Below are 72,089 nucleotides of genomic sequence, written 5' to 3' on the forward strand. Positions count from 1 at the left end.
CACGTCCTTGCTTATGTAAGAGAATTAGTGCTCCTTACTTTTAAAAGTGCCTCTCAAAAGCACATCCTAGATGAAACTTTCTTCTCCAATGGTCTTGAGATTTCCCAGAGGGATTTAGAAAAACCTGAGAGAATTTGTTCTTTCATCTCGTAAGGAGATATGTTCAAAATAATGTGGTTTATTTGATAACTTCAGTTGCCTGGAAAGACGATGTCAAATAAGAAACAAAAACCTTCCCTCGGTTTTATGTGTATGAGTAGCAAGTATTAACATAAATATTTCAGAAATTGTATGAAATTCCTAGAAATGTGTCAGTGTCTCTACTGCTCATAATGTATCCGGGTATGTTATCAGTCATAATTCCAGCTATTACTTTTAAATGTTGCATGCCATGGAAATCACCTAAATCCCTTGTGAATTGCATTATTTTTATAATGAGGTCTCAATAGGCCTTTAATATGGTCATTTTAAGTCTTGTCATTCACAGATTTTGTTATTCTCTTATTCTTCTTTAAAATATTTTCAGTTACCAGCCAAAGCGGCTCCTCTTTAAAAAAAAAAAAAAAGTGATGGTCTGAGACCCATAGGGGCTTCGAGTAAAGGTTTCCGATGACATTTGCTTACATAATTTTGAGATCATACCACTTGACTGAGTTAAGATTTGCAGAATGAATGGAGGAGCTGACAGATGCATAAAACTGCTAATCCAAGATCAAGCAGAACAGAATTTAATCACATAGGACCAAATGAACTGATAAAGAATGATAATGGATTTTGTTTGAAACATTGCCGGCTCAGCCAGGCGCAGTGGCTCACGCCTGTAATCCCAGCACTTTGGGAGGCCGAGGCAGGCCAGTCATAAGGTCAGGAGTTCGAGACCAGCCTGACCAACATGGTGAAACGCCGTCTCTACTAAAAATACAAAAATTATTCAGGTGTGGTGGCGTGCGCCTGTAATCCCAACCACTCCAGAGACTGAGGCAGGAGAATTGCTTGAACCCAGGAGGCGGAGGTTGCAGTGAACTGAGATCGTGCCATTGCACTCCAGCCTGGGCAACGGAGTGAGACTCCATCTCAAAACAAACAAACAAAAAACTCATAAAAAAAGAAACATTGCTGACTCTTTAATGTAGTATTTTCTGGGTGTACGGAACTCCTTTCTCTTTTCTGTTCAGCTGTCTACAACTCATAGACTAAATTTTATGAACAGAAATAAACATTTTATCTTCTCCCTGCCTGATTCCTTCAGAATTTAGAAACTCTTAAGGGCAGTAAAATTATTTGCATAAGTTCAAAAAGAATCTGTTCTCTTTGCAACAGGACATAATTAGAAATATTGGTTATATTACCAAGGCCTTGACTGGAATGTCATATTTGGGAATAATGCATAAAATCAGACGTGACCAGACAATTTTAAGGAAATAAGATAGACTTTATGGAGCCAATGCCTACAAAGACTTCTTGAGGAAACCAGCCTGGCACCTGGCTTATAGGGTTTCCAGGCATACAGGTGACTAAGGAAAACCACTTCACGGCATCCCCAGGAAACAGGATAATTTGGGAACCCGGAAAAAAAGAATTCATTCACATCTATCGGTATTGGAGGTGATGGCTTAGCTTATCTTCCTAGGCTTGGGTTTCTAAGCTCAAGAGTCTTTTAAAGGTTAATTGGAGATTCTGTATTACAAGTCACAGAAAAGCTTGTCTATGTGGTCATCTCTTCTTGCTGCAGTCATATAAATAATCAGTTCAAATCTAATAAGATTACTTATGTTGTAAACAAGAATAAATTTACTTTGGTTATTTTTTATCAATTAACTGGGAGGCAATGACTATAGAAACTTCACATTTCCATGGAGACTTTCCAAACTAATGTTTGCAACTTTTCTCCTTCCCTCCTGACTTGGCTTATCTGAGAACCAGAACTGCCCTTTTCCCCAAGCCCTGCAACCTGAAACTGCATGACCTGAAATAAGTTTCAAGAAAATCACACAACAACTCAAGTGTGGACAACCTTCATGCCTGCTGCTGTGTAGGCCACTCAGAAAGCTCCCCAGCACACTGCACAGTATCTCCAAAGATACTCAAGCTGCAAATGGAAAGAGCCATTGGATGACCTTGCTTTTCCTCACTCCAGCATGTATAGTGTTTCAAGCCCAGCATTTAGAAATCTGGGCTAACTGCCCTCTGGACTCTGAAGTAGTAGTTACTCTCATTTTCCTTTTTACTCATAGAGATTTTCATCATTAAATGCCTAAATGCTTGTATCATCCAGCAAATATCCCCCTCCAAATGAGAAATAATCTTGTATTGTTCAAAGGAAAGAACAATGTCTCTTTGTTCTTTGAATAAGGGGGCCAAGGGTAACAAAGACTATCTCGTTGACCAAGCTAGAGTCAGCCTCCTCTAAGTCCTCTTTTTGACTAGGCCACAGCCTTGGGCTCTGCTTTTGGCCCATTTAGTCCAGTTTTAGAAAGAATCCTGCTGAATCCATTTAGCAAACATCCTCCACCCTTGGTATCTGATCACTGTCCATATCTGACCAAATGCCAAATTGCTGACCCTCAACATGTTGTCATCATGGCCTGCCTTCAGCAAGAATCCTGGTGAGTTTTAGCCTTGATGTGTTCTCTTAGGAATTTACCATCCACTGATCCCAGCTCTGCTTCTTGGCTATAAATCTCCACTTGTCCTCACTGTATTCGGGGTTGAGCTTGATCTCTCTCCCCTACTGCAAAACCACATTGCAGTAGTCTCTTCTGGAGTAGGCTTCCTTGTCATCTTTAAGTGTATGAGTTTTTTCTTAAAAAAAACAATGGTTAGGGAGGACGGATAGCATTAGGAGATATACCTAATGCTAAATGACGAGTTAATGGGTGCAGCACACCAGCATGGCACATGTATACATATGTAACTAACCTGCACATTGTGCACATGTACCCTAAAACTTGAAGTATAATAATAATAAAAAAATGGTTATAAAAACAAAATAAAATTTGCATTTAGTGTACACAGTCTGATTGCCCTGAAAACTGTCTTTCCTAGTTTGTTCTCCAACCAACATGTGCAATGTGCCTGGGACCATGCCCTCTTATCAAGGGAAAGGCAGGAGAGAGCTGGCATGAGGGCTATTCAGGATATGAAAGTGGCTGGGTGTGGTGACTCACGCCTGTAATCCCAGCACTTTGGGAGGCTGAGGCTGGTAGATCATGAGGTCAGGAGTTCAAGACCAGCCTGGCCAAGATGGTGAAACCTGGTCTCTACAAAAAATACGAAAAAAATTAGTCTTGCGTGGTGGCGGGCATCCCAGCTACTCGGGAGGCTGAGGCAGAGAATTGCTTGAACCTGGGAGGTGGATGTTGCAGTGAGCTGAGATGGCACCACTGCACTCTAGCCTGGGTCACAGAGCAAGACTCCATCTCAAAAAAAAAAAAAAAAGAAAGAAAGAAAGTGATGTGAGAACAAGATGTTCCTGATGTGGACATCATGAATGACTCCAGACTGGAATATCAAGACTGACAAGGCTGGAAAGATTCCCTTGCTGAGTTTTGCAAGATATGCACAGTAACCGTATACTAATTTTGAGTTGCAAAATTGAAGAATTGTTTATATATGTCCTCATCTTACAAGAACACCTGAAGTAGCTCAGTTGTAAGAGATTTAGATTGCAAATCAAAAGGTACTTGGATGGGGCCCAGGTTCCAGTAGGATGATCACGTTTTTTATATCCAGGTCTCATTTCAGTCATAAGAAGTATTCACAGCAGAGCTTCCCCTGCAGGATGCTCAAGTATATTTGCCGTGGCAACTGAGGGAACCAAGCCTCACTCATGTTCCCCAGAGCTTGGCCATGGCATTTACATTTGCAAAAGTAAATCTCTTGATTTCCTTTTGGTTTCAATAGTGTGATTTCCTTTTCAAAAATAATAGCAAGTGATATTAGTTTACATATAAATAGAAACTGTAAAGTTCCTTTGTTTTTACTATTTATCAAGATATTTAATAATTATATATATTTATATAGCCTGAAATAATGCAAACAACTTTAAAGAATTGACACATTTGTTTATATTTTACAGGTAAAAAGATTAAAATTTTGGCTTATTTGCCTGAAGTCACACTGCTAGTTAAATGACAGAGCTAAAAAATGTTAAATAAGTTGCTAAATGAACGTAATTAATTTGGTTTGTTTGTTTCCTAAAATATTGATTTAAATGTCTTTATTTAAATTTTAAAATGATAGCATTTGAAAGAGTATAAATAAAATTCTTAAGCCGCAATAGTAAAGGAATTTAGTTACAATGCATGAAGTTAGAAGCAATAGCTTTGGATTTGTAAATGTATTCTTGAAGGGTGTCATAAAGAAATATTTTATTCCTATTTTTCCTTTGTTTTGTTGGAGTAGTTTTCCCCCATCTTTAATGAGGTATAATTGCTTTACCAGTTTGAATAGGTTTTTATAGCCATTGTGGAGTCTTTAGAATTTTCTATGTATATGATCATGTCAACTGCAAATAGGGAGAGTTTTTCTTCTTCCTTTTGGATTTAGATACATGTTATTTCTTTTTCTTCTCTTATTGCTCTGGATAGAAGTTCCAATACTATCCTGAATAGAATCGATGAGAGTGGATATCCTTGCCTTGTATGGGATTTTAGAGGAAAGGCCTTCAGCTTTACACCATTGATTATGTTAGCTGTGAGTTTATCACCTACGGCCTTTGTTGTGTAGGGGATACATTCCTCCTATACCTATTTTATTGAGAGTTTTTTTAAATCAAGAATAGAAGTTGAACTTTGTCAAATGGTTTTTCTCCATCTGTTGAGATGATCACATGTACTTTTTCCTTGTTTGTGTATTCACCACATTAATTGATTCACATCTGCTGAACTATTCCCATATCCCAGAGATATATTTCACTTTGTCATGCTGTATGATCCCTGTAATGTGCTTCTGAGTTCAGTCTGGTCATGTCTCATTGAGGATATGTGCATCTATGTTCATCAGGGATACTGGCTTGTGGCTTTATTTTCTTGCTCTTTTTTTGGCTTTGGTATCAGTGTGATGCCAGCTGCATCAAATGCATTTGGAAGTGTCCCCTCTACTTACATGTGCTGGAAGCATTTGATAAGGATTGTTATTATTCTTCTTTGAATGTTTGGTAGAATCCACTCACGAAGCCACCTGGTTCTGGGCTTTTCTTTTTTGGGAGGTTTTTGTTTGTTTTTTTAAAATATTATTTATTTTTCCATCTTTATTGAGGTATAATTAACAAATAAAAATGTATGTGTTTACAGTATACAAAGTTATATTTTGATATTCATATTCATCATGAAATGATTTCCCCCAATCAAGCTGAGTAACATGTTCTTCACCTCACACAGTTATCATTCTTTTTGGGATATGGTAAAAACATTTATGATTTACTCTTTCAGCAAATTTTACACATTCAATACAGTAATATTAACTAGTCACCATGCTGCACCTTTGATCTCCAGAACCTATTCATCTTGCATAACTGAAACTTGGAACCCTTTTACCAATATCTCCCTATTTTCCTCACCTCTCAGTCCTCGGCAACCATCATTCCACTCTTGGTTTCTGTAAGTTCAACTTCTTTAGATTCCACATATCCTGTGATTATGCAGAATTTATCTTCTGTGTCTGGCTTGTTTTGTTTAGCATGCCCTCCAGGTTCATTCATGTTGTGGCAAATGATAGAGCTTTCTTCTTTTTAAGCCTGAGTAATATCCTATTGAGTATATACAGTGCATTTTCTTTATCTATTCATCCATTGATGGATGGACACTTAGTGAGGGTGGCATGTGGATAGGAGGCATTCTGCATTTCTCCAGTTAGATCTCAGTCTTTATTGAGCCTGTGTCTCTGAACTTCACATGGGTTTCTCAGGCTTCTCCCACGAGGTTGCAAAGGATAGCTAAGGTGGACTGGAGCTGGACATTTCCCTCCCCCAACACAGAGGGCTGGAGCTAGCTGAGATCCAGTTTCACTTTCCCTACCTAGGTCAGTGAGGCTCTGATAAAATCTTAGAAAACTTAGGTTCTGGTTAAGTAGTTTTGCCTGAGGGCAGACTTTGTTAAGCACAGAGCATTCTGGTAGCATGAGAGTATTTCCCCCCAGTATTTACTGTGAGAACCTGGTTGAGCTACTGGAGGTCAAAACCACAAAACAATCTCGCTTCCCCATGACTGAGTGCCCCTGGTGTTTTTAGTTCTCAGGCCAGTCCACAGCCAGCCTCTAGCAGCTTCATTGCAGCTGAAGCTCTCCTGCCCTAGCCTGGCTCCCACAGAGCTTTCAGCACTTGTGTGTCTTGACTGCCTGCATTCATTTTCCTGTCTCTGTAATTTTGAAAGCAGCAGTCGCCCCATGAATTTAATTATTTTGTGAATCTATGATGAATAGTTGATTGTTCAGCTTTGTTCTTTTGTTAACATGGTGTATCAGTCCATTTTCATACTGCTATGAAGAAATAGTAGTATGGGTAATTTATGGGTAATTTATTACTGGGTAATTTATGAAGAAAAAGAGGTTTAATGGACTCACAGTTCATATGACTGGGGAGGCCTCCCAGTCACAGTGGAAAGCCAAGGAGGAGCAAAGTCACGTCTTAGGTGGTGGCAGGCAAGAGAGAGCCTGTGCAGGGGAACTCTCCCTATTTGCCGATTACATGATCATATAGGTAGAAAAGTGATAGTGAGACTTATTCACTATCACGAGAACAGCACAGGAAAAACTTGCCCCCATGATTCAATTACCTCCCACCAGGTCCCTCCCAAGACATGTGAGGGTTATGGGAGCTACAATTCAAGATGATATTTGGGTGGGGACACAGCCAAACCAGATCACATGGAGTGGTGACTTCCAAACTCCTTATAGGCAGAACCCCAGACTGCAGGAGTGATGGCAGGAGGCAGTGCATGGTTAGGAGGCTGCACAGTCATCCTGTTCAGAGGAGATCAGGCTCTGGCCAGGTAGAATAGGTGGAGGGACAGAAGCAGTCAGGTGTGGACATGCTGTGAAGCTACAGACAGAGGCCGTGCCGATGGAGTGGAGATGAGGTAGAGAGAAGACAGAAGTCAAGAAAAACAAAACAGCGGGAACCTGAACACCTGTGGGGATGGAGCTGCTCTCATGGAAGAGGAGGATGAGGGAGGGTGGGCTCAGGGGAGGGGTCTAGAGCTTGGGCTTGGTGTGTTAGATGTCAACACAGAGATGTTGTGGCAGTGGATGTGTAGCTATGAATCTAGACTAAATGGAAGAGTGTGGAATGGATAAATACAGAGGTCATGTCAGTATGGGTGGCATGTAAAGCCAAGGGGCTAGGTGAGACCAGCAAGGGGATGAGTTTCTGAAGAACAAAAGTGACCCAAGAACTCATTCATGAGTCAAAGCTAATGGTAACAGGTTTGAGAGAAAAATAGAATCCAACAACGGAGAAACAGAAAGAATAGCCAGTGAGACTGGAAAGAAAATAGCCCACTGAACTGGAAGCTAAGTAGTGGAGGCATTTCAGGGAGAGAGGGATGGACTGTGTCAAATGCAGCCAGTAGAGAAAAGTCAGAGGGACCTATTTGGGTGATGGGAGTGTTCTAAAATGGAATTGTGGTGCTTGTTTAATTCTGCAGATTTTGTTTTAAATTAATTGAGTTGGGTGAATTTTAGGACATGCAAATAATAGCTCAATAAAGTTGTTTCATAAAATATTAGCATATATCAACCCAGATGTTCTACTCCCAGAGAAAATAAAAGCTCATATTGATCAAAAGGACATATGCATAATATCTATAATATATTCATAATACCCCACATTTGAAAATAAACAAAATGTCCATGAAATATTTTGTGTAATATTTGTCTCAGTAATATAAAATGTCATATTACTGAAACAAACAGAGTGAACTGCTTATCTACACAAGAACAGATAAGTTTCAAAAATATTTTGAGCAAAGCAGGCAGAGATCAGAAAGCACATTGTAATTGATTCCATGACCTTGATGCTCAGGCTCAAATGGGATGTGTTCAGAGCAACCTTCTCCAAGGCTGCGTGAGTCAGGGCGAGTGGACACTGATTGGAAAGGAACTGGGGGCGATTTCTGTGTTGACACACAGGACTCATACCTTGATAGGGTTGCAGGACGCAGTGGGGGTATAACATTTTAAAGGCTTATTCAAGCTATACACTTAAGATTGGCACCTTTCACTATATTTTAATTGTCTGTTGATACACATACAATAAGAAACAGGTAAAGAAGACCGATTACTAGACAGTAATGGAGACAAGCATGTTTATTTACTAATCCTCCTTGACGCTGACCATGAAACTGACTAGTATAGGCTGCCTGTTCCTGGTTGATTCCAGGTGGAATGCTGAGGTGTTCCCCGGGGTTTCTTGTGGTGCAGAATCCATGGTTGCGGGGATGGAGGGGCCAGGATCTTCTGTGAAACTTCGTTTGGGGCTGATATTTACGAAATGTGTGAGGTGATATTTAAGCTGCTGCCCAATGGCTTGACTCCACAACTCACTTTCCAAAGCCATCAGGGGAGACACTGGTCTCATCAGCTTCTTGGTAGGTCTTTTATTTTTGTTCAGACTTGTTGAATCTGTTAGAAGCTGACTTTATGTAAGACGTGAAAAGTGACTCACAAAACACTGGCTGCAGAATGTGAGAAAAAAATCAATTCATTTATAGGCTTGGCGTTTTAAACAAGGAGTATGCAGAGATGGAGGCAGCATTAGAGAATGCCTGGCTAAAGAAGGAGTCTTTAAATATTCCCAGCCTTGCAGATGCTTACAAAAAGGTGAAGAGTGCCAACTTGGTATCGACGAAGGAATTAACTTCTTTGGTTCGAGAAGTGAAAAAGAAAAGTTCCAAATGCTCTAACCAACAAAGGCAATGGAGGAGCTACCTAAAATGCTGGAATCCCTAGACAAGGTTATGGGAATCAGCCCACAGCAAGGAGCTCTTCCAAGGTGGCCGAGAGTGTGGCCCTGCTGCTCCCTTCCCTGGGAGTGGGCCTGGGTCTTAAGGGAGCGCTGTTCCCTCCTCTCTACTCAGGCCTCCCAAGCCTCCAGGCTACCTTCCCCATCTTGAGTCCATCTGGGGCCAGTGGATCCAGGAGCCCCTCCTGGGCTGGAGTTCCTCCACCTTCACATGCTGACATCACAGCCAGCTCCTTCATGTTCAACTCCTCCACATCCAAGGAACACGGGGCTTCCTGGTGTGCACCAAGAATGTGAGACTTTCTTAGTCTTCACAGAAAGTTTAGATTCTCTCTCACCAGCAGTGAAAAAATACTGTATTTAAGATACTAATCTCTTTTACTCAGATTGAAACTTTGTCAAACTACGTTTTTCAAGACAATGTTTTGTGAATATTATTTATATTAATCTTATAAGTGAATGATTCATATTTTATGATATAAATATTTTATTAAAATTTTAAAACAGATGGAATTTAACAACAAACACTGTTAGTAGTCAATAGTGTAAAAGGCAAATAAAATGTTGGGACCCCAAACTCGCTATGCCAAAAGGGAAAGTTAAACTTGGAAACTGAGTCACACCCAGAAACCATCTTTCCTTTTGTTCCTAAACATATCTTTCCAGGTTACCTCCCTCACCCTGACCATGTAAATTAGCAACTTATCTTCAGGGATACAGGGCAAAAGGAAACTGAAATATTCCTACCACCACCCCAAGACAAATGCATGTTGATGCTTCCTCTACTCTATGTTTGCTTTATCTCATGTGAGGTGCAGCCTTACCAGTGCCAGGCGAGTACATAATCAGCTGTTCCTCTACCCCCTCCTTTTCATGGGCAACCTGTGGCTTCAGTGAGAACTAATGAAAGCCTCAAGACAATGAGACCACTTGTCTCCTTTTTTCTACTCTCCCCTTTTTGTCTTCTCTCCTTTTCCTTTGGCCTGCTTTTTCCCCTATAAATATTGAAACCCTCAAAATTCTTTGGAAAAAGTGCAGGCCACAGATTCCACTGTGGCTCGTGTCTCTTTTTCCCGGGTGCGTCCTCAACCTTGGTGAAAAAAAACCTCTAAATAGATTGACACCTGTCCCAGACACTCTTTTTGGTTTCCAATAGCGGTATTTTTTCCCTTGAGTTGTATTCCTAATGCCCTTAAATCATGAGTAACAGCAACAGTTTTACCTAGGTATGAATAGTATTCACTGAACAAAAGAGAAGATAATAGATCTATTTTGGGATGGAGTTGAATGGTACACTGCGAGATAAATCCATATTATTTATTTTTTATATACTCATCTAATAATGGCAAAATGTTTATTTAAAAAAAACAAAATTGATAAATGATCTGGAGATTGTATTATTTCCCTGCCAGAAAACTACAGCGAGAGTTTCCTCACTAGGAAGCAATGCCCCTTGGGCAATGTGGGGAGATGTCCACATCGCTGCCCTGTCCCTTTCTCACTCACCTATGAACCCTCCTCAGGGGACAGCTGAGGGGAGTCTCAGTCTCTCCCACATAATAAACCTGGGATCCCCACAATTAGTATCTGTAGTTACAAATGGTGCCCCCACTTTAGACAATGAGCATGAAGTGGGTGTTGTTTTAGTGGAGAAGAGCAGCAAGTGATCTTTTGATTAACTGGTGTAGTCACATAAGATAAATGACAAAGCAACCAAAGAAAGCTAATGGCTTCCTCTCAAGAATGAGTAAAAAAACAAAAAAAAAACACTATGCTTGAGTTGGAGACAAAGCAATGAAGACTAGAAAGCCAGAGCATCATGGGGCCAAAACCATGGCGAGGTTGTGCAGAGGCATCTTGTCACCATCTCCTTTTCTGCCGCCCTTCTCAGGCGGTCCAGAGGGAAGAGGAAGGTCACCAGGTTGGCCTCCAGGAGAAACAGCGGCAAGTTGAGTATGCAGCTGTCCTTTGCAAGGTGGTCTGTCTGAAAGAGCAATGCCCTCAGTTAAGGTGAAGTAGAACTTGTCAGTGAGGAGGGGCTTGGGCTGCTCACGGAAGTATCTATATTAGACAAATCTAAAGAGACATAAAGTTAGAGATTATTACAGGCTGAGAAAAGGAGGGAATACAAAGTTATTGATTTATGGGTACAGAGTTTCTTGTTAGGATGATGAAAATGTTTGCAAATGGTGGTGATGGTTGTACAACACTGTAAACATAATTAATGGCTAATGTTATGTATAAATTTGAAATACATATTGGCAATTTTAGGAAGCTATACAAAGAGGTACTCTCAATGACACTATGGATAAATCAAGGTTTTATTATAAAAAGTGCTGAAGTAAACAACAGGAAGGCAGGAAAAATAAAAAGAGAAATAAACAGCAACAACAACAAAGAATAGAGAGCAATCACAAAGCAAAAAGTAAAATGCCAGACTTAAGCCCTAACAAATTAAGAAAGAAATGGGCAGAGTTGATTTTAAAAACCTTAACCCGAGTAGCCTCACTAAGTGAAACTCACTTCAAATATAATAGTATAGATAGCTTGAAAGGTAAAGGATACAAAAAAGTATATCATGCAAATATTAATCAAAAGAATACAAGAGTGGCTATATTAATATCATATCATGTAGACATCAGATCAATAAAAATCATTATAGACAGAGAGAATATATATAATATTGTTTACATAACAATACTATGTATATGTATGTACATATATACATATGTATTATATATACATGGAACACCTCATCTAACAACAGCAAACTACTCATTATTTTCAAGTGCCCACAGAACATATATCAAGATATATCATATATGGATCCATAAAACAAACTTTTCAAAAGTTTAAAAGAGTTGAAATTATACTGAGAGTATCCTCCAACCACAATGGAATTCAACAAGAAGATAACATAAAGGTAAGAGGAAAATCTGCAAGCACTCAGTATGGCTGTTTCCTCATGTGAAAATGTAACATACAAATGTGACTAGCTTAAAGACTTTGGAATAAGAATATTATTCTGGCTTATCCAGATGGGCCATAACTATAATCACAGGTGTTCTTATAAGATGGAAGGAGAGAGACTTTTAACCACAGAAATGGAGAAAGCCACATGATGATAGGCACAGAGACTGGAAGGGTGCAGCCACAAGCCAAGGAATGTGAGCCATCACCTGAAGCTGGCAGAGACAAGGAATGTATTCTCTCTGGAGCTGACAGAAGGAAGCAGCCCTGATGATACCTTGATTTTAGCCACATAAGACTCAGCTTAAATTCCTGGCCTCCAGAACTGAGAAAAAATAAATTTGTGTTGTTATAAGCAGTTACATTTGTGACAATTTGTTACAGCAGCAAAATAAAGCTATTAAACTGTGAATCTAAACACATTCTAAATAATCCCTGGGTCAAAGAGAAAGTCTCAAAGGAAATTTGATATTATATTGAACTGAATAAAAATATAATATATCAAAAATTGTGGGACAGAGCTAAAGAAGTGCCAAAGGGAAAATTTACAGCATAAAATGTACATATTAGAAATTCTCAATTCAATTATCTAAGCTCCTACCTCAAGAGTCTAGAAAAAGAAACTTAAAATAAACCCAATTCAACTAAAAGAAAGGAAATAATAATCCCAGCACTTTGGGAGGCTGAGGCCGGTGGATCACGAGCTCAGGAGATCGAGACCATCCTGGCCAACATGGTGAAACCCCGTCTCTACTAAAAATACAAAAATTAGCCGTGCATGGTGGCGTGTGCCTATAGTCCCAGCTACTCAGGAGGCTGAGGCAGGAGAATCGTTTGAACCTGGGAGGCAGACGTTGCAGTGAGCCGAGATCGTGCCACTGCACTCCAGCCTGGGAGACAGAGTGAGACTCTGTGAAAAAAAAAAGTGAAAGAGAAAGAAAGAAAGAAAGAAAGAAAGAAAGAAAGAAAGAAAGAAAGAAGAAAGAAGGAAGGAAGGGAGGGAAGAAAAGAAAGAAAAAGAAAGAAAGAGAGAGAGAGAAAGAAAGAAGGAAGGAAGGAAAGGAAGGAAGGAAGAGAGAAAGAAAGGAAGGAAGAGAGAGAGAGAAAGAAGGAAGTAGAGAAAGAAAGAAAAGAAAGAAAGAAAGAAAGAAGCAGTGAGATTGAAAACAAAAATAATACAGAAAATTAATATAACCAAGAACTGGTTCTTTGAAAAGATGAATAAAATGGACACATCTTAGCAAGTCTGCTAATGAGAAAAAAGAGAAAATACATCAATTTTCATTATCAGGAATAAAATGGGATATCACTATAAACCATGAGAGATCAAAAGGATAATAAATAAATACTGCAATCAACTCTGCACATACAAGTTTGACAGCTTAAATATTCACAAATAAAAATTCACAAATTCATTGAAAAACATAAACTAACATAACTCAATGTAAAATAAATTGTTTGAATATACTCATAATTATTAAGTAAATTGAATTCCTATATTAAAATTCTCAAAAAAGAAATCTCCAGGTCCAGATTGTTTCACTGTAGAATTTGGCCAAACATTTAAAGAATAACACCAATTCTACACAATATCTTTCAGAAAACAGAACAGAAGGAAATACTACAATTTATTTCATGAAAATATATTACCCTGATATCAAAACCAGACAAAGTACAAACAAGAAAACTACAGACACATAAATGTAGAAACAGAAACCTTTAAGAAAATATTAGCAAATAGTATTCATTGATGTATAAAAACAGTTACACACTATGACCAAGTGAAGTTTATTTCAGGAATGCAAGGCTGCTTCTATGTTTGAAAATCAATGTAATCTACCACATTAACAGGCTGAAGAAAAAAATCAAACGATTATATCAATCAATTCAGAAAAATCATTTGACAAAATTCAGCACCCATTCATGAATTTACAAAGAAAACTATCTGAAAAATAGGAATAGGAGAACTTTTAACTTGATAAAATCATCTGTAGAAAAAAAAAGAAAGCTAAATTACACCTGAGAATGAAAAACTGAATGCTTTCTGCAAAAATTGGGTGTATGGCAAAGATGCCCACTTTTGTCACTCTTATTCCAATATTGCTAGAAATTCTAGCCAGTATAGGAAGGCAAGGAAAATACTATAAATTAGAAAGAAAGAAACAGACCCTAGTTGCAGATGACATGATCGTGTGAAAATTCCTGAAACTTTCAAATAATAAGCAAAAAAAACCCCTCTTGAAATAAATGACTTCATGTGTGTGTGTAATATGTGTGTGTGTGTGTAATATATATAGTTGGCACTTGGTATCTGTGAGTTCCACATCTGCAGATTCAATCAACCAGAGATAATAAATATTTGAAATAAAAACTAATAAAAAGAACAATAAAATATAAAATATTATAAATTAAAAACAATATAACAACTATTTATATAAAATTTACATTGTGTTAAGTATTATAAATAATCTAGAAATGATTTACAGAATACAGGAGAATGTGTGTAGGTTATATGCAAATACTATGCCCTCTTTAGTTTTAATTTTTTTAATTTTTAATTTTTATGGGTACACAGTAGGTATAGATATTTATTAGATACATGAGATGTTTTGATATACTCATGCCATGTGAAATAATCACATCATAGAGAATGGGGTATCCAGCCCCTCAAACATTTATCCTTTGTGTTACAATCCAATTACACTGTTTTAGTTATTTTAAAATGTAGAATCAAGTTATCATTGACTATACTCACCCTGTTGTGCTATCACATAGCAGGTCTTATTCATGCTTTCTAAGTATTTTCTGTACACATTAACCATCCCCACTTTCCTCCTGATCCGCCACTACCCTTCCCATTCTCTGGTAACCATCCTTCTACTTTCTATGTCCACGAGTTCAATTGTTTTAATTTTTAGATCCCACAAATAAGTTAGAACATTCAACGTCTGTCTTTCTGTACCTGGCTTATTTCACTTAACGTAATGATCTCCATTTCCATCCATGTTGTTGCAAATGACTGGATCTCATTCTTTTTTATGGCTGAGTATACTCCATTGTATATAAGTACCATATTTTCTTTATCCATTCATCTCTTGGTGGACACTTAGGTTTCTTCCAAATCTTGGCTATTGTGAACAGTGCTGCAACATACATGGGAGTGCAGACATCTCTTCAATATACTGATTTCCTTTCTTTTGGGTATATATCTAGCAGTAGGATTGCTGAATCATGTGATAGTTCAATTTTTAGTTTTGTGAGGGACTTCCAAACTGTTCTCATAGTGGTTGTACTGATTTAGATCCCCTTCAACAGTGTAAGAGGGTTCCCTTTTTTCCACATTCTCACCAGCATTTACTATTGCTTATCTTTTGAATATACGCCATTTTAACTGGGTGAGACAATATCTAATACTATGACCTTTTATATAAAGGACTTAAGCATCTGCAGATTGTGGTATTTGTGGGGGTCCTGGAACCAATCTCTTGTGGAAACTGAGGGATGACTGTATTGGAAATAACATGCAAGCATTAAAAAATTTTTAAAAGTACAATCACTTAGAAAATAATACAATAGAGTAAATCTAACAAAACATGTACAGGACTTAAATGTTGAAAACCACATAACACTGATAAAATAATTCAAAGTTCTAAATAAATAAAAAAACATACTATGTTTATGTATTGGAAGATTCAATATAATAAAGATGTCATTTTTCCCTAAATTGATTCATAGGTTAGAGGTGATTCCTTTTAAATCCCAGCAAGGTTTTTTTTGTAGATATAAATAAGATTATCCTAAATGTATACAAAAAGACAAAGGAACTAGAATACCCGAAACCATCTTGAAAAAAAATGAGAGAAATTTGTCTACTCTATTTCAAGACTTACCTAGTCAAAAAGGACAAGGTAGAGGGATAGACCTGTAGATCAATGGACCAGACAGAGAGCTCAGAAATAGAATCACATAAATATTCTCAACTGATTTTTACAATGGATGAAGATTGACTTTCAACAAATGGTGCTGCTATTCACAATAGCAAAGACTTGGAACCAAGCCAAAAGTCCAACAATGATAGACTGGATTAAGAAAATGTGGCACATATAACCCATGGAATACTATGCAGCCATAAAAAATGATGAGTTCATGTCCTTTGTAGGGACATGGATGAAGCTGGAAACCATCATTCTCAGCAAACTATTGCAAGGACAAAAAACCAAACACGGCATGTTCTCACTCATAGGTGGGAATTGAACAATGAGAACACAGGGACACAGGAAGGGAAACATCACACACCGGGGCCTGTTGTGGGGTGGGGGAAGTGGGGAAGGATAGCATTAGGAGATATACCTAATGTTAAATGACGAGTTAATTGGTGCAGGACACCAACATGGCACATGTACACATATGTAACCAACCTGCACGTTGTGCACGTGTACCCTAAAACTTAAAGTATATATAAAAAAAACCAAATGGTGCTGAAATAATTACACATTCATAGGCGAAAATCCTTTAATTTTAGTCTCATACTTTATATATGAATTAACTCCAAATGGATCATGTATTTAAATGTAGAATACAAAACTATAGAAAAAAAAACCTTCAAGATCTAGGACTAGGCAAAATATTCTTTTGATAGATACCAAAAGCATGATTTGCAAAAAGACCCATTTATAAACTGGACTTCACCAAAGCGAAAACCTTTTGCTCTGTGAAAGATCCTGTTAAGCAGATAGAAAAACAAGTTTTAAACTGAGATCATGTATTTTCAAATTTATATATTGACAAAAGACTGGCATTTAAACTCAACAATAAAAACTCAGTAACAAATCAAACCACCAAATTAGAATATGACCAAACACATGAAGAGGCATTTCAACCAAAGAAGGTATACAGAAAGTATAGAGCACATGAAAAGATGTTTGACATTGTTACCCATTAAGAAACACAAATTAAAACCACAATGTGCCATAATTAAATGCCTATCAGAATAACCAAAATTAAAAATATCCTAATAACACTATTGCTGGTGGGAACGTAGTACGATAAAGCCACCCCCTGATGAACAGTTTGGGAGTTTCTGTAAAAATTTGACACATGCAACTACCATACAAACCAGTTACTGCACTCCTCATCTTTCATCCTACAGAAGAAATGACTTCTGTTCTCACACACATAAATCTATGCTGGAGTGCTTTTAGCAGCTTTATTTGTAATAGCCAAAACCAGAAAACAACCCATATGTCCTTCAATAGGTGAAAGGGTAAACAAAGTTTGGTACATCTATACAATGAATACTACTCAACAATAAACATGGGTCGGGCATGGTGGCTTATACCTGCAATCCCAACACCGGAAGGCAGAGGCAGGAGGATCACTTGAGCCCATGAGTCTGGGACCAGCCTAGGCAACATGGCAAAATCCCATCTCTACCCCCAAAATACTAAGAAATTAGCCAGGTGTGGTGGGGCACACCTGTAGTCCCAGCTACTTGAGAGGCTGAGGTGGGAGGATCTGTTGAGCCTGGGAGTTTCTACCACTGCATTCCAGCATGGGTGACAGAGGAGACCCTGTCTCAAAATAATTAATTTAAAAAATTTATAACTTAGGAAAACATAATGAATGAGTTATTTACACACCAATAACCCAGAGGAACTGCTGGAGAATTATACTGGTAAAAAAGCTAACCATCAAAAGCTATATGCTGTACAATTCCATATATGTAACATTCTTTAAAAAAATAACAAAATGAAGAAGCAATTAGTGATTTCCAGAAGTTAATGAGGGTGTGGAGGTGGGAGGGAAGTGTGTGTGGCTAGAAAGAGCAACATGACTGATTGTTGTGTTGATTTACGATTCTGCATCTTGTAATATCAGCGCTAATATCCTGGGAGTGCTGTCCTTCTATAGTTTCACAAGGTGTTACCATTGGCAAAAACTGGGTAAATGGTACACAGAATTTCTGTATTATTTCTTGCACAGTATGTACATCTACAACTATCTCAAAAAATGTTCAATTTGTAAAAAGTAGCTGCAGAATGTACATGACATCCCTAGGTGAAGGTGACCTATTTATAATAGTATTACATGTATAAATCCCTAGGAATGGATTTAGTAAGAATATGAAAAAGTATATAGCTTTATTACTGAATAAAGGGAATTCTGTGCTCGTTAGGATACTCAGTAGAGTAAATATAAGAAAATTTCCTGAGGTAAACCTAAAAATTCCACCACAAACCCAGTCATAATCATAATATATTTCTTTAAGAAACTCTAGACACTCAATCTTAGGTTTCTTCAAAGGAATAAATGCCCATTAGTAGCCTGAAATACTCTGAGGAAGAAATGAGAACTGAAACATGGCTGATAGTAAAATATAGTGTAAATTTACAGTGTTCAAAGAGAACCACATCCTAGTAGGAAGAGACAAGTAAATCAACACAACAAAGTAGTCTCTAGCAATGCACACAGGGAGATTTTGTTGACTGTAAAGGTGATCTTACAGGAAAAAGAGGAATGAACAGACTATTTGACAACTTACTGTCTAAGTGGAAAGACAATAAAAGGATAAATGTCCATCTTACATAAAGTGTTCTCTAAATTAAAAATATAATACATTGGCATAAAATACAACATACTGGTAAATGATACATACAACCAGTTTATAGAAGGAAAGCAAATAGCCGATAAACATAAAAAGATACCCAACCTCACCAATAATTAAGGAAATATAACTCAAAACAACATTCACTTGTCAGATTGACAAATGCTTAAAATATGTAAATACTTAACTATCCAAAATATTAATATCCAGGGTTGGAATAGAAATGATTGAAATGGAGGGGGCGTGGAGCCAAGATGGCAGAATAGGAACAGCTCCAGTCTACAGCTCCCAGCGTGAGTGACGCAGGAGACGGGTGATTTCTGCATTTCCAACTGAGGTACCTGGTTCATCTCACTGGGGAGTGCCAGACAGTGGGTGCAGGACAGTGGGTGCAGCACACCGTGCATGAGCCGAAGCAGGGCAAGGCATCGCCTCACCCGGGAAGTGCAAGGGGTCAGGGAATTCCCTTTCCTAGTCAAAGAAAGGGGTGACAGACGGCACCTGGAAAATCGGGTCACTCCCACCCTAATACTGTGCTTTTCCAACGGGCTTATCAAACGGCACATCAGGAGATTATATCCTGCACCTTGCTCCGAGGGTCCTACGTCCATGGAGCCTCGCTCATTGCTAGCACAGCACCCTGAGATCAAACTGCAAGGCAGCAGCGAGGCTGGGGGAGGGCCCCCCACCATTGCTCAGGCTTGAGTAGGTAAACAAAGCTGCTAGGAAGCTCGAACTGGGTGGAGCCCATCACAGCTCAAGGAGGCCTGTCTGCCTCTGTGGCTCCACCTCTGGGGGCAGGGCACAGACAAACAAAACACAACAATAACCTCTGCAGACTTAAATGTCCCTGTCTGACAGCTTTGAAGAAAGTAGTGGTTCTCCCAGCACGCAGCTGGAGATCTGAGAACAGGCAGACTGCCTCCTCAAGTGGGTCCCTGACCCCCGAGTAGCCTAACTGGGAGGCACTCCCCAGTAGGGGTGGACTGACACCTCACACGGCCGGGTACTCCTATGAGACAAAACTTCCAGAGGAACAATCAGGCAGCAGCATTTGCAGTTCACCAATATCTGCTGTTCTGCAGCCTCCAACTGCTGATACCCAGGCAAACAGGGTCTGGAGGGGACCTCCAGTAAACTCCAACAGACCTGCAGCTGAGGGTCCTGACTGTTAGAAGGAAAACTAACAAACACAAAGGACATCCACACCAAAAACCATCTGTATGTCACCATCATCAAAGACCAAAGGTAGATAAAACCACAAAGATGGGGAAAAAACAGAGCAGAAAAACCGGAAAATCTAAAAATCAGAGTGCCTCTCCTCCTCCAAAGGAACGCAGCTCCTCACAAGCAATGCAACAAAGCTGGACGGAGAATGACTTTGACGAGTTGAGAGAGGAAGGCTTCAGAAGATCAAACTATTCCGAGCTAAAGGAGGAAGTTCAAACCAATCGCAAAGAAGTTAAAAATTTTGAAAAAAATTAGACGAATGGCTAAATAGAATAACCAATGCAGAGAAGTCCTTAAAGGACCTGATGGAGCTGAAAACCATGGCACGAGAACTGTGTGACGAATGCACAAGCCTCAGTAACCGATGGGATTGACTGGAAGAAAGGGTATAAGCGATGGAAGACAAAATGAATGAAATGAAGCATGAAGAGAAGTTTAGACAAAAAAGAATAAAAAGAAATGAACAAATCCTCCAAGAAATATGGGACTATGTGAAAATACCAAATCTACATCTAATTGGTGTACCTGAAAGTGACGGGGAGAATGGAACCAAGTTGGAAAACACTCTGCAGGATATTATCCAGGAGAACTTCCCCAATCTAGCAAGGCAGGCCAACATTCAAATTCAGGAAATACAGAGAACACCACAAAGATACTCCTGGAGAAGAGCAACTCCAAGACACATAATTGTCAGATTTACCAAAGTTGAAATGAAGGAAAAAATGTTAAGGGCAGCCAGAGAGAAAAGTCGGGTTACCCACAAAGGGAAGCCCATCAGACTAACAGCTGATCTCTCGGCAGAAACTCTACAAGCCAGAAGAGAGTGGGGGCCAATATTCAACATTCTTAAAGAAAAGAATTTTCAACCCAGAATTTCATATCCAGCCAAACTAAGCTTCATAAGTGAAGGAGAAATAAAATACTTTACAGACAAGCAAATGCTGAGAGATTTTGTCACCACCAGGCCTGCCCTAAAAGAGCTCTTGAAGGAAGCACTAAACATGGAAAGGAAAAACTGGTACCAGCCACTGCAAAAACATGCCAAATTGTAAAGACCATCAAGGCTAGGAAGAAACTGCATCAACTAATGAGCAAAATATCCAACTAACATTATAATGACAGGATCAAATTCACACATAACAATACTAACCTTAAATGTAAATGGGCTAAATGCTCCAATTAAAAGACACAGACTGGCAAATTGGATAAAGAGTCAAGACCCCTCAGTGTGCTGTATTCAGGAAAACCATCTCACCTGCAGAGACACAGATAGGCTCAAAATAAAGGGATGGAGGAAGTTCTACCAAGGAAATGGAAAACAAAAAAAGGCAGGGGTTGCAATCCTAGTCTCGGATAAAACAGACTTTAAACCAACAAAGATCAAAAGAGACAAAGAAGGCCATTACATAATGGTAAAGGGATCAATTCAACAAGAAGAACTAACTATCCTAAATATATATGCACCCAATACAGGAGCACCCAGATTCATAAAGCAAGTCCTTAGTGACCTACAAAGAGACTTAGACTCCCACACAATAATAATGGGAGACTTTAACACCCCACTGTCAACATTAGACAGATCAACGAGACAGAAAGTTAACAAGGATACGCAGGAATTGAACTCAGCTCTGCACCAAGAAGACCTAATAGACATCTACAGAACTCTCCACCCCAAATCAACAAAATATACATTCTTTTCAGCACCACACCTATTCCAAAATTGAACACATAGTTGGAAGTAAAGCACTCCTCAGCAAATGTAAATGAACAGAAATTATAACAAATTGTCTCTCAGACCACAGTGCAATCAAACTAGAACTCAGGATTAAGAAACTTACTCAAAACCATTCAACCGCATGGAAACTGAACAACCTGCTCCTGAATGACTACTGGGTACATAACAAAATGAAGGCAGAAATAAAGATGTTCTTTGAAACCAATGAGAACAAAGGCACAACATACCAGAATCTCTGGGACATATTCAAAGCAGAATGTAGAGGGAAATTTATAGCACTAAATGCCCACAAGAGAAAGCAGGAAAGATCTAAAATTGACACCCTGACATCACAATTAAAAGAACTAGAGAAGCAAGAGCAAACACATTCAAAAGCTAGCAGAAGGCAAGAAATAACTAAAATCAGAGCAGAACTGAAGGAAATAGAGACAAAAAAAACCCTTCAAAAAATCAATGAATCCACATGCTGGTTTTTTGAAAAGATCAACAAAATTGATAGACCACTAGCGAGACTAATAAAGAAAAAAAGAGAGAAGAATCAAATAGATGCAATAAAAAATGACAAAGGGGATATCACCACCGATCCCACAGAAATACAAACTACCATCAGAGAATACTATAAACACCTCTACGCAAATAAACTAGAAAATGTAGAAGAAATTGATAAATTCCTCGACACATACACTCTCCCAAGACTAAACCAGGAAGAAGTAGAATCTCTGAATAGACCAATAACAGGCTCTGAAATTGAGGCAATAATAGCTTTCCAACCAAAAAAAGTGCAGGACCAGATGGATTCACAGCCAAATTCTACCAGAGGTACAAGGAGGAGCTGGTGCCATTCCTTCTGAAACTATTCCAATCAATAGAAAGAGGGAATCCTCCCTAACTCATTTTATGAGGCCAGCATCATCCTGATACCAAAGCCTGGCAGAGACACAACCAAAAAACAGAATTTTAGACCAATATCCTTGATGAACATTAATGCAAATATCCTCAATAAAATACTGGCAAACCGAATCCAGCAGCACATCAAAAAGCATATCCACCATGATCAAGTGGGCTTCATCCCTGGGATGCAAGGCTGGTTCAACATGTGCAAATCAATAAACATAATCCAGCATCTAAACAGAACCAAAGACAAAAACCACATGATTATCTCTATAGATGCAGAGAAGGGCTTTGACAAAATTCAACAACTCTTCATGCTATAAACTCTCAATAAATTAGGTATTGATGGGACATATCTCAAAATAATAAGAGCTATCTATGACAAACCCACAGCCAATATCATACTGAATGGACAAAAACTGGAAGCATTCCGTTTGAAAACTGGCACAAGACAGGGATGCCCTCTCTCACCACTCTTATTCACCATAGTGTTGGAAGTTCTGGCCAGGGCAATCAGGCAGTAGAAGGAAATAAAGGGCATTCAATTAGGAAACGAGGAAGTCAAATTGTCCCTGTTTGCAGATGACATGATTGTATATCTAGAAAACTCCATCGTCTCAGCCCAAAATCTCCTTAAGCTGATAAGCAACTTCAGCAAAGTCTCAGGATACAAAATCAATGTGCAAAAATCACAGGCATTCTTACACACCAATAATAGACAAACAGAGAGCCAAATCATGAGTGAACTCCCATTCACAATTGCTTTAAAGAGAATAAAATACCTAGGAATCCAACTTACAAGGGACGTGAAGGACTTCTTCAAGGAGAACTACAAACCACTGCTCAATGAAATAAAAGAGGATACAAACAAATGGAAGAACATTCCACGCTCATGGGTAGGAAGAATCAATATTGTGAAAATGGCCATACTGCCCAAGGTAATTTACAGATTCAATACCAAACCCATCAAGCTACCAATGACTTTCTTCACAGAATTGGAAAAAACTACTTTAAAGTTCACATGGAACCAAAAAAGAGCCCACATTGCCAAGTCAATCTTAAGCCAAAAGAACAAAGCTGGAGGCATCAGGCTACCTGTCTTCAAACTATACTACCAGGCTCCAGTAACCAAAACAGCGTGGTACTGGTACCAAAACAGAGATATAGACCAATGGAACAGAACAGAGCCATCAGAAATAATGCCACTTATCTACAACTATCTGATCTTTGACAAACCTGATAGAAACAAGCAATGGGGAAAGGATTCCCTATTTAATAAATGGTGCTGGGAAAACTGGCTAGCCATATGTAGACAGCTGAAACTGGACCCCTTCCTTACACCTTATACAAAAATTAATTCAAGATGGATTAAAGACTTAAACGTTAGACCTAAAACCATAAAAACCCTAGAAGAAAACCTAGGCAATACCATTCAGGACATAGGCATGGGCAAGGACTTCATGTCTAAAACACCAAAAGCAATGGCAACAAAAGCCAAAATTGACAAATGGGGTCTAATTAAACCAAAGAGCTTCTGCACAGCAAAAGAAACCACCATCAGAGTGAACAGGCAACCTACACAATGGGAGAAAATTTTTGCAACCTACTCATCTGACAAATGGCTAATATCCAGAATCTACAATGAGCTCAAACAAATTTACAAGAAAAAAACAAACAACCCCACCAACAAGTGGTTGAAGGATATGAACAGACACTTCTCAAAAGAAGACATTTATGCAGCTATACAGACACATACACACGTATGTTTATTGCGGCACTATTCACAATAGCAAAGACTTGGAACAAAGCCAAATGTCCAACAATGATAGACTGGGTTAAGAAAATGTGGCACATGTACACCATGGAATACTATGCAGCCATAAAAAATAATGAGTTCATGTCCTTTGTAGGGACATGGATGAAGCTGGAAACCATCATTCTCAGCAAACTATTGCAAGGACAAAAAACCAAACACAGCATGTTCTCACTTATAGGTGGGAATTGAACAATGAGAACACATGGACACAGGAAGGGGAACATCAAACACCGGGGACTGTTGTGGGGTGGGGGAGGGGGGAGGGATAGCATTAGGTGATATACGTAATGCTAAATGACGAGTTAATGGGTGCAGCACACCAACATGGCACATGTATACATATGTAACAACCCTGCACATTGTGCACATGTACCCTAAAACTTAAAGTATAATAATAATAATAAATAAAAAAATAAAAAATAAATAAATAATCAAGGCTTTTACAGAAAAAAAAAAAGAAATGTTTACTGCCAGAAGCACTTGGTGGGAATATGAATGGGAACTGCTTTTTTTTTTTTTTTTTTTTAGGATAATTTAGTTGTGAGATAGGAATAGCACTGGGTTGTTGCAGGAAAATGGAAAAACCCAAACAATAGCTGAAACAAGAACTAGGCACAAAAACCCACAGGATAACAGAAAACCCAAAATAAGGGAGAGAAAATGTCTAAAGCCCCAGTGAGGGTGACATGTCCATGACCCTTCCAGGCAAACCCAAATAAGGGAGAATAGGGGTCAGTAACTGGGGAGTCCATGAAACCCCTCCTTTTCCATAATATTTCATGATTATTTCACTCTCAAATTAAAGAAACACGCATAAGATAGGAATGCTGGGTGATCACAGGAGAAGCAGGAAAATATCAAGAAACAATTTTACATAATGTCAAGAAAAGGGCTGTTAAAATTAGCTATAAGGACAAAGATGAGCCTGGCCTGATAAGATCCTCACAGATAAAATGGGGCCACACTGGCTGAAACAGGCTAGGTCCAACATGGCATTGGATTTGACCCATGCCCTACTCCACACCTAATTATATGCCTATTCCAAAACTAAGTCACACACCCACCACACCATGGTAGATCTGAGCATGGTCATATTTCTTATAAAAAATGGGTGGCCCTCAAGCCTAAGAAATCTCCACCTTTTTCCTAGAAAATCTACTCTTTTCCTAGAAAATCTATTCTATTCTACTTCCTAATTAGAAGACACCATAACATTAGATACCCAGACTCTCCTGTGCACAATTCACTCTCCCAAGTATGCCTGCACTCCAACTCTCAAGTGCATACTTTCCCTTTGCAATAAAAGCTTTTTGCTTTTCCCTTCATTCTGACTCATCCTTGAATTTTTTCTTGCAACAATGTCTACAACCTGGAACACTGGCTGTGGCTGGGAGACCTACCTAGGCCCTCCTGCAACACTTGAATCTATTCAAAATCCAAAATGTGCCTACCCCTTAACTCATCAATTCTCCTTCCAGGATATAGCTGTAGAATACACTCACACATGTTCACAGAATTACAGACAGGAAGATGATCATTGAATTTAACTTTTGTCTGCAATAGCAAAAAGAAGAAGAAGGAGGAGGAGGAGGAGAAATAGAAAACAAAACATAATGTCCTTTAATTATTATACATTATACATTCATGCCATAGAATACCAGTCAATCATTAAAACAAATGGCATAAATACATGTTTTGGCATGAAAATATTTGATATATAATTATATGCAAAAAATGTTTTACAGAATGATACATGTAGTATGAATACAATTGTTTTAAAAACCCAGTCACAAACTACCAGAAATATATTTGTACAAATTTCTATATATTTAGATGTAAATGCACAGAGAATGGACTGGAATTATGGACTTGTTGGCATGTGTTACATACAAAGAGGGAGGTGGGTGTAGGAGTGGTAAAGAGACCTATTCACATCTGTCCACTTATATTTTTATTGTTTGAATATAGTATCTCCCATAAAGCCTTATGTATTACATGTGCAATTGTAGAAATCAATAAATTTTAAAACAAATCTAAACCAACAAGAAGTTGCAGGGCATAAAAGTCTATGGGTTGCCCAAAAAGAACCACATATAGCCAGGACCCCTAATCATGTCTATTTTTAACTTCTGCATATGATCTTCAAGATAACAGGATGTCAAGGCCGGAGGGGCCTGAAAGATCTCAACAGCTCAGCAAGGGGATCTTTGGGGATGAGTCACAAGACATGGGTTTGGGGTCGAGGCAGAGAGCAGAGGATAGGATACAGACGGGTACTCCAGAGCCGATCGACATTTCAACTCACCTCTAATTTTACCTGTGCCTCAAAATGACTCTGCCACCTTCAGTATTCTTAAACCTTCCTAATGTAATATTGAAGAACCCTTCCAAATGCTGTTTACTTCCAAATAACTCTTCCATAGACCCATGGTATAGCCTCTCTACCTGTATCTTGAATATTCTTTCCCCTGGTCACAGAGAACTTTACGGCCTCCCTAGCAACCACATAGTAGATATACTTGGAGACAGGCTTCTGATTTCTACAGACTTCAGACTCTTAGAAACAATAAAAGCTCCTTTCAAATTTATTTCTTCCATTGTTAAAAAATTTAAAAAGCAAACAAATAAAGCAGAGCCTTCTCTGGATCCCATCCCAGTTTTTGCTCCTCCTCCCCACCTTCCAATTCTATTACTTTATCTTCTTTTCCAGACCAAGCCACTAGCGGGAAAAAATAATAATTCTCTACTTCTCTCTACCCATTCACTGTTTTTTTTTTTCTTTTTCCCCAGGCAGACAACTGAATTAGGGGATTTATTCTACCCAGGCTATACTCAGCTATAAATGATAGGAGAACCCACCTAGAATGGAGCAGATGCAAGGCACACAGCTGATGATTTTAGTTCATTGCAAGGTGGGTGTTCTGTCAGATGTGCTCTGGACAATAAAGGATCTGATAATGGAGGTGAAGTATCAGGTGTGTTGGCTGAGTGAGCAAATTCCCAGCTAGCAGCACAGTCCCCAGCACTTGAGTCCACATTCCGGCTGCTGTGGCCTCAATGCACTGCTCAAGGTCTGTTTCCTTGAACCCCTGCCTTGCCTTTCTCCTCTTGCCATTCATTTAGCTTACTTTTCCCTTCCTCTGATTGACCCTCATGGCAAGGAGGTATTAGCCAGAGTGGAATTAGGGCTGGGGGACACCTTTTTGTCTTTAATTCCTGCAAACCTCACTGGCCCACTCATTTGAACTGATCCGTTTTCTCCAACTGCAAAATTAAAAACATTTACTAAAAACATCTTCCTTAAATATTGTGAATTCCTTACTATTGATCACACTGTCTTCCTTTCTCTTCCCTCATCTCTGACCTTTTTTTCTTATAAAAGCGGTCTCTTAAAAGCCAAAGTTTCATGTTTCTGTCCTAGATGTCCCTAGATCTTTGTCTTCCTCATTAAATGGATTAATTCAACACAATATTAGTCATCCAGGAGGCACTCATTCAATGTCTGTTGAATAAGTGAATAAACATAGGATAATTTCCTACACTGATAAGGGTCTGACCACAAAGGGAAAAACCAGCTTTTGTCTTTGGGTGGCCATCCAAAAATCCATGGCATCAATGCATGGATTTGGGAGAGGGCATATTGGAGGATACAAGAAAGAAGTATAATTTTCATGGTATTGTCCTAGCCCTCAAGTCACCAGAAAACTAATATGTTTAAGAAAATGTGAACCAGTGCCACTTTGTGCAGTGCTAACTAGAAATGGACTGAAGTCCAGAAATGAGAAAGCAGACTATATGGGGCCAAGTCCCCTTAGGGCTTCATGTAGAAGCAACTGGAAAGATGCAGAAGATCCAGACAGGAAGAAAGAGCAACATCCCTTCCTAAAGGAAAGAGTGAGTGAAGAAATCCTCAAGTTCCTTGTTAGTCTGTGGGCTAAAAACACCAATGAACTTGAAAAACACAATTAACATTAATATGTGATTTTCAAATATAATTTCCATGTTCAACTTTCAACTTCAAATATAATTTTACTTGTACCTCCACATAAAACAGAAGCTATACATGAGTGGGAGGTCATTTAGTGGGTGAGGAGGACAGAGGACTTCTTAGACCTAGCAGGGGGACCATGAGACCATCTCATCTCAAAAGACCAGGAGATCCAAGCACTCATAAAATCTAGGCACTGGAAGAGCCTAATGCATATCCAGCCCATGGTCCCACCAATATCCTTGACAGATTGTGGGGTCATTCAACCTCAGTCAGAACATGACCAATAATGGGGGAGTGACTAGAGCAAAAAAAAAAAAGGAAGAAGAAAACTTCAGGCCAATATCCTTGATGAACATTGATGCAAACATTTTCAACAAAATACTAGCAAATTTAATCCAGCAGCACATCAAAAAGCTTATTCACCATGATAAAGTAGCCTCTATCTCTGGGATGAAAGGTTGGTTCAACATACACAATTCAATAAATTAGATTCATCACGTAAACAGAACTAAAGACAAAAAACATTATTACCTCAATAGATGCAGAAAAGAGTTTTGATAAAATTTAACATCCATTCATGTTTTTAATAAAATACCCTCAATTAACTGGGTATTGAGGGAACATACCTCAAAATAATAAGAGCTATCTATGACAAACCCACAGCCAATTTCATACCAAATGGGCAAGGGTTGGACACAATCCCCTTTGAAAACCAACACAAAGCAAGGATGCTTTCTCTCACCACTCCTATTTAACATACCATTCGAAGTCCTTGCCAGGGCGATAAGGCAAGAGAAAAAAATAAATGGCATCCAAATAGGAAGAGAGGAAGTCAAACCATCCCTGTTTGCAGACAACATGATCCTATATCCAGAAAAACCCATAGTCTCAGCCTAAAAGCTTTTTAAACTGATAAACAACTTCAGCAAAACCTCAGGATACAAAATCAGTGTGCAAAAATCACTCACATTCCTATACACCAACAACAGTCAAGCCAAGAGCCAAATCAAGAACAAACTCACAATCACAACTGCCAAAAAAAGAACAAAATACCTAATGTATAGCTAAATAGGGAGGTGAAACATCTCTGCAAGGAGAACTACAGAGATACTCAGAGATATCAGAGACGACACAAATGGAAAACCTTTTCATGCTCATAGATAGAATCAATGTCATTAAATTATCATTAAATAATAATGATTAAAACCTGAATGGTAAAAAATTATCATTAAAATAAACTTCTCTCTGACTTTCTGACCATAAAAACTGGCCATAAAGAATGATCTGGCCTACCTTTTTGGACTGTAGGTCAGAAAACCCTCATTCCAGAGAGTATCCTGCCCCATACCCAGAAGGAAGAAATGCTGCTCAGAGAGGCCAAAAAGGATCTAGAAAGACAGGCTTTTCCAGGTTTCCCCACTATGTCTAATAGCATTAGATCACATGCTTTCTGTCCAATCATATTTCTACATGGCTTTCCTACTGTGTCGGACCTAAGCACAACAGTAGACAATTTTCTTTGTATCTTTGTGTCTTCATTCTGAAGGTCTCAATGTGCACACATTGAATAAATTTGTATGCCTGTTCTCTGATTAATCTGCCCTTTGTGAGCTGATTTTTCAGGGAACCTTCAGAGGGCAAAGGGGAACTATATTCTCTGGTTCCCTATAAAAGAAGAAGAAGAAGAGAATCTTGGAAAGGTAAGACAAGAGCAGCCAAAGCCAGGCAGAATAATGTAAGAAAACCCAGAAGGAGAAAATGCCAGATGCTGAACTAAGGCCAGGTTGCAAGTTTGCCACTAGAATGGGCAGGAGAAGAATCCTAAGGACCCCTTGGGTTACGGCAGAAGGAGGAAATAGGAGATGCCAAGAGGGGGGTGACCTCCATCCATTCCAGGAGCCTAAATATTGAATGCAAACATGGAGGAAGCCTGAGTCCAGAAAGAAAAGCAGGAGAGGGCCGGATCTGCCTGGAGCTCAGAAAAGGATTCCTGGGGAGGGTGCCACTGCAGACAGGTCTCATGGACTGGGGGGTTGCAGCTTTTACTAATAAAATTTTTAATTGGGGGAAACAAAAGGAAACTTGCGAGAAGGTGCACATCTTCCCTTCTTCCTGCACATAAGTGACTACCCATGCCTGGCTAAGAGCTTGCAAGCTTAATCAAGATACAATAACCAATGGTCATTATTGGGTGGGGAAATGAAGGTGCTTGTGGTTATGAACAGCTCCATAAGCATGAATCCAGGAAAGAGTGGCTCTAAGGGATTTGGGCTATAGCCTTATTATCAGAGCCATTCTTCTCATCTTTAAAATAACCTGGCAGGGCCTTCCAATGATCACAATGTGGCAATGGTAATTCAGCTTTTTCACCTCTGCTGTGATGACCTGTCAGTTGGTTCATATGAGCTCCAGGAGCATCTAGGGAGCCCAGAAGGTGCTGAGCCATCCAAGGAAGATGAGGTTCAGGTGGAAAGGTCAATGGTGACATTTCATTTCAAGAGATCTGAAAGGGATCACTCCCCTTTGACAAATGTCTTTGTATCTCCCCGTGGGCTAGAAGAACCATGACTCATACAAGATCTGAGTCTATGGAAGTAGAGGAGTTCAGTGAAGAGGGGAGATTGAGCTTTATAAGTTCAGTCTAAACATTATCAAAGAGGGGGATACAAAAATCTCAACTGTGCAGGAATCAAAGACTAGAGTACGCACCCAGCAGCAAGGAAAGCCCTGGAGTCACATGGACCACCTACAGAATGGGGCCACAAGTGATAGGCAAATGGCGAAAGTCAGTCATGCTAGGTCTTGAAAGGCCCATTGACCTCAGGAATTCAGAAGACGCTCAGCCCTGCCTGTGTGATGGAGCACTGTGATGAAGAAGTGGGCTGGGAGACAGGCCATCTGCATGGTAGAACTGGCTGCTCTTTGCATGAGCTGTGCCAGTGGAAAGTCACATGGCTTCTCTATGCTTCCATGTCTTCCTCTGCATGACAAGAATAAGAATATGGGCAGCTTTTAAGGGCTGTAGGAAGTATTCAATAATATAACGTGTGTAATGTGCCTGGCAGGCGTAACTATTTAGTCAAAATTGGGTTTATTACTTCTACTCTATATATAGCAATCTGAGGAGCAGGGAGAAGTTTTATATGTTCATTTATCCTTCTTTGGAGCAAATTAGCAAAGCCGGCTCCTCTGCACCCCACAGGCCTTCCCCTGTCAGTGGCCTGCTGACTTCCCTTGCACTTCTTTGTCTTTCTGTGCCTGAGGACCTTCCTGGGAACCATGTGTACAGCAGCCTGGAAGTGCTGGAAATTGCCACTATCTGGGAAAGCTGTCAAACAATGATTATTCCCTTTCAGAGGATAATTCTGAGGCAAGTGCTGTTCATATTTACTGACTAAATATGGCTCCATTAGGCTTGGAAATGTGTGGTCAAACTGATGTCCCTATTTAACATGTTGAGGCACTTGGATAGCTCTTGCTCATGGAAGCCTGAAGCCCATTGACAGGAGCTTTGGCCCTAATGCAGGCATCTTCTCCCACCCTTCCTGCTCTCTGCAGCAGGCATGGATGACTAGATACCTGCTGCAGTCTTTTCTCACACTGCACTCAACATACCTGTGAGGTCAGTCACTCAGCAAAGATGAGCTGAGCATAATGGTGTTTGCATTCAGCCTGGACCTGATGGCAATATTTCCATACTCTAGTAGAGTTTATTAGTGATGATTGCAGTTATTAGCAATGATTAGTATGTTGTTGGTACTATCAGAGGCTTCTTTGGGTCACATTGATCTATCAGTGCTAGACACATGGTTTCAGCAGCTATTGGCTGAGGGGAAATGTTTAGTGGCCAGGAAAAGGGGCAAACTGGACTTGTGTTATATCTTCTATTAGCTGTGTGGCACTGCTCATACCATCTCTGAACCTGTTTCCCTAAACCGCTTATCTCTTATCTGGTTATAAATCAAAATAGAAATTTTAACAGACTTCCTAAGCTGTGTAGGGCAGAATTCATAAGCAGATCTTTTACTATTGTTATGCCTCTGACAAAGCCCAGTGTATTCTTTTTGAGGTTATAAAATAAAATTCCTACAGCATTTAAGCAGGTAATATAAATAAGTAAAATTGAACAGATTTAAAAAATAAAACTGGTGGAGTTTATAATAAAATTTGTATAAAAATTTTATAAAATTATATAAAATAAAAATTATAAAATTATAATAATATATTATTAGTTTAATAAAACTAACAATATTAAGCAGGTAATATAAATAAGTAAACTTGAACAGATTTAAGAAAATAAAACTGGTGGAGATAATAAAAACTTAAGGGTGTATGCCCTGCCTGAAGGCATTCAAATTTAAACAAATAATAATACTGTGCTATTCAAACAAAATATGATTTCAGGCCAAATAATGCCAGGGTGTGATTTTTTATGAGTTCCTCCAACATGCTCAAAAAAGTACTTTTCAAGATACAAATCCTATTCTATCCCAGAATCAGAAGACCAAAAATTTTGGATAGATTAATGAATGAAGTCATCAGCTAAAGGCTGATTTTTTTCTCAGACCTGAAGACCTGAGTTTTATTCCCTGCAGCAACCAATTGAGCCATCATAGCTCCGTAGCTGCACATGATATAGGAGAGTTGCCTCTTTGGTAAAAATTTATCTCCAAAAAGCAGGGGACTACCATTCCTGTTAAAGTCCCACAGTTGTCTCTATGCCAAGCATCTATAATTTCTTCAGTTATTCAACTGCCCTCCCTGGAAATGTTGACAGCACCACTTTCACCTGCATTTCTTTAGGGAATCACAGATCTTACTTAAATGTCCTGGTAACTAACTTTTTTTTCACAACACCACTTCACTAAGCTAAAAAAGGACATTGCCTTCCTCTCTTTAGAACTCAAGCTGAAGCTCCTCATTGACAACCTACTTTTGAGAGTCCTAATTGAACTATGATCTCAATACTCTCTCCCTGCCTTCAGGCTATTCACTAACAACACCTCTTTATCCACACCTGACTGATGCCTGGACTCTCTGAGCCTCTGTCAGGTCACTGTATTTAGTTAGTTGTAATACAAAGAAAGCACTCTCCCTAAATTTTCTGTCATGTGGATTTCCCCCACTGCATCATGGATAAAAATCCTTAGGAGTACATATAAGAAGGGCGACATGCTCAGCAGTTAAGAAGGGCTAAGTGCCTTATAGAGGACTTACATGATCAGGTGAAGATGGTGGGGAACATGATCTCTTTTCCAGCCTTTCAGACATGAAATAAATGTAGACTGTCTTGCTCTATCATCTAGCTGTTCAAGAAAAGCAGAAAATCCAAAATTTTAAATCTGGGGAACAAAAATATACATTCAAAAATACACAACAAAAAATGCAAGAGTATTTTTAAATTTTGCCTAATAGAGGAAAACCAAAATTTTACAGAAAATATCTACAACAAACTGGGTGGCCAGGTATCCCCATCAACCCGAAAATTTGGACAGATTGGTTCAACTTCAGACAAAACCTCATGGCATCACCATCTTCTTGGGAGAAGGTGGGAGAAATGCAGCAGCTTCTGATGGTCCTGGGAGCATGGAATCAATGCCATCAGCAGGTGCTCACAGGATGCGCGTCAGGTCAGCCTGAAGCAGCTTCTGAAAATGTGAGCACGCTCTTCAGGCTCCAATGTATAAGGATGGCTCCACTAGAAGGAGAAACTTTTTTGGATGTATCCATTTGATTTGCTTTCATTGTCTACAAAAACATTATTCTACTTCATATTCTCTTCTATAATAACTTTGTTTTATTTTTTATTTTATTATTATTATACTTTAAGTTTTAGGGTACTTTGTATGTGATTTGACTGCAGTTATTGTGTCTTGCTTATTTTTAACTGAAAAAATTTTTACTTGAATTTTGAGAAAAATGGAAAGGGCCAGGAGAGAATTGCTAATTTTATAGCTTTAAAGCTACCTCCTCAGTTCTTTGCATGAAATCTGTGTCTTCTGCTTCAATTTGATCTGGACCTTATTCAACTCATAGTGAAAGAATATATCATGCACCTTAGAATATTAACCCAGGACTTTTGACTGAAAAACAAATTTTGGTAAAACAATTTAATTTAAAAAGTAAAGAAAAAATTATTAGAGCTTCTGGATAAAATGATCAAGTCACACATAAAACAAAGAAATTCAGGATTTGGGTGTCTTAGGTTGGGTTTCCCTGGAACAGACACTGAGGCAGGATTTGTGTGTAGAGAGTTTATTGAGGGGTAACCTCAGGGTGAATACCTATGGGGAACTAAAGAAACTAGGGAGAGGAGTTGAACTGTACCTCAGCCACAAGGATCTCAGCTAATCTCACATGTCCTTCTAGAGCTGAGATGGCCCTTCAGAGCATCCCACCTTGAAACGAGGGGACAGGCTTTGTATCCCCACTTCTAAATTAGCCAGTCATTGGGCGAGGACTGTCAAAAAGGAGGAGACATGTCCTCAGATGAAATGCCTCTTTTCCTCAGAGGACACGTCCCAGACAGGAACTCACCTGAGCGTGGTCAGCTGCCAAAACTCCCCTAGCACGTGTGACTGCATGGTTCTGAGGGGACCTGGGGGTGAACGAAACCATTCACCACAGATTGCGTTTAAACTTTTTAAAGCAATGACTTATGCCAGCATAAAATCAGGAAATACATTAGAAGTACTAAGGAAAGAAAGTGTGGGCCATAGTAATAACTAAAATTAAAAATGGGGGGTCAACTATGGCTATTATAAAGCCTGAATAGTGTAAAATGCCTGCAGAGATACATTAACCTTTCTAAATAAAAAATGTGCCAAAAAAGAGGGCAAAATACTCAAAATCTAGCAGCCTAAAACAGCAAGCCTTTCCTGACTCTCAATATGTGTGGGGCGGAAATCTGGGTCATCATTAACTTCGTGCCTCCTGCTCAGAGTCTCCCGCCTGGCAGCAGAGTGCAGGGTAGGCGGGCACTTCAGCCTCCACTGAAATTTACCTCCATGCTGAGGGAAGGCTTCAGGCTTTTTGGCTAATGACATCACATTCCTGATCAGTGGACCTCTCCACAGAGCAACTCACAACAAGCAATGGCTTCCTTCAGAGAAACTGTCAGAGAGACCACCCAAAAAGACAGCACAGCCTCTTTGTAACCTGATCTCCAAACTGTCATCCCATCCTTTTTGCCTTATTCTATTATTGCAAAGTGTATCCTAATTCTGGCCCACACTCAAGGAGAGATTACACAAGGGTGTGATTATCAGGAGGTGGGGATCATTAAGCAGTATCTTAGAGGCTGCCTGCCACAACTTGTGAAATATAGTGCCCCATACACATGTACCATTATTATGTGTCAATCATAAATTTTAAAAATACAGTTTTTTTTAAATTTAAAAATTTAAACATTATTCTGCTTTTTAAAAATAGAACGGTACTTCAGATTAGCCTAATATGACTATATTAAGAATTAATATAGGCCGGGTGAGGTGGCTCACACCTATAATCCCAGCACTTTGGGAGGCCAAGGCGGGCGGATCATGAGGTCAGGAGATCGAGACCATCCTGGCTAACACAGTTAAACCCCATCTCTACTAAAAATACAAAAAATTTGCCAGGCGCGGTGGCAGGCGCCTGTAGTCCCAGCTACTCTACTCGGGAGGCTGAGGCAGGAGAATAGCATGAACCCGGGAGGCGGAGCTTGCAGTGAGCAGAGATATCACCACTGCAGTCTGGCCTGGGCGAAAGAGTGAGGCTCTGTCTCAGAAAAAAAAAAAAAAAAAAAAAAAAAGATTAATATAAATAAATACAATAAAAATATAAATATAATATATTAATATAATATATAAATATAATTAAAATATTCCCCATATTTCAGCCAATAATAAATTAAAGAATCTAGACAATGACCATCAACGATGCCTAACATCATAACAAAGATAGTTTGACCTGAGGTGCTTACTGAGGCAGATGCACAGCTTGACCTATTTTGCAGTCTTCCCCCAAAATCATCAAACCTAAATCTAATCAAGATTCTAGATCTAACTACTTATTTACAAGAAGTACAGAAGAAACAACACTATAAGTAAGCAATTAGCATACTTCAGAATGTGGGAAACTACAGTAACTACTGATTTCTTCAACAAAAGAATTTCAAGGCAAAATAAAAGAGAAAGAGATGGAGAACTTATGAAAAGAGACATCAAAAGAGTCAAGAAAAACATCAACCAGTTGCAACATACGGACTTTACTTATATTGTAATTCAAACAAACAGGTACAGTTATAAAACAATCAGGAAACTGTGAACACTAACATGTAATGGTACAAAAAATTATTGGGATTTTTAAAGTATAAAATAATATTGTGATTACAGGTTTTAAGAAATTTCTTATCTTTTAAAGATACATTTTTAGTTACAGATAAAATCGTATGATATTTGGGATTTGCTTCAAAAATAATCTGGATGTAGGTCAGTTGGTGGGGGTATAGATGGTCATGAGTTGAACACTTTTGAGGCTAGGACATGGGACATAAAAGTTTATTTCAATCAAACAAAGTCATTGTACCGGGAAGAATAATACCTGTGTACCAAATGTGGTCAGTTGAATATAGTTTTGTGATCTTTGGTCTATACACATAAAATGGCTTAAAAAGTTAATTAACCTGTACCACTCAATTCATTAAACATTTAATGTGTGTAAATCCTTGTTAAATTTGCATGAATTGAATTTTTATTTGAGACAGGGTCTGTCTTTGTTGCACAGGCTGAAGTGTAGTGGCTAAATCATGGCTTACTGCAGCCTTGACCTCCTAAGCTACTACTGCCGCTGGCACTTTCTTGCAAGTGCCACCTTCTGACTGGAGACCAACGAACACTGTCCATTACAACACCTCCAGGCAGAATAACACGGTGTCCAGGAAGGAGAAAACATGGGCATGACCTCAGCTATCACCATTGCCTGCACCATCCTGGCTAACCAGGAGGTCCCTAGTATATCCATGAGATCTGTTCATTACTACCACAACTGGCATTTGAGAAAGCCAACATACAGAGGCTATCTATAACCAAGGAATCTCACAGAGTCTATGTCACTCCCCTGCCAACCCCATCAGGGCTGGTGCTGGTTCCCACTACTGGGAGACTTAAGGATAGGTTACATCACTGGATCCCTTGAAGACATTCCACAGCACCAGGCTGGAGTGTGGCAGCGACACAAGGCAGCTAGACTCAGAGGAGCAACAACATGTGCAGTAACCTGGCTCTGAGAGACTCCGACTCCTAGGGGAAGAGGGAGTGCACCACATGAAAGGAACCCCCCATAGGACAAAGGAACTGGACAGCAGGACTTGAGTCTCAGATCATTCCACTGGTGGGAAGTGTCTTTCAGCAGAAGGTCAGTTGTAGTGCGAGGCTCAGCAGGGAAAGTCTGCAGCTCTCTCCAGCTGTCAGGCAGTTCTGGTGCTCATGAAGGAGCTTGGAGAAGAAGGCTTTTTCCCCCTCATCCACCACTGCAGACACCGCTGGGGCTTTTCCCATTGGAAGGCGGTGTGGGTGCACCTATAGACAGCCTCTCTGGAACACTTCAGAGCGACTGCATCCCCCCAGGAGAAGCACCATCCACGTGCGGGCCTGCACAAGGGGTAGAGTCACAATTTCTTTCTACTTGGAACATCACCACTCCCACAGATATAAAGAGGCACCTGTCTGATCTGAATAGCTGGAACACTGGTTATGGAGTGTGTCTGGGAGGTGAATAGCATTCCTGCCAGCCTGGGAGAAGAGCTGAGGTAGCTCTGGTCCTTCCCTCTGATAAGACCTCAGTGTGTTTCACTGAAAGCTCCCCCATCCACTCTGTAAAAGCTGAGACCTGTGCCCATGAAAGGGTACTGCATCTGCCCACCTGCTTTAGCCATAGACAATTTCTACCTGTGGATGCCTCCTCTATTAGCCCGAAGCCTAAATTATTCAACCCAGTAAATAAAATACTAGGGAAATTAGAAAAATAAATAAGCGCACACCACAGAAGAGTGAAATAAGCTTCAAGAGACCTCTGCCACTCCAATCCCATAGGAGAGAATGAACTTGCTCATGCACCAAGCACATTGCTACTACAATAAGCACCCAAGAAAGGCATCATACAAAGACTGTCTGTAACCAAGGAACTCTTACAGAGTCTTCACCTCTGAAAGCACTAAGAGCCAAATTAGGTTGCAATAAACTGTAAATGTTAAAGTCATATCCTTAAAGGGGAAAAAATTTTAAAAAACAGTCAAATAAAGAATAAATGCTAGAATAATTATAAAAAATAGTCTATCCAAATGACAAGGAACCAGAAAAATAAATCTGGCAATATGACAAATCAGGGTTCTATAACACCCCAAAAGATCACCTCAGCCCTCTAGCAATGGATCCAAAAAAAGTTGAAATATTTGAAATATGAGATAAAGAATTCAAAAGGTTGATTATTAAGCTACTCAAGGAGATACCAGAGAAAGATGAAAACCAACAAAAAGAAATTTAAAAAAAAAACTATTCAGGATATAAATGAAAAATTGTCTAAAGAGATCGATATTTTAAAGAAAAACCAATCAGAACTTCTAGAAATGAATGGCACATTTAGAGAATTACAGAATGCAGTGAAAAGTTAAACAATAGACTAGAACAAGCACAAGAAAGAATTTCAGAGCTTGAAGACAAGACTTTTGAATTAAATAAATCAGATAAAAATATAGAAAAAAGAATCAAAAATATCAACAAAGTCTCCAGGAAATATGAGATTATCTAAAATAGCCAAAGCTAAGAATAATTAATGTTCCTGAGGGAGAAAAGAGAGCAAAAACTTTGAAAAATGTATTTGAGGGAATAATAGAGGAAAACTTACCTGGCCTTGGTAGAGATTTAGATATCCAAATATAAGAAGCTCAAAGAATTCATGGGAGATCCATTGCAAAAAAGATAATCACAAAGGCATATTGTCATCAGGCTATCTAACGTCAACATGAAAAGAAGAATTGTAAGAGCAGTGAGACAAAAGCATCAGGTAACCTATAAAGAAAAACCCATCCAACTAACAGAAGACTTATCAGCAGTAACCCTACAAGCCAGAAGGGATGGGGGTAATGTTTTAGCCTCCTAAAACAGAATAACTCTCAGCTAATAATTTTCTATGCAGCAAAACTAAGTTTCATAAATGAAAGAGAAATAATGTCATTTTCAGACAAATACTGAGGAAATTTGTTACTATCAAACCGACCCTACAAAAAAATGGTAAAAGGAGCTTTAAATCTTAAATAAAAAGCTTGATGTGCACAAAAATAAAACCTTTTGAAAGCATAAAACTCACATGGCCTACAAAACAATAAACCAATGAAATAAACAACAGCAAAGTATTTGGGTAACAACTAACAAGATGACTGTAACAGTACCTCGCATCTTGATATTGTTAAATATAAATGGACTAAATGCTCTACTTAAAATACACAGATTGGCAGAACAGACAAATATCACAAATAAAATATTTACTATCTTCAAGAGACTCACCTACCACATCAGGATTCATATAAACTCAAGGTAAAGGGGTAGAAAAAGACATTCCACATAAATAGAAACCAGAAGTGAGACTAAAGCAACAAGAGTAGAAAAATAAAAAGATGGTCATTATTTAATGATAAAAGAATCAATCCAACAAGCGGATATTACAATTCTAAATTTATATGCACCTAACACTGAAGCTCTCAGATTCATAAAACAATTACTACTAGACCTAGGAAATTAAATAGACAACAACACAATAACAGTGGGAGATTTCAACACTCCAGTGACAGCACTAGATAGATTATCAGGACACAAAATCAACAAAGGAAGAATGAACTTAAACTGCATTCTAGAACAAATGGGTCTAACAGATATTTACGCAAAATTCTAACTCCAGAATAGAACAAGAACTCCAGAATATACATTCATCTTATCAGCACATGGAACATTCACCAAGATAGACCATATGACAGGTCAAAAAACAAGTCTCAGTAAATCTGAAAACATCAAAATCATGTCAAGTATTTTCTCAGACCACAGTGGAATAAAACTAGAAATCAACTCCAAAAGGAATCCTCAAACTATACAAAAAAATAGAAATTAAACAATCTGCTCCTGTGTAATTTTGGAGTTAACAATGAAATCAAGAGGGAAATTTAAAAATTATTTGAAATTAATGATAATAGTGACACAATTTAGCAAAACTTCTGGAATATAACAAAAGAGTGTTAGGAGGACAGTTTATACTACTAAATGTTTACATCAGAAAGTCTGAAAGATCACGCACAGATTGACAACCTAATGTCACACCTCAAGGCATTAGAGAAACAAGAACAAACTGAATAAAAAGCTAGAGGAAGAAAGTAAACAACAAAGATCACGGCACAACTAAATGAAATTGAAACAAAAAATACCAAAGGTTGATTTAAAAAAAAGCTGGTTCTTTGAAAAGATAAACCAAACTGACAGAATATTAGCTTGATTAACCAAGAAGAGAGAAGAGTCAAATAAGCTCAAATAGAAATGAAACTGGAGATACTGCAACTGACACCACAGAAATACAAAAGATTATTCAAGATCCTATGAACTGATCTATGCACACAAACGAGAAAATTTAGAGGAAATGGATGAATTTCTGAAAACATACAACCCTCATATATTAAATAGGGAATACATACCTTGAAAAGATTAATAAGAAGCAATGAGATTGAATCGGTAGTTTTAAAAAGCCAACGACAACAAAAGCCCAGGGCCAGATGGATTCACAGCTGAATTCTACCAAACATATTGGTACCAATCTTACTAAAAATATTCCAAAAGAAGAATAGGGGAAATACTCCCTAAGTCATTTTGCGAAGCAAGTATCACCCTGATACTAAAAACAGGAAAAGATATAACCAAGAGAAAACCCCACAGACCAATATCCTTAATGAACATAGATGCAAAAATCTTCAACAAAATACTAGCTAACCAAATCCAATAGCACGTCAAAAAAATAATATACCATGAACAAGTGAGTTTTATTCCAGGGATGCAGGGATTGTTTAACATATGCAAGTCAGCAAATGTGATACATCACATAAACAGAATTAAAAACAAAAGCCATATGATCATCTCAATAGGTGCAGAAAAATCATTCTATAAACTTCAGCATCTTTTCTGATAAAACCTTCAACAAACTAGGCATAGAAGGGACTTACCTCAAATGAATCAAAGCCATCTATGACAAACCCACAGCCAACATCATAGTGAATGGAGAAAAGTTGAAAGCTTTCCCCCTGAGTACTGGAACAAGACAAGGATGCCCACTTTCACCACTTCTGTTCAACATAGTAATGGAAGTCCTAGCCAGAGCAATCAGGAAAGAGAAGAAAATATAGGGTTTCCAAATAAGAAAAAAGGAAGTCAAACTACTACTGTTTACCAATGGTATAATTGTATACCTAGAAAACCCTAAAGACTCCTAGATTTGATAAAGGAGTTCAGTAAAGTCTCAGGTTACAAAATCAATTTACACAAATCAGTAGCACTGCTGTACATCAAAAACAACCAAGTTGAGAAGAACTGAACCCCTTTCACAGCAGCTGCAAAGAAATAAAACACCTAGTAATATACTTAACCAAGGAGGTGAAAGAGCTCTACAAGCAAAACTATAAAACACTGCTGAAGAAAACACAGTTGAAATAAATAAATGAAAACACATTCCATGCTCATTGATTGAAAAAGTAAATATCATTAAAATGACCATACTGTCCAAAGCAATCTGCAGATTTAATGCAATTTTCATCAAAATACATCATTTTTCACAAAACTAGAAGAAACAATTCTAAAATTTATTCGGTACCAAAACAGAGCCCCAGTAGCCAAGGCAATCCTAAGTAAGAAAAGCAAAAGTAGAGGCATCAAATTGCCAGTGTTCATATTTTTACTACAAGGCTGTAATTACCAAAACAACATGGTACTGGTATGAAAGTAGACACAGAGACCAATGGAACACAATAGAAAATCCAGAAATAAAGCCAAATGCCTACAACCAACTGATTTTTGAAAAGCATACAAAAACATAAATTGGGGAAAGAACACCCTATTTAATAAATTGTGCTAGGAAAACTGGCTAGCCACATGTAGAATTAAATTGGATCTCTATCTCTCACCTTGTGCAAAAATCAACTCAAAATGTGTCAAGTACTTAAATATAAGACCCCAAAGCATAAAAATTCTAGAAGATAACCTTGAAAAAACTCTCCTGGACATTGGCCTAGGCAAAGAATTTATGACTAAAACCTCAAAAGCAAATGCAACAGAAACAAAAGTAAATAAATGGCACCTGACTAAATTAAAAAGGTTCTGCACAGAAAAAGAGATAATCATCAGAGTAAAGAGACAACCCAGAAAGGAAGAAAATATTTGCAACCTGTGCATCTGACAAAGGACTGGTACCCAGAATATACAAAAAAAGAAAAAAAATCTCAAATCTTCAAGGAAAAAAATAATTCCATCAAAAAATGGACAAATAATATGAATAGACATTTCTCAAAACAAGATATACAAATAGCCAACAAACATGAGAAAATGCTCAGCATCACTAATCATCAGGGAAATGCAAATTAAAACCACAATGGAGCACCACCTTGCTCCTGCAAGAATGGCTATTATTAAAAAGTCAAAAAACAATAGATGTTGGCATGGATTTGGTGAAAGGGGAGTGCTTATTCATTGATGGTGGGAATGTAAATTAGTACAACCTCTATAAAAAACAGTATGGACATTCTTTAAAGAACTAAAAGTAGATCTATTATTCAATCCAACAATCTCACTACTGGATATCTACCTGCATTAGTTCGTTCTCACACTGCTAATAAAGACATACCCAAGACTGGGTAATTTTTAAAGGAAAGAGGTTTAATTGACTCAAAGTTCAGCACAGCTGAAGAGGCCACAATTTTAGAATTGTTTCTCCTAGTTTTGTGAAAAATGATTCATTTCAAAACTTACAACCATGGCGAAAGGGGAAGCAAACACGTCCTTCTTCACAAGGCCACAGGAGAGAAAAGTGCCACGCAAAGGGAGGAAAAAAACCTTAAAAAACTATCAGATCTCATGAGAACTCACTCACTATCATGAGAAGAGCATGAGGGGGACCTCCCCCATGATTTTACCTCCTACAAGGTCACTCCCCAACACGTGGGGATTATGGGAACTACAATCGAATATAAGATTCGGGTGGGGACACAGAGCCAGATCATATCATTATTCCAAAGAAAACAAGTCATTATACGAAAAAGACATATGCACATGAATATTTATTGCAGCCTGATTCATAATTGCAAAGATATGGAGTTAGCCTAAGTGCCATTGACCAATAAATGGATTAAAAAGGCATGATATATAAATATATATATGGATATACATATATGGATATATATGGATATATAAATATGGATATATATATGTATGTGTGTGTGTGTATATATATATATATATATACACACACACACACACACACACACCATGGACTCAGCCATAAAAAGGAACAAAATAATGTCTTTTGCATGGACTTGTATGGAGCTGGAGGCCATTATTCTAGGTGAAATAACTCAGGAATGGCAAATCAAACACTGTGTGTTTTCACTTATAAGTGGGAGCTAAACAGAGAATACACAAAAACATATGGAGTGATGTAATGAATCCTGGAGACTCACAAGCAGGAGATTGGGAGGGAGGGTATGGGATAAAAAACTATATATTGGGTACAACATACAGTACTTGGGTGATGAGTGCACTAAAATCTCAGAATTCACCACTATATAATTCATTCATGTAACCAAAAACCACTTGGAGATGGGCATGGTGACTCACGCCTGTAATTCCAGCAGTTTGGGAGGCCGAGGCGGGTGGATCACCTGAGGTCAGGAGTTCGAGACCAGCCTGCCCAACATAGTGAAACCCCGTCTCTACTAAAAATATTTTTAAAATTAGCCAGGTGTGATGGTGGGCGCCTGTAATCCCAGCTACTTGGGAGGCTGAGGCAAGAGAATTGCTTGAACCCAGGAGACAGAGGTTGCTGTGAGCTGACACAGTACCACTGCACTCCAGCCTGGGCAACAGAGTGAGACTCCATCTCAAAAAAAAAAAAAAAAAACCCTTGGACCCCAAAGCTACTAAATGTTTTTAAAAAATCAAAAGTAATACAAAATAAAGGATAAATAAGTACTGCAATTTTTTAATTTGCAAATTTTCTCTTTATTATGTTTTTCAATGTTCTGGTTACAGAATTAATATTTCTTATAAAAATTAAAATGATACATGAAATTTTTTAAAAAGATACAAGAATAACTCCATGCCTTTAAGAAAAATGTGATACAGTGACAAAAATAAAGCACATACACATAATGGCTCAAGGAAGCAAGTGATTCATGACATTTGATTGAAGAGCCCAAGATTTCAGAAGAGGCTATTGCCTTCTGCAGAACGCAATGAGAAATAATGCCAAGAAAAGTTGGCTAGTCCTGAAGGGTAAACATCATATGGATAGGAAGGGAGAGGTCATCAAGGGTAATCCAGACAATGAGTGACATGATCAAAACTGCAGAAGCGCAAAGACAAAGAGTGTGCTTGTTGAATACCAAGTTGTATAGGCTGCAGAAGAGGAGGTGGTGGGACTGGAGTCTAGAGAGTCTTGAACACCAGGTTTGGGAGGCTGGAGTTCACTTGGTGAGCAACAATCTCTGGCAGAGGAAGACTCCGTCTCAAAGAAAGAAAGAAAGAAAGAGAGAGAGAGAGAAAGGAAGGAAGGAAGGAAGGAGGGAAGGAGGGAAGGAGGGAGGAAGAGAGAGAGAGAGAAAGGAAGGAAGGAAGAAAGGAAGAGAGAAAGAGAGAGAAAGAAAGAAAGAAAGAAAAGAGAAAGAAAGACAAAGAAAAGAAGAAAGAAAGTAGAAAGAGAAAGAAAGAATAAGAAAGAGAAAGAAGAGAAAGAAAGAATGAATAAGAAAGAGAAAGAAAGAAAGAAAAGAAAGAAAAGAAAAAAAGGAAAGGAAAGAAAGAGATCATTACCAGCTGGGCACAGTAGCTCATACCTGTAATCCTAGCACTTTGGGGGGCCGAGGCGGGTGGACCAGGATCACCTGAGGACAGCAGTTATCATTTTGAAATCAGCCTGGGCAACATAGCGAGACCCTGTCTCTAAAAAATTTAAAAGAATGAAAAAAATTACCCGGGTATGGTGGTGTGCATCTTTAATCCCAGCTACTTGGGGGGCTGAGGTGAGAGCATTGCTTGAGCCCAGGAGATTGAGGCTGATGATCACACCACTGAACTTCAGCCTGGGTGACAGAGCGAGACCCTGTGTATAAAATAAAATAAAATAAAATAAGTAAAATAAAATTAAATTAAATAAAAATTGCCTGTTAAGTCACTATGAGAAAGCAAACAACTATTTACCAGAAACAAGAGACATTGTTACCAAGACTATGTCACTAAAATAACAGGCTACAGGGAGGCTAGTTTGAATATTGTATATAAATAATCACATTAGATTACATTTGATCAAGATACGGCTTATATAATCCTTGTATGATCATAAATCAGAGTGGAAATATCAGAACAATAAATTTGCCTGCATCTAATGGTTTTGCCAAACAATAGAGTGAGAAGTAGAGGTCATTCAGGGTAGGAATTTTATCACCAGCCAATTCAGATATGTCTGGTGCCTTGTCATGGTTTCACCTGAATTATCTTTTTTGGCCATAATTTCACCAACTGCATTAGATTATGGCAGGCTACTAATACCCAAATGTTCTGTGTGTTTTGGTAATATGAGAATGTAATACAGAAGGTAGACCAAAAAGAAAAGATAGACAAATTGTATTTAAAAAGCAAAAGGCTGATGAAGATTATGCTTACCAAGTGCCGCTCTTAAGGCTGTCTAGCCAATAAGTTAAAAAAACAGTGAGCCGAGATCGTGTGACTGCACTCCAGCCTGAGTGACAGAGCGAGACTCCATCTCAAAAACAAAACAAAACAAAAAATACGCTCACCGGCTTGTTTTGGGGGTCATATGATCCAATAGGAAGAAGACGGACTTCAGAGCAAAACCACCCTGGTTTGATCCCAGCTCCTTCTCTAGTCAGCTATGGACATGGGGTACTTACTTAACCTTTCTGACCCTCCATTCATTCATGGCAATTTGGGGTTTATCGCAGCATATTTGTTGTAAAAACTGCATATATTGTTTCATTCAAAGTACATACAACAGGTCTGGAATTCAATAGATGGTCATCTAATGTTAACTCCTTCCTCCTCACCCTTTTTATATTGATTCTGAAAGAGATCTTATTGTATAATTCCTTATGCTATGAGGGAAATTTAAATACAAAATACTAAAATTTTCACATAAGAAAATCACAGTATGAATTTTACTTATTTCAACATTTAGACACATAAAAGACACAAAATTCAACTAAAGCAAGCTATGATTATTAATGAGGAAATGAATAATGAATGCGTGGGTTGAGACTGCGTAATTGGAAATGGGGCAAAAGGACTACGGTTTCACTTTCCTTCAAAAGTTTGATTTGCCAACTTAACAGAAACTTGCTAACAATAACCAGTTTTAGAAGCTCCTGGCCACAGTGAAAGCAAACCCAGTCCATGTGCCTGGTTCATGAAAGGCTAAGAGTTCGGGGAGAAGATGGGGAGAGGGTGTGACTGAGACACATCCAGAGAGCACACTGTGCCTCTCACATGTACTGCCTGGTGGCTTCACTCTCGTGGGTATGTGTACCCACACTCAAACGTAAATACCAGGTTCCAATCTCACAGGGCTCTTGCGGGTACACAATTAGGAGCTCTGAGTGCACTTGGAGGAAGATAATCCCAACCGACAAACTTTCAAGTCCATCTTTTTTTTGTTTGTTTTGTTTTGTTTTTGTTTATGTGTTTTTTGTTTTTGTTTTTTATTATACTTTAAGTTCTAGGGTACATGTGCACAAAGTGCAGGTTTGTTACATATGTATACATGTACCATGTTGGTGTGCTGCACCCATTAACTTGTCATTTACATTAGGTATATCTCCTAATGCTATCCCTCTCCCCTCCCCCCCTCCCCCCACCCCATGACAGGCCCGGGTGTGTGATGTTCCCCTTCCTGTGTCCAGGTGTTCTCGTTGTTCATTTCCCACCTATAAGTGAGAACATGCAGTGTTTGGTTTTTTGTTCTTGCGATAGTTTGCTGAGAATGATGGTTTCCAGCTTCATCTGTGTCTGTACAAAGGACATGAACTCATCCTTTTTTATGGCCGCATAGTATTCTACAGTGTATATGTGCCACATTTTCTTAATCCAGTCTATCATTGATTCAACTCCATCTAATTGTAAAGTCTTCTAAAAGAGTGTTGTCCTGTATTGTAATCACCCAGCACTCAGAGATGAAATCTTCATGAAATTAGCGTACTCTCTCCACAAGTGAAAGCATTTACGGCTGTGCCCCCAGTCAGTAAATTATAGCAGTTGGTGCTGAGCTCCAGTGCTGTTTCCCGTGCTGGCCCTGCCCCTTCCACTTGTTCAGCAAGCCCCACGGGTGCTGTGTCTGATTCGCAGAGACCATTCACTGGTCCATTTCTCTCTCATCTGGTGGTGTCCTCTTCCCCAACTATTTGAACTCAATCTCTAAACATTTGTGCCACCTTATCTCTTGCTTTGGTCTCAGCTGGGCAAAACTTTACTGTTTTTCAGGGCCCCAGCTCCCACCTGAATTTGCTGTCTCTCAGCCTCAATGCCTGTAGAATTCCAAGATTCAGAACTCACTGTGGACCCAAGCAGCCATGGCAATCTTCCAGGAAATGATGGGCACACCCTTGTCATTATAGGATGAGCACTATTAGGATAACAGAAAAGAACAGAGAGTTCCTAGGGGTTATTTTGTGCATGATATATTTATTAATGATGGGCTTATTCTGTGGCTTAGGAAATGATCTCCAGTATTAGTTGAATGCCATGCAGAAAAACAGGATGTTGGCATCTCTGCACACAGTAGATACATTCTAAGCAGGGCCTGTTCAATAGGCAAGATGAATGTGGCTCTCTATCCCTCAGTGTTTGCCAAAGCTAACAGAAAGGGCAAAGGCTAACAAAATTCTGAGGGAGCCCAGCAAAGATATGGTCTTGGTGGAAAAAAAAAAAAAAACACTGCTAAATTGCCTGAGCCAATACTCTATTTTGCTATTACTGCAGCATAGAAAAACACTGAGACTAATTCTGTACAGCTACACTGGAGTTCAAATAGTGAAATCCTATGAGTAGTGGAAATTAATTCATTCAATTTCCATTTTCAACCTGTATGGTTTTTAGCTTACTTTTGCCATACTTGAACTTTCAAGGGAGAAGCTTTGTTCATAATAGTCATAAACTGGAAACAAAACAAATTTTCACCACTTGGAAAATGAATAAATTACACTGTTTTCATAATGAAATACATATATTCAGAGCAATAGACAGAACAAACTGCAATACAGAGATGCACAAGAACCTGGCTGAATGTTAAAAATACAGTATTGTGTAAAAGATGCTGAAGACCAGAAGTTTGATCAGTATGGAGTTGGCCTATTAATATGAAACTCACAAAAAAGGTAATAGTATTGATGATGATGGAAATCAGCATATGATTATCTCTGCAGGATTATTAAGTGAGGGGAAGGCACTGAAAGCTCATATGTCTCAGGCCGGGTGCAGTGGTTCAAGCCTGTAATCTCGCACTTTGGGAGGCTGAGTCAGACGGATTGCTTAAGCTCAGGAGTTCGAGACCAGCCTAGACAACATGGTGAGACCTGTTCTCTACTAAAAAAAAAAAAAAAAAAGTTAGCCAGGAGTGGCGGTGCATGCCTTACTGATCCATTTACAACCTGGCAGGATCCATGATCACACCAGCCGTTTCACCAAATGAAACAATAACTCAAGAGGACCCTTGGAGTGGCGTGGCACCTGCTGGCCTCCCTTGCCTTTTCTGCATTCCAAACCCTTTATTCAAAGATGCCTGTGTTCCCTCCACAAACTAAAGAGTGGAATGGTGCTCTGCTCTTTCCCTTGCCAGTATGGATAGTAAGGGAATCTTGCTTCCTCTTATCATAACTCGTGATTGGTTTGACTTGTTTTCACAAGCGGTGAGCAGCTGGACCCCTTTGCTGGTTACAATCGCTTGGACATATGTTTTTAATTATGATGACTTCTAACTATGGAGCTCTTTAAAAGGAAAGAAAGTCCACTCAAGTCTCTTATCACCAGATGTTAGCTGGGACAAACAGCTGATATTCCTGGCTCCTGAACCTTTACCAAAGCAATCTCTCAAGTGAAACTAGTAAGCCTCAACCAAGGTTATGACTTAACTGAAGACACGAGAGGCATCTCCACAGAGGTGCAAAGCAGTCCTCACAAGACTCAGAATCACTGAAAGGCAGCTCAAGGAAAGTAAAGTTCTGCTGGCCACAAATGGGATATACCTTACATTTTGTTCAGCCGTTTTCTCTAGGGTCTCAGCTTTCCAGCTACTGTCTACACACAGAGGCCCCAAAGCCCTGTAAGCCTCCACAGATTGAAGACAGGAAATCAAAAGCTGTTCCTGGAAGAAAAAATTATCAATAAATGGCAAAAGTCACACAAATATTAAACCAAAAGGACCGATTCCCTGATTCTGAATTTTAACCACGAAATTACAGTGTGGACCAGCTTCCATTGTTAATCCCACATGGACTCCAAGCAGGCAGCCTGAGTGGGCACAGGGTTTTTAGCTTTGTTTTAGGTCATTTTGGTCTGTTTGTCAAAGGAATTTTAAGGGTGGTCATGACACTATTTATGTCTTTTGCTTTTTTGTTTATTTTTAAACTTGATCCTACCATCTTCCTTAACCATATAAGCCAATGAGGCTCATTATGGTGGCTGATCAGAGATTGCCCCATTAGAACTAAGGCTCTCTACACCGTGCCCTTAGAACTTTGCTTCTGCCTTAGAAGGTATATATATAAATAAAACTAAGTTTCTCTATACCTTCACTCACTCACTGGGTGAAGGAGTCTCTTTGAGTGCTCTTAGCATGAGTGTTTCCACAACACCTTATCTTTATGGACCAGCTGAGTCTGACTGAACTGGGAAGGACCCCCACCAAACCCGGGGCCAACAGGGAAGGTCCTCTGCAGGGTCCAGATGGAGGAAACCAGAACAGGGACTGGGGGGAGACCAAGAAGAAATGAAGGGAAGAGGTAGAGAGAAATAAAGTCTCTGAAATCTTCAACCTTAAAGCAGGAGATCCTAGATTTAGAGGAACTTACATGGTGTCTTTCCAGTGCAGTGGGAGAGACAACTCACCTGTAGGCCTCTGTGTGGTGACTCCCAGTGATGCCAAGAGACCCTGGGGTTCTCCATGGATTTCATCCTCATTACCAGATATGTTCACTTAAAAATATACAATCTATAAATTTAGAAAAGAAGGAGAGGAGACTTTATTTCTTATAAAGGGTTACAGTCTGCAGGGTGGCCATTCTAACAGACTGGGAAGCAGAGCCTCCAGTCAGAAGCCAGAAACAGACATTTCAGAAATTCACTCTTTACATGCTCAACCCGGCATCACCACCTTGATCTGCTTGGGTTTCCTATCCCTACACTGTCCTCTGGAAAACTCCTCCAGAAAAAAAGCTGGGGCATAGGGCCCTCCTCACTTGCCTCCCATGTATCTGGAACCATAATTGTACACTGTCAGCATTACCAATGCAGGCACAGTGCTTTTATATATTTGTCCAATGTCATCACGGTCTATCACAGGACAATGAGTTCAGTACCCAAAACTATATTATGACCTGAAGAAGAGCTTCTACTAAAGGATTTTGATCAAGAGAGTTCTACAATACCATAAGTTATAGTTTTTCCACCTCCAAAATTTACAATTAGTAGCAGGGACAGGTCTTGACACAGTTAACACAAGGAAGACTAGATTAAATGCAAAATATATCCAAAAACAATCCACTTTGGAAGATGTTAAACCAGCCATGTGCTATCTTGTTCCTTAATTGGCAATCTGTGCTTCTCAATCTTGCCAGAATGTAGGTTTCTCAGTCCTGCTCCTCTTCTATCTTTAGAATCAGTGCTACATACACCCCTAGGAACTCAATAAAGACACACACGTCAGTGGATTCGCACTCCAATCAAGGAGCTAGATGCATGGTCCAGTGCAATAAGAGGAGCCTAGCTTCTCCTTGACCCTTGGATAGATCACCCCCACCTTAGAACAGGATGGTGGAGACTGCAAAAATGTTCTCCAAGGTCCTGGTGAGAAAGCCTCTACATCAGAGACCTTGTCTGTTAAATAGAGAGTGAGTGTAGCCCTCACAGAGTGAACAGTTGAATTCTCATTTGTCATATTCTGCATTAGAATGTAGTAGAGTAATTATGAATTACGTTTTCATTATGCATGTCACCCCACACATCTTCCTATATCACCCAGCATTAAAACACGCTGATTGAAACAAGAACACTCCACTTTAAAGTGCTTGTCTTTATGCACAGTGCCCTAGAACAAACCAGCCAACCTCTTTCAGTCTCAATAATTTGATATCTTAAAGGCATTTATTCAAACTCCCATTGCATCATTGGTCCATTTCTTTTCCTTATCAGCTCTGTAAGTTACCCAGGCCAAAAACTCTGGTCTCAGTTTAAAAAACCCAAAGTTCAGCAAACTTGAAACATGAATTTAAACAGAATAAAAGCTCATAGCAGTAGGGATCCTGGCTCTTACTTTTCCTTATAATGGAGATGAACATAATATGTGCCCTAAATGGATTGACTGACTGATTGATGGATAACTGATTGATTCACCACCATGTAGGAAATTATATGCAGATCTAGAACCAAAATATCTGCTATCTCATTTTTAATTTCAAAAATCTAATTGAAATTGGCCAACTTTATCCCACAACAGAAACATTAGCACCAAGCCTAGGATGTATAGGGGTGTATTGAGAAACAAAGATGAGATTGTCTTTGGTTAATGGTTTCTTAACATTTCTTCCTTTGCCACTTCCATCTAAACACAGAACAAAATGGAAATAAGATTATAGGGGATAGGGCTAGAGAAAAGAGAGAGAAGTAAATGTATAGGTTTCTTCTTCTCACTTTTTTTTTTTTTTTTTTTTTTTGAGACGGAGTCTCACTCAGTCGCCGAGGCTGGAGTGCAGTGGCGTGATCTCAGCTCACTGCAAGCTCCACCTCCCGGGTTCATGCCATTCTCCTGCCTCAGCCTCCTGAGTAGCTGGGACTACAGGTGCCCACCACCATGCCCGGCTAATTTTTTTTTGTATTTTCAGTAGAGACGGGGTTTCACCGTGTTAACCAGGATGGTCTCGATCTCCTGACCTCGTGATCCGCCTGCCTCGGCCTCCCAAAGTGCTGGGATTACAGGCGTGAGCCACCACACCCAGCTCTTCTCACTTTTAGTCTACTAAATATTTGTGTAAGAATAAAGTTTACAAAGGTAAGAGAGTAGGTCATAACCTCTTTCTTGTACTCTAGACTAACAGACAGACAGACAGTGAGGCTGTGCTTGGACACAGGCCTGTAGAGCTAGTCCATCCCTACGAGGCTAGAGTGGGATTTCATCCATTCAATTTGTTATAGTAATTCCATATCAACTCTCTCCTAGGCTCTTAACCTCCAGGAAATTTCCCCAGGGTAAAAGGTCCTAGCCTCACCATCTGTTTATCAGGCTTCCCCATCAAGTCCTCTGAACATTAAATCCTTAGCTCCAACAGTAGGTTCTAATTAAACATTTACAATTTTTATCTTTGGTTATTCTGTTGTTCCTAGCTTATACTTGGTAATTTCAGCTAATACTATTCCCTGCTTATGATAAATTTATTGAGGTAATTCTTCACTTTTTTCAAAAAGAGGGCTTATTCTCCATTCGTTGAACCTGAGATGACCTTGTAACTTGCTTTTGCCAGTAGAATCCAGAGGAGGTAACACGGTGCCATCTCCAAGCCTGTGGCTCGAGAGGTCGGGCAAGTTTCCTCTTGCTTGTAGTTGAAGCTCTGCCTCCACAATGAAACACGACTGAGCCAGCTGCTATAGGAATATGAGAGACATATTACAGAGAGTCAAGATTTCCAGTCCTTCAAAGTAAGGCCACCCTGGATCAGCCAGCCAGCAGACACACAACTGACCTCACACTTATGAGCAAGCTCATCCAAGATCAGCAGCACTGCTCATGTGACCCACAGACCTGTGAATGAAAATAAATGGTTGCTATGTGAAACCACCATGTTTAGAGTTGCTTGTTACACAGCCTTAATTATAGCAATAGATAATTGATATACTGTTATTACCTTATGTGTTAAGGTTTCATTTATGTTTGTAAATACAGATACATATATGATATAATATCTCACATCCAATATAAGTAACTTCCTAATGTGTTATATCTACAAACAAAAGTTTATTTGTAATAGTGGCACAAAACACTTCCATGAAAGAATGAGCCACCACAAATATGCATTGAGCAAAATGATAGAATCTCTGGTAAATTGAGGATTATCCACAGAACCCTTTTCTTCCACTCTCCTGAATATGTCATGTAGACATTCATTAACTGACTTATTCAGCAGCTGCTTACGATGCACCTGCACACACTCATCCCTGAGTGAGGCATCGCACAGTCTGTCGTAAATTCTGCTGAGGAAGTTTCAAAGCCAGAATCTATGGCTTTACCAGAGGCAGAATTGCGCTCAGGGATGCGAGGTGACCTGTCTCCCGAGCGTACTTGAGGATGCTAAGGCAGGCCATAGAGAGGAAGCTCCCTTTCTGCCACATGGCAATAGTCAGCGATACACTTCCTTACCTGAGTCCTCTCAGCAGACCCTTAAGTTAGTAAAATAAACATAAACTATTATATATCCAGAAGCTATCAGTATTAAACAGCAGTAAGCCAGCAAGCAGAAGCTTTATATCACAGGGGAGACTTAAATTACCTTGGCACCTTACCCTACAAGGAAGCTAATATCATAAAGTGCTCAAAATACTTTTCTGAAAAGGTAGCCTTCCCGTGCTCTTCTGAGCAGCTGAAACTCATAGTACTGGCTCCAGTTCTAGATCAGTTTGAGGCAGCTTGCATCTGGCAATTTGAGAGGTAATGTGCTTCCCTGAAAGTCTGTTAGAAAAAAATGAGTGTCATCCTTGCCAAATGATGGGACAATTTACTCTCAAAACCCAGCATGTGCTGAGTATCACAATTCTGAGACAAGAAAATATTATTTTTTTCTCTAGTTAAAAACATGAAGTGTTTTTGCAAAAACTAATGAAATGTTTAATGCTTGTCTGCTTACAGAAAAGAAGCTCTTTCTAATTGGAAAACAGCCAGCAAAGTTGTTAATTCCAAAAAACGAGTATGTCTCTGGAGTTAAAAAATTTTCTGTAAAGAGCCACAGTGGCTTTGCCATCTCTAACACACTCCAAGAACTAGTATCCTTGCCACACATTCCCAAAGAGATTAATGTTATATTGGAGTCCTTAGAAACAAGAACATACCAATCATATCCTTCAATCAGTCTCAACAATGAAAAGCCTGAGAGGTAGGAATCCAGAAGTTACCTGACAGCCACCACCTAACCTACCTGCCCCAAGGAGGAAGCACCTTTTATGATTCTCTAAGTACAAATATGGGGTCACTGGGAGTTGTCTTTTAACTTTGCCTTTGTCTTCTCTGTTAATTGTGTCTTAATATGTCTGTGTTTGCACTTTGATTTAAACAGATAAATAGAAATAGGATTGAAAGGGACACAGATGGTGAGAGAGAAGAGAGAGAGAAAGTTATGTTTAGGTTCTCTCTTCTCGAGAAGATTCTGGATGTAGTATGGAGCAAACACACTGCGTGATCAACTTCATGAGCCACTTCACTTTTGCTTTCTGTTTAAATAAGTAGGTGTGGCCTAAACCTAGATTCTATGTGCCAGACACTTTACAAGGATTATGTAATTTAATTTTCCCAGCAATCTTATAAGAGGGTTCAAAAATTATCCCTATTTTAAAATATTAGGAAATGAAAACTCAGAGATGATAAGGGACATGTCTGAGGCTACAGCAGGAGGGCAGCCAGGCTGGTATTCAGTCTTGTCTCATGGCAAAGCCTGAGTGCTGACCATGCTGCTGGACTGCCTTCTCCATGTCTTCTGATGACAGAAGGCTTCCAACCTTGCCACCACACACGTGCCCTGCACACACATTCCCCTTCTACATGAGTGTGGGCCTTGCTGCGACTGTCTGGACAGACGTGATGCCCTTGACTGTGGGTTTTTGCTCCTGCAAGTCTCTTCATCCTTCACTGCATCAATATCTGTTAGACATCTTACTTCCTGTCGCCTGTTCACACTCCATCTGTAACACGGGAACATGTCTAGACCTCTCCCTAGCATGGGTCCCACAATAACTGGTCTATTCCACCTGGTAATCAGGCAGAGCATAAGAGTCCTATAAAGCATAAAGAACTGTGACATCCTGTTTACCTCAATAGATCAACAATTCTTGAGGTCAGGATCTATTCGGCTCAGTGTTATGTACACAGTAATTGCTCAAGAAATTAGTCTGGGGAGTGGGAAGAAAAAGCAAGCTTCAGCCCCACAGCCATCTGTCTCTTTTATTCTTGAATCTCATCTGACTTGTCCACTGTGGTATCCTCAGAGCACAGGGCAGCTCTTGGTACATGGTGGATGCTTGTCAAATGTTCGTGGAATGAAGGAAAGAAGAAATCTAATTATCCAGAAAGAATATAAACAAGGTACTTGAGCCCTGTTTTTGAGTATGCAGGGTCAGGGTCCCCCCAGTCTGGGTCCAGCCTTGGTCCTGCCTCTCATTATGGTGAGACTGACCCCTCAAAGTCTCTCATTCTTCCAAAAGATGGTAACAATTGTGGCATCTGCCTGGCAGAGACAGTCGTGCTCAATAAGTAACTCATGGGTTTCCCATTGCTTCACAGCCCCTTTGCAGTTTGTCTGGGCTATCTGAAGATTTCTGGCCAATAGTTTGTGAGGGGAATTGGAACACTTCAATTCTCATCTGATACATTTAAGGAAAGATACAAGTTCTCCACACTTTGCTTCCAACTTCACAGACAAGAGATCTAAGAACTTGGAGATGGAGAGTGACAGGAAGGGACCAGCTCAATCTCTGAGTTTCTGCTGGAGAAGGATGACCAGGGAAACTACAGCAGATTGTGATATGAGTAAGAAACACAGCCAACTTGTGTCAGATTGCTGAGATTTCAAGATTTGCTTATTACTGCAGCATAACCTGTCCTATTCTGACTAATATAATCTGTTATCTGGAATTCTGAGGATTAAAGTAGATAATGAACATCAACTCTAGTTCAGTGTCTGACACATAGCAGTACTCAACACAATGTAGTTATTGTTACTATCATTACTATTATTTCTACTAATATGATTATTATTATTACCACTGTTAATGTTGTTATCATTACCAATAACTGTGGGAGCCATTATTTTTCATCTTGATTTATCCCTCTCCTTGTCTCTGTCTCTCTCACACAGGTACATATGCCCATGGAGATAAACAAGGTTGCAGGATTTTGATGCCATTTCTGACCCTTAGAGCTACCTGCTTAGTGATAGACACTCACAGAAATTAAGAGCTGGGAAACAGTCGAGTATTACACATAAAATCTCCGGAGAACTTTTTTCTGGAACCAGCCCTGAGACCCCAGCTGACAGTTCCCTCTGCTTGTTCCTTCACAAAAGCGCAGACCTGGTTTGCTGGTTAATAATTATACATTTTAAACAGTGTTGTGCTCTGGCTGCATCCTCAAATGCCTCTGAAAAATAAGCACATTTTAAAAACGAAAAAAGAATAAACAACAAGACAGCTCAGCAAGAGAAAGAAAAACATAAGCCACTGCTTCATTACAGAGCCATGGGCAGGCCTCTCAAAGGCAGCAGCTTTTATAAATGATTTCTTGGAAAAGCTTTTATGTCTTCAAAGTGTTTCTTCTAAAAGAAGTTAAGTGTTTATCTTGTGTCTCAGGAGAGGATATAGCATAAAGTCCAGGTCACTAAAAAGAGGTATTCTGAGCTCATATTTATGTGTCAGGCCTGGGAAGCCAGCTTCAGAATCTGGCTCAGTGATAAATCATCCACATGGATGCTGCATCTCTAAACACCGCATCTTTCATTACATCAGGGAGTTAATAAATATTATCTATTTTATCAATGAAGGGCAGTGCCTTTGACTCAGATAATTTTATTGTAGAAAAAGACACAGTTTGTTGATTTTTTAAAGGTTCACTTCAAAATATTTCTGAGATACTGAGTCATTTGTAGGGAATAACCACTAAGCCACAAAACTCAAGGCCTAGACAGATATTACACAGCAATCTTTTTGAACAAATTGGCTTTCTTTGCCTTTTCTTTTTGGCCCGTTGGCTTGGGTCTCTAGGGAACTGTGCCTATGAATAATGTCTGTCTGGATGCAATAAAGGGCCAGCTAAGTGGGAGAAAGGGTGGTGTGAGAAAATATGACAGCAAAGATTATCATGAGTTCTGATGAGATGAAGTTTAGGTTTGGGATTTTCCTGCTTGAAGATGAGCCTGACCCTTTTGAGCTCCAAACTCCTTATTGAGGACATCTTGCTATCTCTTGTATCTAGCACATAATTAGCCTAGAATATATCTGGTGCTCAAAAATGAATGGTTGGATGAATAAATGAATCAATAGGGTATAGCCACTTCTCACTTTTTATCAAAGAATCCCCTGGAAATTCACCCATAAGGCATGCTATTATAAAGCTAATTGCATTTCCCCACAAAAACAATGCCTTTATTGGAGGTTTGTTCTAGACCAAGAGCTCAACATCTAATAAATCAGAGCTATGACAAAACTGTCTTAAGCACAACTTTGTAATAGATGAAAATCTCTTTAGTTGTGTGCCCAAGCCCCATGAAACTACACTGCTTATCTTGAGTATGCAAAGGGACCCATCTGTGACTCTGTACATGTTCAGCTATTCTGCATTACAAATGTAATTGATACGTAAACCCTGATAAAAAATTAACACATACAGAATCATAACATTGTTGTCCTCTGAGTGGATAGAAAGGTTTGAGAAGTGAATTTGGATGACAAGTATTTAAATTTTACACCCAGGCCGGGCACTGTGGCTCACGCCTGTAATCCCAGCACTTTGGGAGGCTGAGGCAGGCGGATCACCTGAGGTCAGGAGTTCGAGACCAGCCTGGCCAACATGGCGAAACCCTGTCTCTACTAAAAATACAAAAATTAGCTGGGCATGGTGGTGAATGCCTGTAATCCCAGCTACTTGGGAGGCTGAGGCAGGATAGTCTCTTGAACCTGGCAGGTGGAGGTTGCAGTGAGCCAAGATTGCGCCACTGCACTCCCACCTGGGGGACAAAGCGAGATTCCGCCTCAAAACAAAACAAAATAAAATTTACACCCATGCCACAACACCCAAGTGCCACTCATCGTTTCTTGCTGAACAATTGTATTATTTACTGACTGGCCTCACATTTTATGTCTTTTCTTCTCCAATCCATTTACACATAGTAACTGCAGTGATTGTCGAAGAGCAGTAACCTAATCTTACACTCTGCTTAAAACGTCTCCCACTTCTGTTAACAGGCTCTTTTCAGCTCTTCACCCTGGCCTTTGAGGTCTTCATCATGCAACCCTGAGTGTGTCCTGGGTCTGTAACACTTGCATCACCCTCCAGGCTCTAAACCAAGGTGCCCTTTATACATTCTATTCCTCAAATACACATCTGTCTCTTGTTCCTTGTGCTCCTGCTTCTGCCTGTAACTCTTTCCTTTTTTGCCAGTTGCTAGTTATCTCAGATTTCCATCAAATAGAGCCTTCTCTGAAACTCAGGACAAGTCAGGCTGCCCTATTCCCCACACACCCAGCACTCTGAGCTCCACAGCAAATGATACTTCCAGGGTTAAGTAATACAGGTTATGTTTACTTAGTTAACTCCATCTCTCCTCCATCACTGGAAGTCTCATTCTTATGTCTTTCTGGCTTTTATCGCCATGTGCTCAGCAGCCAGAGCAGAATCCAACCCAGAATAGGCAACAGATGTGTGTGAAATAAACTAAAAAAAAAAAAAAGACTCCGTCCTGTGCAAGCCGGGTCTTCACTGGGAGAGCTTCTCAATTGGAAATCCTTAAGATGTCAATGGTTACCCAACCCCTTGTCAGGTGTGAGCCGGCCTGGTTTCTATGCCAATTGCTGTGGCTCATAAAAGGCTTATTCCAAGATTCTCAAGCTCATCCTCCAGTTAAGCCCTCTTAATATCAGGTTCTTGAAAAAGGAGGAAAGGCCTGCCTACTGAATGCATGGGTGTAAAGGAAAAGAAAAAAAAATGGCATCACTCACACAGCCCTCATTTTCCACCACCACCATCCTGGCCCCAGGATGGAAGACTTTTGCTTGGGGCTTCATTTGCCTTGGGATGGGTGTGGCTCACAGAAGATTCCTTCTGGACTATGGCTTAGATTCTCAGATCACTATAATTTACCTCTCATGAAGAGGCAGAGAAAAAAGCTTGGTTGAGTCTGTGTTGGAATGTCTTTCTAAGTGGAAAAGAATTTAAGCTTCATGAATGAGAGGCCGTTAGCCTTAACCACCATCACTTACGAAAGTGCCTTTACTGTGTTCAGTACTCACACCTTTAGCAAACTTCCCTGCCCATATGCACATGGATATAGCATGGATGTGTCCCCTCTAAATTTCATGTCAAATTGTAATCCCCATTGTTGGAGGTGGGGTCTGGTGGGAGGTGGTTGGATCATGGAGGTGGTTTCATCATGAATGGTTTAGCACCATTCCCTTGGTGCTGTTCTCTTGATAATGAGTGAGTTCTTGTGAGATCTGATTGTTTAAAAGTGTGTGGCACCTTCCCCCTCTCTTTCTCCTGCTGGTGCCAGCTGAGAAGCCTGCTGCCCTTTCACCTTCCATCATAATTGGAAGATTCCTGAGGCCTCCTCAGCAGCAGATGCCTGTGTTATGCTTCCTGTACAGCCTGTAGAACTGTGAGCCAATTAAACTTCTTTTCTTTATAAATTATCCAGTCTCAGATATTTCTTTATAGCAAGGCAAGAATGGCCTAATACACACACTGCTGTCTATAAGAGCTGAGACAATTTATTTTCATTCCCAAAGTCAAAGGGAGATGGGGCAGTAATCACTCTGACTTGGTTTCTCCTAATGTCCACTAAGGAGGAGGAATCTGACTCCAGTAGCTCTCCATTATATCATTTTTAGGAAGAAGAGTAAGATTAAGAAATCAAAACATTATTCTGGCTGGGTTGTATTGAATTGAGCCAAGCTGTATTTGATTCATGTTTTGAACCAAAAAAATTCTGATGATCTGAATGCAGATTATGTCAATATCACTACTTCTGTCTTTATTACTAAAGGGGAAGAAGATTTGCAAAGCACAGCCTCAACTCAAACAGTGACATCTGCTTAATCTTTTCCTTCTCAACCCCTGAGTTTAAATCTTCACCAACATAGCTTTGAAAAAAATGTCACTTACAGTGATAAATCCCTTAACATTGACTTTAGAAGAAAGCTTGTATAGCTTTCTCTCTTAAAATAACTTTTAAAAATAACTTTTCTGCAATTAAAGATAAAGATAAGTTCAAAAAGATGTTTATGAAGGGAAAGTAGTGAAAATCATCTACTCTAATCTCATTTTCTGTGACCCAAACCAGAAAGGCTAAATTCAACATGCCAAGTTAATCATTTATTCTTAGGTCATGGCCTTCAGTAAAAACCTTCAAGCCACCAAGAGAGACTGCAGCTGTCATTCAAGAATGAGCCACCTCAAGAGGCATCATAAAGGTCCACTTGACCTGTCTCAACCAGAGAACAAGTGGGGCCAGGAAAATCTACTCTGTAAATCTCAGAAGCCTCTAAACACAGATGTGACAGCACCTTCGCAGGCCCTGCAGGTGAATTCTTGGCCTGGCTTTAGAAGGAAGTATGTTGTAAATACACTTGCAAAAGACAGCAGTGTGAGTCTGCCTTGAGCAGAAAGAGATCCGGAGGGAGGCACAGGAGGGAGGCTGCTTGATTATGGTGTTTGTGGGTGGGCTGGCCACGGCACTTCCCTGCCTATTCTGCAGTTGCTCTGCTTACATGTCTTAAAGAGTTTATTTCCACACCATCTAGAGGAAGATTTAGAGGACAAATGAAATCATGATCTGGGTGAGATAAGGTTATGAGTGTTGTTCACTAACAAATCTATTCAACTTTACAGGCCTGAGGCTGACAGTTCAGCTGCAAACCCTCACTGGGAGTGGATGGCATGTGGGGAAAAGAAAGAGAGATCAGATTGTTACTGCATCTGTGTAGAAAGAAGTAGACATAGGAGACTCCATTTTGTTCTGTACTAAGAAAAATTCTTCTGCCTTGAGATGCTGTTAATCTATAACCTTACCCCCAACCCCGTGCTCTCTGAAACATGTGCTGTGTCCACTCAGGGTTAAATGGATTAAGGGCTGTGCAAGATGTGCTTTGTTAAACAGACGCTTGAAGGCAGCATGCTCCTTAAGAGTCATCACCACTCCCTAATCTCAAGTACCCAGGGACACAAACACTGCAGAAGGCCGCAGGGACCTCTGCTTAGGAAAGCCAGGTATTGTCCAAGGTTTCTCCCCATGTGATAGTCTGAAATATGGCCTCACGGGAAGGGAAAGACCTGACCATCCCCCAGCCCGACACCCGTAAATGGTCTGTGCTGAGGAGGATTAATATAAGAGGAAGGCATGCCTCTTTGCAGTTGAGACAAGAAGAAGGCATCTGTCTCCTGCCCATCCCTGGGCAATGGAATGGCTCGGTATAAAACCCAATTGTATGTTCCATCTACTGAGATAGGGGAAAACTGCCTTAGGGCTGGAGGTGGGACAGGCGGGCAGCAATACTGCTCTGTAAGGCATTGAGATATTTCTGTGTATGCATATCTAAAGCACAGCACTTAATTCTTTACCTTGTGTATGCTGCAGAGACCTTTGTTCACGTGTTTATCTGCTGACCTCTTCTCCACTATTATCCTATGACCGTGACACATCCCCTTCTCCGAGAAACACCCAAGAATGATCAATAAATACTAAGGAAACTCAGAGGCCGGCGGGATCCTCCGTATGCTGAACGCTGGTCCCCTGGGTCCCCTTATTTCTTTCTCTATACTTTGTCTCTGTGTCTTTTTCTTTTCCAAGTCTCTCGTTCCACCTAACGAGAAACACCCACAGGTGTGGAGGGGCAACCCACCCCTTCAATGGCACCCATTGCTTTACCAGCCATTTCCTCAGTGAGTGAGCAAATACACACTTCAAGTGAGACAGTCCTTCTCTCACTGTGTCAGTGCCTGTGTTTTTGGCCAAAGGTAATGGCTTCAACCTAAAGTGGCTCAGATAGGGGGATTTAATTCCTCACATACAGAAACCCGGGATAGTTGATTCCAGGGTGGCTCAACTCTCATCAGTCTGTGGCTCCATCACATCATTATGGTCAAGAGCCATTTTCTGTAACAAGATTGTTTGAGTTTGGAAGCCAGGCCTGCCCTTGAGCTTCTTTCTGTCTCAGTTTCTCCTTTTGTAAAATAGGGTAACAATGGTATGTTAACATTGTAAGGATTAAATGAGTAAATTTGTGTAAATAATGTAGAAAAGTGCTGGTTCTATAGTAAGTGCTCTGTGAGTAGTAGCTAATAATGTTACCAATAAATGTCAGCAGCCTGTCCTACTCTGATATCCTCAGCTCTGGCATTTCACCAGGGTGGAATTCTTCTTCCTGCTCTGACATTCTAACCATATAGAATTCTTATGTGATCCCTTGGATGAATACAGTGTTGTGTGTAGATGCGGCACACCCCACAGAGAAGGAACATCCTTCCTTTTAGTTATGAAAGCCTTTCCTCAAAGTTCTCTAGCTTCTCAAACTATCCGACATGAAGAATTAGTTTGTTTTTATTTTCAATCAATTATGAATCAATATTTTTGTAAACTACAATACAAATCAACAAATTAATGAAGGAAAATATATACAAATCCAAGCTTCAATTATTTATTATTATTAGATTTAGCAAACATAAAATTAGTCCATTAAATTACTGTAAACATTTTTAGATGCAAAAATGGCAATCTAAGTCCATGAAGTGGCACCATATTTTGTGTGACTCTGTTTAAGCAGTTATCACTGGAGGGTACCCAAGGGCCAGTGCTGGGTCACATGGCTAGGCTAACACAATCTCTGGAAGAAGAAGAAGACCATCGTGACTGGGCCAGCAAAGCCTCTGCTCCATTGATTCCATTCAACACACACACACGCACACGCACACACACACACACACAGTGCCTACTGTGGGCAAACAGCTGGCCGGGCAAACAGCTGGCCAGGCAGCCTGGGAGGTGTCCCATGTGGAATGCTATAAGGTGGCATGCTATAAGACAATAGGCACAAAATAATATTTTGACAAGGGTCCCAGAAACGGCTTTGTACAGCAGGGAGGGTTCAAGCTGACTCTTGGCTAATGGTGTGTGCTGCTTCAACACAGTGACATGTGATGGGAGAAGATACTCCAGGCAGCAGAAACAATGAGCTGCAGCTGAGGGGAAAGAAAGTTGTTCAAGGTACAGAGAGTAAAACCAAAAGGCCGTCACGCCAAAATACTTATCGTAGAGAAAAAAATAACGTGGCAGACCATCTTCTCACTACTTAGTGTGAGATTTGGAATGGGCAAAATAGTGGACCTCCAAAGACGTCCACACCCTAATCCCTGAACCTGTGACTATGTCACCTGCCTTGAGAAAAGGAAGTCTGCAGATGTGATGAACGTTCTGGACCCTGAGGTGGGAGGTACCCTGAATTACCCAAGGGGGCCTTGTGTGTGGACGTGGGAGGCAGAAGCGTGGGCCAGAGAGAAGCCATGGCAGAAGAGGCAAGAGCGATGGTGGCGTGTGAAGGGTGTGACACCCCATGTGGATTCAGAGACACAGGGGACTTATGTGCAAGAACCAGGAGGAAATGCTGGGAGGTAAAGATGATTGCCAACTGCTGGCCACATGGAAACACTGCCCTCAACAGTGCCACTCCAAGGGCTGAATTTTGCCAACACCTGAATCAGCAAGAACATGTCTTCTCCCCTAGAGTTTAGTGAAAGGACACAGCCCTTTGAACCTTTTGATTTTAGCCTGGTGAGGTCCATACCAGACTTCTGAGCCACAAAACTGTAAAATAATATATTTGCATTGTTTGTAAGGAACAACATTTGTAGCAATTTGTTGTCACAACAACATGAAACTAATACAAAATATATATCTGTAATTTCTCTTTTTTAATGCGGTGTTCTGGACCCGACCTTCAGAGGTTCTGGCTTGTCAACTGGGGCTAGTTGTTTTAACAAGCTTTCCAAGTGTTTTTGTCTCGTTCCCTTTCTTAGAGTTGGAGAACACAGAGGCCCAAGCTCTCATGGGGAATCAGCATCAGACAAGAAGCTAGCCTCCAGCTCTCCAGATGCCCAAGCCTGGGCTTTCCATCAAGAACTGTAAAGAGGAAGCTCTGTAAAGTGGAGATGGCTTTGGAGTGAGATTAACCAGGTTTAACACCTAATCTTGTTACTTATTGCTGTGTGCCCTTGAATAACTTACTTAGCCTTTCTGGGCCCCAGCCTCCTCATCTTATAGTCAGTGATATAAACACCTACCTCTCAGGTTTAAATGATCTCATTGTGCAAACCATTCACACAGTACCTACCACGTAGTAAATGCTAAAGCTATTATTAGATATGTCCTGCATTTTACCAGGCAAGAAAATAGGAGCCACATAACTTCAAAATCTCTCCATACATTGCTGATGGCTGCATCTGTGACCTCCCAACACAGTGCTCCTCAGTCAGGAAGAACAAGTGAATTCATTTGTTCATTAAATATAGTACAATGATATTGACTCCACCCAGAAATGTTCATTCTATTGTGTGCCAGGCACAGTAGATATGAGAAAGACCTGTCACTGCCTTCCAGAGGAGCTCCCAGTCCAGGGGAAAGTGTTTCTCAAAGTGTGAGACATTAGAACCCCTGCCCTGGGTAAGATAAGAGGGAATTGTAGGTGACTCACAGACACAGTATAAAGTCACATCACTGCAGAGTGAAAAGTTACTGCATGTTCAGTCACCTTCCATGCTTCTGATTACATTTAGGAAAAGGTCTGAGTTTGGTGCCAGCCTGTCTGTCGCCTTTCTATCACTGGCTGATCTCAGATATAGAGCAGGTCTCATGCCTGCTTTGACAGGCAATAGAGTTCTGCTGGAACTGAAGAATGTTGTCCAGTCACCGCTTTGGCAACTGTTATTGGTGTCTCATCTACAGAGGAGATGTTAAGCTTCCTTGTAAATTTTATTGATTTATTTTCTATTTCTGATTCGGGTGGTTGGTACATGGGCAGGTTTGTGGCATGGGTGTATTTTGTGATGTTGAGGTTCGGGTTTCTAATGGTACCATTGCCCAGGTAGTGAATACAGAACCTAGTAGGCAGTTTTTCAGCCCTTACCCTTCCTCCTTCCTCCTCACGTTCAGAGTTCCTAGTATCTATTGTTTCCTTCTTTGTGTCCCAACTTTTAGCTCCCAACTTATGAATGAGAACATGTGGCGTTCGCTTTTCTATTCCTGTGTTAATTTACTCAGGATAATGGCCTCCAGCTGTTTCTGTGTTGCTGGAAAAAAAAAAAAAAACACCCATAAGTTCATTCTTTTCTATGGCTGCGTAGTACTCCATAGTATATATGTACCACATTTTCTTTTATGATAGAACGCATTTATTTATTTATTTATTTATTTATTTATTTATTTATTTATTTATTTTACTTTAAGTTCTGGGATACATGTGCTGAATCTGCAGGTTTGTTACATAGGTATAAATGTGCCATGGTGGTTTGCTGCACCTATCAACCCATCGTCTAGGTTTTAAGCCCTGCATGCATTAGGGATTTGTCCTAATGCTCTCCGTCTCCTTGCCCCCCACCCCTCAATAGGCCCCTGTATGTGATGTCCCCTCCCTGTGTCCATGTGTTCTCATTGTTTAACTCTCACTTATGAGTGAGAACATGTTGTGTTTGATTTTCTGTTCCTGTGTTAGCTTGCTGAGAATGATGGTTTCCAGCTTCATCCATGTCCCTGCAAAGGACATGAACTCATTCTTTTTTATGGCTACATAATATTCCATGGTGTATATGTGCCACATTTTCTTCATCCAGTCTATCATTGATGGACATTTGGGTTGGTTCCAAGTCTTTGCTATTTTAAATAGAGCTGCAATAATCATACGTGTATGTACCACATTTTCTCTATCCTATTCACCATTGTTGAGCACCTGGGCTGATTCTATGTCTTTGCTATTGTGAATAGTGTCCTTGCAAATGTTAAAGGTGACTGAACTTAAGGAAAATCATTAAGACAGTAATAGTATGAATAAAACACAGACACAGGAAAAATCATGAAAGTAAGACACACAAGATGTTTGGACAACCCTGTAATAGTAAATAAAGACATGTAAACATTTGCAAGGTTGAGCAATGAGAGATAAGTATATGCTAGGCAAAAGGAGTGCAGAGATGGGATGATCAAATTTGGCTGAGTAGGGAAACATCTTGCAAAGAAAGGAGATGCTTGAGTTTCAATAATACATACAGATGAGTGTTTCAGGAAGTGGTGAGTAGGGAGGGAGGAACTCCTGTCAGAAAGAACAGTGTGTTCAGAGGCACAGCTGTGCCACCCAGCACTATGTTCAGGAAACTGCTGTGAACTAAATGCTTCTCATAGAAGAGTTCTACTTTGTGCACACAGTCACCACACTCGCTGGGAAAATCATATGTGTGTGTTTGTGCCCTTGGAATGCAACAATTAGTGTTTAAAACCTCATAGAACATATGAGCGTCTTTCTGCTCTATGGTTTGGTGAGCAAAACTTCACATCAAGCATCCATTCCTCCCTCTACTGGAAAACTGGATGTTTTTGGCCTCAGAACTTTGCATTAGCTTTCTTCGTTGTCTTAAACCTATTTTTAAACTGAAATATGCTCATAAACCAGCCGAGAAAAGACAAAGCTGTATTTGTTACCGAATAGCATTTCGGAAGGAAAACTTGTCAGAGTCCTTCATGATCACTCACACAGTTTTGTTCTTCCCAAAGCAGGGGCGTAAGAAGCCAGGCCCAGGTGCATCCTTAAATGCTACCCTCCACTGCCTAATGCCCCACATGCCAGCAGGCGGGATTCTCCACTACAACCTGTCAGACAATGCCTTGCTCATCTAAATAGAATGCCAGGCTCCTTCATAATTAAGAGCAGCCTCTACATGTATTGTCCCACTGAAGAATATTAAGGACAAAATAGATAGCTGTCTGTTGAAATCCATTATCAGAATGTTAACTGAAAACACTGTAGTTAAAAACTTGGATGATGGATAACAAGAGAGAAAGAAGAAAAGAAAAAACAGAAGGAGGCTTATGTATTTGAACTTCAGAGCAAGCCCTAAAGACCTCAAGGCTATGATGAGATCATTTCCTCCAGAGATGTCGTCCCCTCTGCTTGGAGCTGGCCTCTGTTGGTTGAGTTAATGGCTTTTTGTTTTGTTTTGGTTTTTTTTTGTTTTGTTTTGTTTTTGTTTGTGTGTGTGTGTGTGTATGTTTTCTTTTTTGAGACAGGGTCTTGCTTTGTCACCCAGGCTAGAGTGCAGTAGCGTGATAATTGCTCACTGCAGCCTCAGCCTCCCAGGCTCAAGCAATCCTCCCACTTCAGGCCCTCAAAGTAGCTGGGTCTACAAGCATGTGCCATTTTTTAAGTTTTTGTAGAAATGGTGTCTCACTATGTTGCCCTGGCCGGTCTTGAACTCCTGGCCTCAAGCAATCCTTCTGCCTTGGCTTAATCCCAAAGTGCTGGGATTCCAGGCATGAACCACCACACCCAGCCAGGCTTATAAGAAGGTGAAGATTCTACACTGTGCCCAGATTTAACAGGAAAACCCAGTAGTTATAAGCTCAAGCTCTGACCACAGAAAACCTGGAGTCTTAAGCCCAGGCCCCAGACAAGCAACATCACTCACTGGGTCTCAGTGTTCTGTTTTGTTTAAAGTGAGAATGACAAGCAATGAGAAAATGCACACACAGGATCCAGCACAGGGCCCGGCACAGAGCACCTGCTCGGGAGGGGCCGCTGCTGCCCTCAGGGACACTTCAGCTGAAAGAGGTCTAGGAGTGTGAGTGGGACTCTGCCGAAGCTGCACAGCTGGCTCCATGAAGGCTCTGTGCAGCGGCAGGAGGCAGAGGAAGACGTGCTTTCACTGGGCTTTGGCCTCACTGAAGTGACACCAAAATTAATTAATTAATTAATTAATTAATTAATTAAAATAAAACAAATAAACCCCTAAGACAAGTTCTTTAAGTACAAGAGGAAGAGTTCAGCACCCTGGTCCTGATCAGTCCTGGAAGATGAGGCTTCTGAGGGCGAGGCGGCACCAGGGCTTCCCCTTCCAATGACTCTTCCAAACCACTCAACTCACTGAAGACTGAGTCATTGCTGCCATTGTATTGTTGTTGTTGTGTCATCGTTGTTGTTGCAAAGCTCTGCACTTTACTATCAGAAAGGACTACTGGACCAATTAGGGAGGGTTATGTTGTAACATTACCCTCAATACACAACCACGAGGTGCCAAACATGTCTAAGAGACACAGGGAGGATGGGGTGCACTAGGCTGCCTCTGTTCCCAAATTCTAGCCTTGTGGTGAAGACAGATGTGCAAACAGCCAACTCTAGTGCCAGACAGAGTGCGATGAGCTCTGTAACTCAGGACTGCAGAGCAGGGAGCAATTCACTGTTTCTGAAGGGGGAGGCAGCAATCCAGCCAATCCTTAGAAGGTAAGTAGGATTTCAATAAGTAGAAAGGGGAGGAAGGCATGCCACGGTGAAAGAACAGATGGGATGAAAGCCCAGAAATGGCTATATGGGAAGAAGGGACCACAGCCATCCTGTGAATTATTAAGAGTTATTTTTTTAAAAAGCATTTGGATTCCAGATTGCAAAGGATCACAGTAACATATGATAGGGGCTGAGGAGACAGCCACTGGCATATCGGCATACGGGTCACATGTTCTTCTACCTATCCTGAAGTCCCTTGGTACAAATATAGACTCCTGTTCAAGTTGTCTGTTCACCTGAGTGCCCCCCAGGAGGCTGCAGGCTCAAGAGCTGAGACTGTGACTAGTTATTCTTCATCTGGGCACAGAACAGGCAATTCAAATAGAGCTGCAAGGCCTACAAGAGTACATCATTCACTCCCAGGAAAACGAAAGAAGCCTCACTTTCCTCCTCCAGAATCATTCTTGGTGAACGTTGTTCTGCTTTAGCATTGACTTCAAACACCTGTAATCACCATGACTACCAATGCTTTTCTCTCCAAGCAGATCAAATCTCACTACTCTGGTTTGGACTATTGCAGGAACCTCATGCTTACCCTGAGCCCCCACGCCCCAACCCTGCAACCACCCCTATGAAAGCAGAGTGTGAGACAGCTGCCTACAGGCATCCATAAAAAATGGACTATGATCCCAGGGAACAGGAATGGGGCACTAGGAAGGGCAAGGCAGAAAAGGATGGTCAGCCAATATGGTGCCACCAATATGGGCAACTGGTTCAGAACTCTGCCATGATCCTCTGAGGAGCCATTTAGGATACACTGCAAATCATTCCAGCCAGAGGACAGGAGGAGTATTCATCCATTGTCTCGAGCCTCCCGTTGGTCAAGTGTGGCCCCCATGGGGCTGCAAATTCCCTCACAATTTCAGGTCACATATGCAAGCTTTCAGGATGGCTCTCACAGACACTTCACGGTATCAGAGAAGCACTAGAAGAAGGAGAAAAAGATCTACATGGCGCAGGCAAACCAGAGTGCTGGCTGTTTACACCTGCAAGAGGACAATTGCTGTAGCAACAGACGGAATAAAAGGTAGATGGAAAAGGCATAAGGTAGAGAAGCCCGGCATGGTGTCCAGTGTGGCTGTTAACTTGTCTCTTCCACCTCAGGGTGAGTCTAACCTGGTGACTACAGCATGCGAGGTCCCTCCATAGTGAGGCCTCCACTGGGCCCAGCGTCTTCTACTCCTGTGACTCCCAGCCATGTTCCAGCCACAGGTGACTTCCCCAGAGTGACCCCTGTGCTCTGGTACAAGTGACTCTTTGTGCCCTGAGTGTTCTCTGCTCTCCCTGGAAAATCTCCTATGCAGATTTTGATTTATTTCAAATAGTTCCTCGACCGTGAGGCTCCTCTGGTGCTCACATAGACACACCGGCACCTCTTCTATTCTTCAGCAACACTTTGGAGGTTGCTCTCAATCAAACAGAAATAGAAATTTAGTTTTATTCATATTTTCATTCTCAATTTTTAATTAAATAATTATTATATTGAGATATATTTCACATATCATAAAATTCATACTTTTGAAGTGTACAATTCAGTGGGGTTTTCTGTTTGTTTGTTTGTTTGTTTGTTTGTTTTTGAGACAAGGTCTCACTCTGTCACCCAGGCTGGAGTAAAGCTGTACAGTCTCCGTTCACTGCAACCTTCGTTTCCAGAACTGAAGCGATCCTCCAACATCAGCTTCCTGAGTAGCTGGGACTACCAATGCACACCACCATGACCTGCTAATTTTTTGTACGTTTTGTAGAGATGGGGTTTCGCCATGTTGCCCAGGCTGTTCTCAAACTCCTGAGCTCAAAGTGATATTCTTGCCTCGGTCTCCCAAATTGCCAGGACTACAGGCATGAGCCACCGCACCTGGTCACAATTCAGTGTATTCTAACATAGTCACAAAGTTGTGCAACCACCACAACTATTTAATTTTACAAGTTTTTCATCACCCCAGTTAGAAACTTTCTAGCCATTAGCATTCCTTCAGCCGTTTTTTCCTTTCCCTACCCCCTGAGAAACACTAATCTACTTTCTGTATCTATGGATTTGCCTTCTATAAATGCAAAAGGATTAATAAAAACTTGGGACCCCAATTCACTCTGTCAAAAGAAAAAAAAAAAACATGAAGCCGAAAGCTGAGTCATGCAAGAAGCTGCCTCTCCTTTTGTTCCTAAGTGGAGAGCTACAGATGAAAGGCTACAAATCTCAACAGGTAGCGACTCTGTGTTCACCTTATCTTGTGTAAAGAGACGATTTACTGAGTGTGAGCTGAATATCTAATTGACTATTCCCCAACTGCTTCTTTTCCCTTGTAACATATGGATTGAGTAATGTGACCATGCCCTCTTTCTTTCTCCTCCAGACACTTTTCCCATTAAATAGTAAATCCCTCAAAGTCATCTTTGGAGAAAGGTGCAGACCTGTCTCTCGGGTGTGCGTCCTTAACCTTAGTAAAATAAACTTCTGAATTGATTGAGACCTGCCTCAGGTACTTTTTGGTTTACACAGACATTTCTAACATACAGTACTATACAATGTGTGCCATTTGGGTCTGCTGGCTTTCACTTGGCATATTTTCAAGATTTATCCATGTGGTAGCATGTATCAGTACTTCGTCTTTTTTACTTCCATATAATATTTCATTGTATGAATATGCTACATTCTCTCTATTGTTCATCAGTTGGATCTTCGTTTTGTTTTCACTTTTCAGCTACTGTGAATAGTGCTGCTGTGTCTTGAGTGTTAAGAGGGGGACATGTCAAGGGTTTTTCTCTAGAAATTCTTAAACAAGGAAGAGGAGCACACAGGAGACACCCTTGGCCTATCCACCCATCCTACTCT

At 40.0% G+C, this 72,089-nt stretch overlaps 2 long non-coding RNA genes across 3 annotated transcripts; both read right to left on the reverse strand.

The window, feature by feature from the left end:
• Positions 1-9,428: 9,428 nt before the first annotated feature.
• On the reverse strand, positions 9,429-39,294 carry LOC134809044 (uncharacterized). Of its 2 annotated transcripts, XR_010153566.1 has the most exons (5): positions 39,081-39,289; positions 33,414-33,502; positions 14,892-15,072; positions 12,139-12,254; positions 9,429-11,035 (listed from the first exon to the last, which is right to left on the reverse strand). It is a non-coding gene; the product is annotated as an uncharacterized LOC134809044 (long non-coding RNA). The 2 variants fall into 2 exon arrangements; XR_010153567.1 differs by lacking the exon at positions 12,139-12,254 and having other exon boundaries at positions 39,081-39,294.
• Positions 39,295-45,309: 6,015 nt separating this feature from the next.
• Positions 45,310-46,235, reverse strand: LOC134809045 (uncharacterized). Its single transcript, XR_010153568.1, has 3 exons — positions 46,136-46,235; positions 45,447-45,575; positions 45,310-45,357 (listed from the first exon to the last, which is right to left on the reverse strand). It is a non-coding gene; the product is annotated as an uncharacterized LOC134809045 (long non-coding RNA).
• Positions 46,236-72,089: the final 25,854 nt, after the last annotated feature.

This window comes from Pan troglodytes, chromosome 20 (assembly GCF_028858775.2).
Source record: "Pan troglodytes isolate AG18354 chromosome 20, NHGRI_mPanTro3-v2.0_pri, whole genome shotgun sequence".
Taxonomy (NCBI): Eukaryota; Metazoa; Chordata; class Mammalia; order Primates; family Hominidae; genus Pan; species Pan troglodytes.